The following is a 72,089-nucleotide window of genomic DNA, read 5'->3' as shown; positions in this document are numbered from 1 at the left end:
TATCCGTTAAGGCAATGCCTCGAAACTTGGCGTTAATGAGGTATGGCAGCACACGACCGACGCGGGTGTGTTTGCTAAAGCACATCTTCTGCAGCGCCTCTTCTGGGCTCGTGACCACATCCGTTGGACCCTAGACGACTGGAAAACCCTGGTCTCGTCAGAAGTGTCCAAATTTACGTTGGTATGAGCTAATGGCAGCGTTAGTGTGTGGCGCAGATCCCATGAGGTTATGAAGCCAAGCGGCCAACAAGACGCTATGCAAGCTGGTGGTGGCTAAATAATGGTGTGGGCTGTGCTTACATGGAGCGGACTGGGCCCTCTACATTTATACTCCGCAAGCCACCCAACGGTGTGTGGCGGAGGGCACTTTACGTGCCACTGTCATTACCTCCCTTTCCTGTTGCACTCGTGTATGGTTCGCGGGAAGAACGACTGTCTGAAAGCCTCCGTGCGCGCTCGAATCTCTCTAATTTCACATTCGTGATCTCCTCGGGAGGTATAAGTAGGGGGAAGAAATATATTCCATATCCCATTCAGAAACGCACCCTCTCGAAACCTGGACACCAAGCTACACCGCGATGCAGAGCGCCTCTCTTGCAGAGTCTGCCACATGAGTTTGCTAAACATCTCCGTAAAGCTATCACGCTTACCAAATAACCCTGTGACGAAACGCGCCGCTCTTCTTTGGATCTTCTCTATCTCGTCCGTCAACCCGACCTAGTACGGATCCCACACTGATGAGCAATACTCAAGTATAGACCGAACGAGTGTTTTGTAAGCCACCTCCTCTGTTGATGGACAACATTTTCTAAGGACTATCCCAATGAATCTCAACCTGGTACCCGCCTTACCAACAGTTAATTTTGTATGATCATTCCACTTCAAATCGTTCCGTACGCATACTCCCAGATATTTCACAGAAGTAACTGCTACCAGTGTTTGTTCCGCTATCATATAATCATACAATAAAGGATCCTTCTTTCTATGTAGTCGCAATACATTACATTTGTCTATGTTAAGGGTCGGTTGCCACGCCCTGCACCAAGTGCCTATCCGCTGCAGATCTTCCTGCATTTCGCTACAATTTTCTAATGTTGCAACTTCTCTGTACACTACAGCATCATCTGCGAAAAGCCGCATGGAACTTCCGACACAATCTACTAGGTCATTTATATATATTGTGAAAAGCAATGGTCCCATAACACTCCCCTGTGGCACGCTAGAGGTTACTTTAACGTCTGTAGGCGTCTCTCCATTGAGAACAACATGCCGTGTTCCGTTTGCTAAAAACTCTTCAATCCAGCCACACAGCTGGTCCGATATTCCGTAGGCTCTTACTTTGTTTATCAGGCGACAGTGCGGAACTGTATCGAACGCTTTCCGGAAGTCAAGGAAAATGACATCTACCTGGGAGCCTGTATCTAATATTTTCTGGGCCTCATGAATAAATATAGCGAGTTGGGTCTCACACGATCGCTGTTTTCGGAATCCATGTTGATTCCTACGGAGTAGATTCTGAGTTTCCAGAAATGACATGATACGCTAGCAAAAAAATGTTCTAAAATTCTACAACAGATCGATGTCAGAGATATAGGTCTATAGTTTTGCGTATCTCTTCGACGACCCTTCTGGGCCGACTGAACCGATCATTGTCTCGAAAATGGCATATTCGGTTATTTGGAGACCATCTGCATCTATTCATGGTCTTCATTCTCCAAAACAACGAAGAAAGTTTTATGGATGACAATGCGCCGTGTCACCGAGCGATTATTGTTGGTGACTATTTTGAAGAACATTCTTGACAATTCGAGCGAATGATTTGGCGAATCAGACCGCCCGACATCAATCCCATCGAATATTGATGGAACATAATCAAGAAGTCAGTTCGCGCACAAAGTGCTGTACCAATAATGCTTTCGCAGCTATGGACTGCTATAGAAGCAGCATGACTCGGAACTCCTGCAGAAGACTTCGAAAGACTTGTTAAGACCTTGCCACGTCCAGTTGCTTCACTGCTCCAGGGAAAAGTAGGTCCTACACGATTTAGAATGTATCCCATGACTTCTGCCCCTCACTGTAAACAGGTAGTTGTGTTTCTCAAGAGCAGTTGCAATTCGACGGCAGTGATACGGGTCTGTAATTCAGCGGATTCCCCGTATCTCCTTTGTTGAATTTCGGTATGACCTGTGCAATTTTCCGGTCGTTAGGTAAGGGTCTTCCGACGAGCGAACGGTTTTCTGTAATTGCTAAGTATGCAGATATTGTCTCAGCATACTGTGAAGCGAACCTGATTGGTCTACTATCTGGACCGGACGGCTTGCGTCTTTTAAAACATTTAAGCTGCTTCGATTCACCCGGGATACGTTCTTCTAAGTTACTCATGTTTGCAGTCGTCCTTGGTTCGAATTCTGGAAGATTTACTTGGTCTTATTTCTGAAATAATTTCGGGAAACTATTTTTATAAACTCCACGTTAGTGACAGTGTCGTCAGTAAGATTAACATTGCTTTCGCGCAGTTAAGGAATTCAGTGCGTCTTGTTCTTGGTGTAGCCGGCCGTGGTGGCCGAGCGGTTCTAGGCGCTTCAGTCCGGAACGCAGCTTCGAATCCTGCCTCGGCATGGATGTGTGTGATGTCCTTATGTTAGTTAGGTTTAAGTAGTTCTAAGTTCTAGGGGACTGTTAAGTCCCATAGTGCTCAGTACCATTCGAACCATTTGTCCTTGGTGTACTTCCCATGCGGCCATAATCACTTTGGATTTTGTGCCTGCACCCGAGATGCAGTTTCGTTGTAGAAGCAATTAAAAGGATAATGGATCGTACAAACATACCGCCGTTTGAGTGTCGTACAGATTACCGTATGGAGGGGTTGAAAATAAACAAATCGCCAGGTCCTGATGGAATTCCAATTCGGTTTTACAGAGAGTATTCTACTGCGTTGGCTCCTTACTTGGCTTGCCTTTATCGCGTATCTCTCGCCCAACCTAAAGTCCCGAGCGACTGAAAAAAAAGCGCAGGTGACGCCTGTATATAAGAAGGGTAGAAGGACGGATCCTCAAAATTACAGACAAATATCCTTAACATATTCTCAGTTAGAGTATAATGAGTTTCCTTGAGACAGAGAAGTTGCTGTCCATGCATCAGCACGGCTTTAGAAAGCATCGCTCCTACGAAACGCAACTCGCCCTTCTTTCACATGATATCTTGCGAACCATGGATGAAGGGTATCAGACGGATGCCATATTCCTTGACTTCCGGAAAGCGTTTGACTGGGTGCCGCACTGCAGACTCCTAAATAAGGTACGGGCATATGGGATTGGTTCCTAAATATGTGAGTGGCTCGAAGATTTCTTAAGTAATAGAACCCAGTACGTTGTCCTCGATGGTGAGTGTTCATCGGAGATAAGGGTATCATCTGGAGGGCCCCAGGGAAGTGTGGTAGGTCCGCTGTTGATTTCTATCTACGTAAATGATCTTTTGGATAGGGTGGATAGCAATGTGCGGCTGTTTGCTGATGATGCTTTGGTGTAAGGAAAGGTGTCGCCGTTGACTGACTGTAGGAGGGTACAAGATGACTTGGACAGGATTTGTGATTGGTGTAAAGAATGGCAGCTAACTCTAAATATAGATAAATGTAAATTAATGCAGATGAATAGCGCTTGACACAGTCACGTCGATTAAATATTTGGGCGTAACATTGCAGAGCGATATGAAGTGGGACAAGCATGTAATGGCAGTTGTGGGGAATGCGGATAGTCGTCTTCGATTCATTGGTAGAATTTTGGGAAGATGTGGTTCATCTGTAAAGGAGACCGCTTATAAAACACTAATACGACCTATTCTTGAGTACTGCTCGAGCGTTTGGGATCCCTATCAGGTCGGATTGAGGGAGGACATAGAAGCAATTCAGAGGCGGGCTGCTAGATTTGTTACTGGTAGGTTTGATCATCACTCGAGTGTTACAGAAATGCTTCAGGAACTCGGAGGAAAGGAGGCTTTAATTTCGTGAATCGCTACTGAGGAAATTTACAGAATCAGCATTTGAGGCTGACTGCAGTACAATTTTACTGCCGCCAACTTATATTTCACGGAAAGACCACGAAGATAAGAGAGATTAGGGCTCGTACAGAGGCATGTAGGCAGTCATTTTCCGCTCGTTTTGTTTGGGAGTGGGAGAGAAGATGCTAGTTGTGGTACGAGGTACCCTCCGCCACGCACCGTATGATGGATTGCGGAGTATGTATGTAGATGTAGATGTAAAAAAGCGTCTCGAATTGAGGTCCACGCTAAACTTCGAGCTTCTGGAAAACATCGCCAAATCTTATGGATTTTGCGTTCTTTTGAATGTGGCATATATTTGTCGTTGGTTCTGCAACGGTGTTTTGACATGTTTTGTGTACCATGGGGAATCAGTACCATCTCTGTGTAGGTATGTAGAAAATTGTAATTAACACTAAATACGTTCCCATATGCGTGAAGTACTTGAATATAATGACTGTGTAAGTTACCAATGTAAGGGGACAAAATTGTTGAATAATAAATTTAAAAAAATTCTCTCTTGCAGTGGCAAAACACCGGATAAACCGACACTTATTGTTATCTGTTAGAAGTAAACATGACACATCAAATCCTCGGATAACATCGCTATGAGTGGTTCGCGCGCGTACGTGCGTGGGTTCGTGCGTGCGAGGGTGGGTGGGTATCGCAAGACGACGCATCGGTCAGATACACAGTCTGCAGTTTACAAATGTGAACCTCATGCAGAGTTCATCCAAGACCTCTTGCCGCCTGAAACGTTCATTTGAGTACAGTATGTCATCATTACAGCACACTCAGCTATGTAATCCTATGCTGTCTGCCTGAATTTGAGTCTTTTGACATAAATTTCAGGGAGTAGAGAAGTTATTTCCACAAGCACTCAGAGCTGTAGAAGCTGGCTGGAATGGATTAATTACTTTCAACTATTTGTAGAAAGTAATGAGTAAATGAGTAAGCACGACAACGAACATGAAAGAGGCGTTTTGGTAAAGACACTTTCTAGCGGTGGAATGCTACTTACGTACTTAATACTCCGGTCCGCTTGCCTACACCTCTGTGGTAGTTTATCAGGGAGCTTTGGGGATTGCAATTAGCGCGGCTGCTCCACCAGTTTACGCACAAGATCCGCTCTCTGTTAAAGGCTTATGAAGAGCCGTTTAAAGGATTCTCCTCTCTGTCGGGAGATAAATTATATTCTCACGAGAGCTAAAAAAAAAATTGCTTGCGCGAATTAGGAATTCACAGATTTTTTTATAGTCTAAAGTTCGTCGTGACGTTGCAATAAGACAAGAAAGGGATGAGCCTCAGCTACATCTCAATTACACCAACATAATCTGCAATTCTGTGTACAGTTTACTATAATATAATCCGTGATTGCCCGATCGCCGTAGCCGGCCGAAGTGGCCGTGCGGTTCTAGGCGCTGCAGTCTGGAACCGCGAGACCGCTACGGTCGCAGGTTCCAATCCTGCCTCGGCAATGGATGTGTGTGATATCCTTAGATAAGTTAGGTTTAACTAGTTCTAAGTTCTAGGGGACTGATGACCTCAGAAGTTAAGTCCCATAGTGCTCAGAACCATTTGAACCATTTTTCATTTTAGAGCACATGGTTAATGAACATTTTTTTTATTGCTTTGGTCCATACTACACTTTCCAAAAAAAAAAAAAAAGAAAGCAAAGAACTTCCAGTAGAATATTTGTTTGACAGTATCGAAGTTCAAGAATTGCTCATAGCCCTTAACACATTGACTGCAACGAGAGCCAATGTTCGCTCACAGTTACAAGGGGTTGTGACTCCATTAAGCCGTATTTGGTTCACGTGAAACGTCCCCTTATGAAAAATTATACATAAGACTGTGCTTAAACTGACACACAATATTTTTAGCGCAACGCAATCTGACTTTCAAAAATCCCTACAAAAGAATGGCCCTGACTAACATTAACCTATACGTTTCACAAATCACTTACCTCACAAAAATCTTGGTTACTCGAACTACTGTCATACAGCGAGCACCACTACTGCCAGCTAAATAAAAGATTTAAACTACGGAAGGCACTAACTACTAATAGGCATAGTTAGCAAATGAAAGATTTTAGTAGAGAACAAACACTGTATTTACCTTAATAGTCATATTATATATAGCAGTTCATGACAGTCTTACAAATTTCAAAACTCCGCTATCTCTCTCCCCACATCCATCACTGCTGGCGGCTCACCTCCAACTGCCCAACGCTACGCGCTGTTCACAGCCAGCTGCCGCTGCCCAACACTACAATGGCAGACAACAATGCAAACTAGACACAGACTGCACTCAGCACAGCCAGTGATTTTTATACAGAGGTGGCGTTACCAATAAAAGAACCTAAACAGCCTACTTACACACGTATACATTGTGCTGTGGGCCGCGTGAGCCGTAACTGGGCCACATGGTGAACTGTGTTTAGAGGACCGGCCGGAGTGGCCTAGTGGTTCTAGACGCTACAGTCTGGTACCGCGCGACCGTTACGGTTGCAGGTTCGAATCCTGCCTCGGGCATGGATGTGTGTGATGTCCCTAGGTTAGTTAGGTTTAAGTAGTTCTAAGTTCTAGGGGACTGATGACCTCAGAAGTTACGTCCCATAGTGCTCAGAACCATTTGAACCATTTTTGAACTATCGCCGTAACAGAGCAGATGCAAAACTAGTTTTGAGCAAAATTACCTGATTCCTTCCGCGCGCATCTCCCGGTTCTGGTATGTCATCGATGGTTGCTCCCCACTGTTTCGCCTTCTCGAGCTGGTATACTTTTCACCTTCTTGCGTGAGTCACAACACAAGCTATTTACGAACAACATTCAAAGCCGGTATATGAATCGGAAACCTGCTGCGTAGTGTTTGTCTATACAGAGAATGTAAGTGGCCTTACTTTTACATAGTTAGCGCGAGTGGGCTGAAACGCTGATCATTTCCAGAGGAAATGTGGTACTAGTGAGTGTGTGTGTGTGTGTGTGTGAGTGAGTGAGTGAGTGAGTGAGAGAGAGAGAGAGAGAGAGAGAGAGAGAGAGAGAGAGAGAGAGATATTGCGCGCATTGCTGTATGTGTGTTTCAGCATATACCCAAAATTCAAGAGACAATTTCAGTCTAATTTCGTACCCTGTTGGAGTGAGATATCCCTGTTATTCTCAGGGTTTGGGTGGTGGTAGGGGGTTGGGGTGAAGGAGGGATGCGGGATGAGCGGGTGAAGACGACGATGTCAATTACAAGTAACCCAAAACTAATTGCACTGGTGTCAAATTCGAAGTTTTCGGCTGGGATGATTGGGGACGGTCATGAAGGCATTGAACCCCTTATGGCGAGAGTGTCAGTAGGAGGAAATGACATGCAAAACGTAAGTATTGCTTGCAGCAGTTTCGAGCTAGCTAGATATTCAAATCACTTGCTGCCTGGAGAGAGACATTTCAAGTACCGCTAGGAGACATGGGGTATGATAGTAGACGAACAAGTAGGAACAATAAAAAATGACCGACATTTGCTCCGCTACCACAACTTTCGCTGTTCTTTCAGGTATTTCACTCCTGCCAGTGAGAGTCTGGGGTGGAAAGGTGATAAAATAAAAACAAATTCATTTTTAAAATACAGATTTCGTTTATTTTTCTGTCATTTGTAATTTTGGTATAACATAAATAACTAGGTAAAGGCGAATGATCAAGAATTAAACAGTGAAGATGATTATTTATGTTATCTTGTAATATAACAGCTTGCAGAATTGGTAAATGTAATTCACAATTATATTTTCAGAAGAGAAATACTATTTCATACTGGCGGCAGCAAGACTAATGACATCGACGACTAATCACTATTATCACAGGTGATTAACACTCTCAGGATAAGATGGCCTGATAAATCTAACGCACAAACAGAATTACTTGACATTGCGTTAATGTTCTGAAAGAAAATAGTTCAGTTTCTGAGTATTTAGGGATTCTTGAATTAATTATTTTATTTCTATGTAATTCAATGAAACTGTACTTCTATAGGTTCAAATGCGAACTAGCAGTAATAATAATATTAAATAATTTTAAATATCTTTGGGACAATTTAAATATCTTTGGGACAAGAAGTCAACAATAGCCTGGATACAAGAAGTTAGGAAGATATGGAAAGAAACAACAAAAAGTGAAGAAGATGCAACACAAAGAGAGAGTTTCAAGAGGAAAGTTTTAAAAATGGAAGGATTCTAAGGCAAGAGGGAGAAGAAGACAGGGTCAAAATGATGCGAGGAGAGAAAAAGGAAACAAAATGGTTAAAATGGCTCTGAGCACTATGGGACTTAACATCTGAGGTCATCATTCCCCTAGAACTTAGAACTACTTAAACCTAACGAACCTAAGGACACCACACACATCCATGACCGAGGCAGGATTCGAACCCGCGGCTGTAGTGGTCGCGCGGTTCCAGACTGAAGCGCCTTGAACCGCTCGGCCACACCGGCCGGCAGAAAAAGGATACATAGCGAAAAGATGAAAGAATACTGGAGGAAAAAGAAAGAACAACAAGGAAGGAAGCGTTGAAATTGGTGCGTGGTCCTTAGATGACCCAAACGAAGAATGAATAATGATAATGATGATAATAATAATAAATCCCTGACAAACTATATAACAAAATTATCATAACAGCAGAGAATTCTCAAAAATTTATAGAAACAGATATTGGTCAAATACAAAAGTTTAAAAAAATTAGAAATACCTGCTAGAGAATAAAAACGTTGGAATGAGTTTATGCTATCACGACAGGCTATGAGCCTAAAAATAAAGCACTACAATACGGTAGTTATCTCAGAATGCCTGCGTGTCAGTGAATTCCTCATATTAGATTATAAGGCAGATGAAGTAGAAATACTGGAGAGAAGAATTATGATGAAAGTACTGGACCCACTAAAAGCAACAGACGCCTGAAAATTAAAAAGTAATACTGAATATTATTTTTCAAGTTGAAGCTCACTTCTGTATCCGTAATTACTTACAGGTAAACTTCTATAGGTCCTGCGTGTAGGAAAGGCAATTTTTTTTTAACCACACATATTTCGCTGAAGTTACAGCATCCTCAGTGTGTTTTTATTTGCTTCCTATTAACTAAGAGGAAAAATTGCTTTTCATAGGCTGTAGATATAGAATTTCAGTTTTTAACCAAAGAATTCACAAATTTGAAAACAGAAAATCTTTTTATACCTTGTTAACACGTATTGTGATTTCTGCGACTGTCTATGCTTTTCGCTATAGCTGCTTTTCTTTTAGTCTTTTAGCTATAATTGAAAGTACAGAAAGTCACAGAAACCACAGTTTATGGCAGCAAGTGGGCTGTAAATAAATTTCCTATTTTATAATTTCTGAATTCCTTACATAACAAACCTAAATGGTGTACGTGCAGACCGCATAAAGCAATTTTTCGTGACATTTAATTGGAGTTGGGTAGAAAAAAAAAAAAGAAAACTGACGCTGTAACTTTGGCGTAACATGTCTGTGTAAAGAAGAAGAAAATAATTGTGTGTGCTGAAAGCGCGAAATGCGCAAAGACAAATTTATTAGTAATGCTGAAAAATACAAGAATGTACGAAATTCAAGAGAAATTTTAATTGTTTCCGGCATTTATACAGTATGTATAACAAAAGATCAGCTAACCATATCCTCAATTTCCTTGGTCAAAATAAATGAACCACAGTCAAGGTGTAACGAAACATTTACATAGAAACCACGTAGGAGAAGAACAGAAAGAACTATTACAGACGAAAGGATAACAAGGTAGGGACAAAACATTGGATTAAAAAGGAGGAAAGACAGGAAAACAGTGTAAGGCTGTAGGGTTACTGTAGAGAAGGAACAAGAAGACAACAGGGTATGAAAAACTGAAACTGGCATGTGATCCTCTGAAGGCACGTACAAAGAAGAAAGAAAAAGGATGTGCTTTCTCGAAGTTCTCAGTTTTCGGCAAGGCCCGCCGTGTATGTTGCACCTGGTGACAAAAAATCGAGTTACACTGTTAAGTGCTGCCAACTGTGCTTAACCGATGAATAATAGCAACACTTTTCCATTAGTACTCTTCGTGGTTGAACAATGAATACAGGAAATCAGCGTTCCTTGAGAGGTATGTTGTCAGTTAAAGCCGTAATTGACGGAACGGCGAGTAACTGCTGAAGATGATATTTCCGGTTGCAGAAATAAGTGTAGGCATCATAAGTTTCCTTCCAATAAAATCTTACGCGATTTTACGAAGCGTATTCAATAGTGGCTGAACACTCCTGGTTTTGCAGCCCAACGTGCACAAACCTATTCCCATTTTGTCTAAAAGAAAACGTACTTTAAGCTCCAATTCGTAGGCCAGCGTCGTTCGATAAGCTTTGGCAGCCAGAAGAGCGTCCAGTGAGAATGTTTTGAAAAATTCGAGAAGGAAAACATTTGTGTTTGTTATGCGGCCTTCGTGGCAGCCTATGGTATTTTTTCCTTTTCCCACGTCGCACCGCCGGCTGGCTGCATCCTCGGTTGTTGAAAGCCACGAAGCTGTTAGCTGGCAAACGTCGTTCTTGTTGCATTTGAAAGTAGTCTGGTGGTATCTACGGCTTCCAACAGATTACTTCACCTTGACTGTATTACGTTGTCATGTTGCTTCCCTCTCCTCACCCCTCCCTGCCTACCTCCCCATCCACCTTCCAGCCAATAAGAATGCAGTATTAAAATGAGGCACAACTGTACGTGTCACATAGCAATGACATTTGTCTCTGAATTACAAAAGCACGGAAGCGGGCGTAATACGTTACACCCATAAAATATCTGAACTGCATAAAATGACGAAAATTATATCAACTGTGTCTTCATTAATGACTTCAAAAGTCGTTTATAGATTGGCTCACCAGTTGCATCGGTAAATTTAATTGAAAGCTATGTGTTATACGCTTTGGAACATTAGAATAAGTGTATAACATACTCTGCATTAATTGTTAAGTACCACTTTGAGCTATTGTCAAAATATGACAGCATATCTTTGTAGATTTTTTTTTTCAACTACTGAGTTATAGACAACTGTATCAACTTAAGAACGTCTAAGGTTGCTGTTAATATTGTCTTCAAGGCCATTAATATTCAACAGTAATCGTTCTTTCTCAAAAACCGCCACAGAACATTGTTATTTTACTAGGACTTCGAAAAATCTGTACGAAGTGTTTCGCAGCTGTACATAGGTTCAGGAAAAACTCATACGGGGTTTGCGTGGCCCGCCAGAGCATGTTAAATACTTCATAAAATAAAAAATATAACCAACACTTACCTCTTTTTAAACGTTTCTGTACTGAATGGAAAATTTTGTTATGTTCTCTAATTCATATAAAAACTCCATGGCGCAAGACGAGATTTGACACAATTATTAGCATTGAAGTGGACAATATAAAAATTAGTGACATATAGAAGTACAGATAAGTGATTTAAGTAACTTGTCAGTGTTAGGATGTCATTACTTGGTATTTGTAAGTAAAAGAAACATACGTCACTGAAACAGACCCCTTTCAATATGACTCTAAAGTAAGAGAAACACTTCCGTAACAGTGGTTTGGTATATACTTAGTTGGCCCTTTTATAACTGGTATCATACGTTTTAAGTGTTACATGTTACGTAAAAATTTATTTATAAAGTATATAAGGTACTTACTTTAGGAAAAGCTACCTGTCAGTAAACGGAAAGGGCACTACAGGAATTTGGAATAAATGGCCACATTAAACTGGGGACGAAATACCAAGTGGAGACTTTTGCAGCCATCCTATCTGTATCTCCTAAAAATACCTGGCAGATTTCGGTTCATTGGTTCTTGATCAGTCTGAAAACGAGACCGCTTTCAAGACATTCATGCGCTTGGTCCTAGAATTTGGTCAACTGGATGGGGTCTACAGCATTTAGGACTAATCTCGGATATTGAACAATACACGGAAGGGAGGAATGAATGGTCACCTCCTTTTTTCCGGCGTAGTGCAGCAACTCGACGTGGCATGGACTCAACAAGCCATTGGAAGTCACCTGCAGAAATACCGAACCATGCCGCCCCTACTGTGCCGCCGGTGGAGGATTTTGTGCTCGACCTGACCTCTCGTTTATTTCCCATAACTGATAGATGGGATTCATGAAGGGCGATCTGGGTCGTCAAAACATTCTCTCGATTTGTCAGGTATGTTCTTCAAACAGGACACTTGGAAAATGTAACAGACCTACTAAGGAAACTGCCTAAACTACGCTTGTCCGTTCTCTTTTAGACTAGTGCTGCACGGTGTGGGATCATTACCAGATAAGACTGACGGAGTACACCGAAAAAGTTCAAAGAAGGGCAGCGGGTTTTGTATTATCGTGAAATATGGGAGAGAGTGACACAGAAATGTTACAGGATTTGGGCTGGAAATCATTAAAAGAAAGGGGTTTTTCGCTGCTACGGAATCTTCTCACGAATTCCAATCACCAACTTTCTTCTTCCAATGCGAAAATATTTTGCTGACACGGATCTACATCGGGAGGAACGATCACCACGATAAAATATGGGAAATCAGAGTTCGTACGGAAAGATATAGGTGTTCGTTCTTTCCGAGCGCTATACGAGATTGGAAAAAATAGAGAATTGTGAAGGTGGTTCAATGAATCCTCTGCCACGAACTTAAATGTGATTTGCACAGTAGCCATGTAGATGCACTATATTTTTTCTCAGTGTCTTGCTGACAACTTGGGTCCATGGCTTCGTTGTGTCTGCGCCATACTCGAACCCTACCATTATCTATTACCACCTGAAATTAGGGCTTCCCTGATCAGGTCACAGTTCTTGAGTCGTCTAGGGTCGAACGGGCATGGTCACAGCCCAGGAGACACGCTGCAGGCGATGTTGATCTGTGGGCGGAGGCACTCGCGTCAGTCGTCTGCAGCCGTAGTCTATTGACGCCAAATTTTGCAGCACTGTCATAAAGGGTACGTTCGCCGGATATCCCACATTGGTTTCTGCGGTTATGTAATGTAGTGTTGCTTCTTTATTAGCACTGATACCTCTACGCAAACGCCATAGTTATCGGTCGTTAAGTCAAGGCTGTAGGCCGCTGCGTTGTCTGTGGTTAGAGGTAATGGCTGAAATGTCGTGTTCTTTGCACGCTCTTGACACTGTGGATCGCGGAATATTGAATCTCTTAAACATTTCCGAAATGGAATATCCCAAGCGCCTAGCTTCAACTACCAGCCCGAGTTCAGAGTCTGTTAATTCACCTCATGCGGCCTTAATAACCTCGGAAACTTTTTCATGTGAATCACCTGAGCACGAATGACGGCTCCGGCAACGCACTGCCTCTTACACTTTGTGTAGGCGATTCCACCGCCATCTGCATACGTATATAATGCTAACCCCTGACGTCTGTCAGCTCAGTGTATGTACCTCGCCTTAATGTACAAATTTAGTTATTACTTTCCAATACAGTGTGTTTCAAGAGGAATTGTAAAGATTAATAGAGATGGTTGTTGTTGTTGTGGTCTTCAGTCCTGAGACTGGTTTGATGCAGCTCTCCATGCTACTCTATCCTGTGCAAGCTTCTTCATCTCCCAGTACCTACTGCAACCTACATCTTTCTGAATCTGCTTAGTGTATTCATCTCTTGGTCGTCCTCTACGATTTTTACCCTCCACGCTGCCCTCCAATGCTAAATTTGTGATCCCTTGATGCCTCAAAACATGTCCTACCAACCGATCCCTTCTTCTAGTCAAGTTGTGCCACAAACTTCTCTTGTCCCCAATCCTATTCAATACCTCGTCATAAGTTACGTGATCTACCCACCTTATCTTCAGCATTCTTCTGTAGCACCACATTTCGAAATCTTCTATTCTCTTCTTGTCCAAACTACTTATCGTCCATGTTTCACTTCCATACATGGCTACACTCCATACAAAATACTTTCAGAAAAGACTTCCTGACACTTAAATCTATACTCGATGTTAACAACTTCCTCTTCTTCATAAACGATTTCCTTGCCATTTCCATTCTACATTTTATTTCCTCTCTACTTTGACCATCATCAGTTATTTTACTCCCTAAATAGAAAAACTCCTTTACTACATTAAGTGATTCATTTCCTAATCTAATTTCTTCAGCATCACCAGACTTAATTCGACTACATTCCATTATCCTCGTTTTGCTTTTGTTGATGTTCATTTTATATCCTCCTTTCAAGACACTGTCCATTCCGTTCAACTGCTCTTCCAAGTCCTTTGCTGTCTCTGACAGAATTACAATGTCATCGGCGAACCTCAAAGTCTTTATTTCTTCTCCCTGGATTTTAATACCTACTCCAAATTTTTCTTTTGTTGCCTTTACTGCTTGCTCAATATACAGATTGAATAACATCGGGGAGAGGCTACAACCCTGTCTCACTCCTTTCCCAACCACTGCTTCCCTTTCATGCCCCTCGACTCTTATAACTGCCATCTGGTTTCTGTACAAATTCTAAATAGCCTTTCGCTCCTTGTATTTTACCCCTGCCACCTTCATAATTTGAAAGAGAGAATTCTAGTTAACATTGTCAAAAGCTTTCTCTAAGTCTACAAATGCTAGAAACGTAGGTTTGCCTTTTCTTAATCTTTCTTCTAAGATAAGTCGTAAGGTTAGTATTGCCTCACGTGTTCCAACATTTCTACGGAATCCAAACTGATCTTCCCCGAGGTCGGCTTCTACCAGTTTTTCCATTCGTCTGTAAAGAATTCGCGTTAGTATTTTGCAGCTGTGACTTATTAAACTGATAGTTCGGTAATTTTCATGGTAGTAGAGACTAATTCGAATAAATCGTGCTCAACTATCACTGCTTAGAGAGATACATTTTGTTACAGCAATAAGTTTTCACATGTGGTATGTGTTTGCTTATGGACTGTTATTTTCTTTTGGAGTTAAAGTTTTGAAGCTGTGCTTGGGCTTAGCTAACTGAATTTTTAAATTGTGGCTGTGATTTGTCGACAAATTTCACCGTATCATCTAAGTGTGCCGCCGACCGGAGTGGCCGAGTGGTTCTAGGCGCTAGTCTGGAGCCGCGCGACCGCTACGGTCGCAAGTTCGCCTCGGGCATGGATATGTGTGATGTCTTTAGGTTAGTTAGGTTTAAGTAGTTCTAAGTTCTAGGGGACTGATGACCTCAGCAGTTAAGTCCCATAGTGCTCAGAGCCATCTAAGTGTGCCACACAGTTTGGCAAATGCTGAGTATACCACTGTGGTACCGATGAATGGGCTTTGTAGTGGATACGTCTGCGCTGCTTTTAGAGAATACGATTGACGAATTCTCTACTGCAGAGCGCAACATTCAAGAGTGTTTACTTGCGTTTTCACTAGATTGCGTGGGACTGGCGCAGCACCCAGCAGTTATATTTCATATGAACAGGTCGATGAACAGTTGATTCAACGCCTTCGAGAAGGAGATGGAGGTAGACGACTGGATTATTGGCCCTGCCTAGTCGCGAGTTGTCGAGTAATCCCGTTAGGCACTGAAGCTGATTTCATCTTACCTTTGTAGAGACCTATTTTCATGACTGCTTTTCTGTAAATATGTGGTGTGGTGTGACAGGCAATCAACTGTCCAGGCCTGTTGCGTTACTGTGACGTCTTAGAAGCTCCCGTTACGCAAACTCCTTTCAGGATGAAATTTCAACATTAATGGAAGAGTTTACCTTGGTTGAAAGGATGGGTATATTCTTCCAGAATGACGGAGCCTGTAGACATTCTAGCCATCAGATGATACTCCATCTAAACCCAAACATTTCGCAGAAGATTTATTGGTAGATATGATCGCGTTTCTTGGCCAGATAAATCGTGGACCTTATCTCTACAGAATTTTGCCTGTGGAAATGATTGAAAGAAAGTCTCAAGAAAAAATGAACAAAAGAGATGAATTGATACTTGTATGTGTGTATGTCCAGAATCGCCTCCCAAACTTCTGCATTGATGTCGCACAGAAATACCAGCTTCACAAATACCAACAATGTGGCGTTAGTAGCCTCGAGATATGGGCAATAAAGTGTTGTTTCCATCCCCTGGCATCTACGCCACTCTGTATAACATAAATATTGCATAGGAACAGTATCGGACTACGCAGTCAACCTGCTTTGCAAGCAGCGTGCATTTTAGGGGTGAGAAGTGATTTTCCAGGTCCTGACGTGTAGGCTGCCCTGTACGACAGGTCGCATTGGTACTGAGCTGCTTCATCGACCTGCATTACATGGTGGCCTGTACTTCACGGGCAAACAAATGATTTTTGAGACCCTTGTATGTTGCCAGCCCTTAATCACAGGCATTTTGTGGGAGCAGTATTGGTCCGCTTTGTTGAACTGTATCACAGAAGCTATGTTTGCCAATGATCATAGCTGGAGACAGGTTGAAATGGATGTAGGAGGAGATGGATAGTGCAAGCGGCAGGAAAGGGGGCAGAAAGGGGGTGGAAAAAATAAAGAAAGGGAACAGAAGGTCAAGATGAAGAGGCGGAGGCAGACATACAGAGATTGGGGGATGATGTGGACAGAAAGACGGAAGAAGAGGTGGACACATATGGAGGAGGAGGAGGAGCAGGCCTGTTCGATGTACATAGCGAATGCAAAGAGAGGTGAAGCCATGGGGAAAGACTAATAACCAACAAAAACTGGGTACAAGTTATAGAGAATGTTTTATTTCAAATTTTGTATGCACCACCATCTCTAAAATATTTAGTATCAAAAACGTTAAATACACCATATTGCAGTTGTGCAATAATATTTATTTAATTGTTCTTTATTAGCCAGCTTTTGGCCATGCTCAGATAACTTAATATTAAACAGATAGCGCACATTTCAGCGAGAGTTCTATGAAAAGATAGTTTTTTGAAGTTTATCTGACATTTTTGACTACATATCTACACAAAACCAGAAGCATAATTAAATTCGCAAAGGAACTATCATCAAATAAATCTTACATTGCTTTATACTAAAAGTATACTCAAAATATTCTAAAAGTGTAAGAATTTACAGGCCAAAAACCGTGTACAAGTGAGTACTGGCACATACTACTGCAATACGTGAATAAACTGGTGAATGTTATGAACAGCCTGAAGAAAATCGATTGGCAGAGGCGAGATAGGAGTCTATGGAATTAGTATGGAATAAAACATAATAGTGTGCGCCATCACTCAATTTTTGGCTTTGAGTGTTAAGTAATGTAAGATTTATTTGTTAAGAGTATCTTGTGAATTATATTATGCTTGCTGTTTTGCATCGATGTATATAGTGGTAAAATGCCACATAGCTTTGAAAAACAATATTCTCACCCCTATGAAATGTCGCTGCCGCTGTGTGTGCTACATCTTTAGCATTTAGTTACCTGAGGCTGTTGCAGGAAGCCGAAATGTGGTTCATAACGAACTATTCAAAATTCCGTCCAAACAGGCTTTGAAGGCCGAACGACCGCCATGTAATGCTCAGCCCACAGGCGTCACTGGATGCGGATTTGGAGGGCCATGTGGTCAGCACGCCGCTCGCCTGGCCGTTTTCAGTTTTCTTGACTGGAGTCGCTACTCCCCATCTAGTAGCTCCTCAATTGGCCTCACAAAGCCTGAGTGCTCCCTGCTTGCTAACAGCTCCCGGCGGACTGGACGAACCATTAAATAAATATTATTGCGCAACACCAACACTATGTATTTCCGTTTTAAATATATCTGTCCCTCCAGGCACCGACGGAATAGTCCATAAAAATACCGTTTAGTATTTCCCTGACACATCCAATGCACATACATATGGGGAGCAGTTTACGCAACCTTCCATTTAACTGGTCTCCGTGTAACATGACAACACTAATACAAAGTATATTAACAGAGTTTTCATTGAATATTTGCGTCCTTGGTGAATTTAGTTGTATGCGGAATAGGTATATTTTGCTAATGCTGGGGACATCATCAGAAGCTATGAGGAGTCTGGTGACCTGTTCAAGCCTGACACTGTTCTGTGAATCTTTATAGCCTCTGTTACTTAAAATCCGTTTTGATTGCAAAATTTTTGTATTCATATGACCGGTTTCGGTTCATTCAGAACCATCTTCAGATCTGATATTTCAGTTACAGGAGTAACCCGTCCAAATCCAGCAACTTTCACATGTGAAAGTGATTGGATTTGGACGGGTTACTCCTGTAACTGAAATATCAGATAAAGATGGTTCTGAATGAACCGAAACCGGTCATATAAATAAAAAAAATTTGCAGTCAAGACTGATTATAAGTAACATTATACAATCACTGTTTGCTGCTATCCCATCAGACGTTATGTCTGTTTTTTCAAAATTTATAGCCTCTGAATGTGGCATCAGCATTAGAACACGAAAACATACACAGAAACACGCCTTGATCCATGGTCTAATGACAATAAATCGAATTTCACCCAGCACCAGACCTAATACCAAAATGTTAGATCCCTAAGACGAATGAAACTACCACTGCCCTCCCCCATCCCGCCCCCGAGGAAAAAAAAAACTATTATCATAATGAATCGAAAGATGCTGAATATGAAGGTTTCTTAATTGTAAATATCATAGAAGCGCAATCATCCACAGTTCCAGCAGAACCAGTAAACAATGGCGCTACTTTAAGACTAGGAAACAGATACATCAGAACTGTTCTTACTCAATTTGTTTTCGCAAAATTTTTTGCACTTAAGTGAGCATGCAATCTAGTACCGCATCCTGTTGTCACCAGCTGTTAACAGAAAATGCCCAGAGAGCGTCGAGTGCAGCTTCCGACTGCTTCGCTGGGGCGTGTGGTGGTGCATACCGATGTGCAGACATTCCGCGCGAGCCGCACGATGCGCGCACAGAATCGACAGCTGTCCTCTGAAGTACACACAGCGGGGTAGTAGCAGTATTTTTTTTTTTTAATTGCCGGCCCTGGAGTGGCGCGCCGACCCGCTGCCTCGCTGCGGCAGTGGCCGGCCTGCAGGCAGCGGCGGGTTAGGGGGTTCCCCGGCGCTGACAAGCGAACAGCGGCGGCCGCCCGCCCGCAGAACAAAAGCGCAGCGCAGCGACGCGCCGCCGCACAGTGGCGGCTGAGTCGAGAGCGGCGGACGCCCCGCGGCGCAGACAAAGAAACGCCGAAATAAAAGGGACGCGAAAGGGGGCGCCGACGCCCGCGCGCGTCCCTACAGTGTGCGCGCGTGCGTGTATGTGTGTGCCAGAGAGAATGGCGCGGGCGGCGAGCCACGTGGACTGCCACACCAGCTGTGCCAAGACTATTCCCGAGGCTGTGTCTCGAGGTTGTATCCAGAAGCTCAAGAAATGTGAGGTGATCCAAGGTTTTATATAACACATCATTGCATGATGGACCACGTCACTGAGAACAACGTCTGTTAGAGACAAAACGATCGTTGACGCATCCCGACAACGCTAGCCGTCCTTTGGTATTTTCCAGACCCCTGGTGGCGAAATTTCACCTTCCTAAAAGTCTACTAGCAAGGGGACCTCCCCATCGCACCCCCCTCATATTTAGTTGTAAGTTGGCACAGTGGATAGGCCTTGAAAAACTGAACACACATCAATCGAGAAAACAGGAAGAAGTTGTGTGGAACTATGAAAAAAATAAGCAAAATATACAGACTGAGTAGTCTATGGGAAGATATGCAACATCAAGGAGAGTTTGAGCTCAGCAGCGCCGTGGTCCCGTGGTTAGCGTGAGCAGCTGCTGAACGAGAGGTCCTTGGTTCAAGTCTTCCCTCGAGTGAAAATAGTTTTTTTATTTTCGCAAAGTTGTGATCTGTCCGTTCGTTCATTGACGTCTCTGTTCACTGTAATTAGTTTAGTGTCTGTGTTTTGCGACCTCACCGCAAAACCGTGCGATTAGTAGACGAAAGGACGTGGGAACCGAAAACATTTGATCGCAAGGTCATAGGTCACCCGATTCCTCCACATGAAAACACGTCTGATATATTCTATACGACACTGGTGACGGCATGTGCGTCACATGACAGGAGTATGTTGTCGACCCACCTAACTTGTACACTTGGCGAATGGGTACAAAGATTCTTCTACTTTGCCCGATTTAGGTTTTCTTGTGGATGTGATAATCACTCCCAAAAAAGTGATGAAAACATAAGAGTTTGTCAGATAATAATTGTCTGAAAATAAAAATTTAAATGTTTCACTCGAGGGAAGACTTGAACCAAGGACCTCTCGTTCCGCAGCTGCTCACGCTAACCACGGGACCACGGCGCTCCTGGGCTCCCGCTGTCCTTGATGTTGCATATCTTGCCATGGACTGCTCAGTTTGTATATTTTGCTTATTTTTTTCATAGTTCCACACTACTTCTTCCTGTTTTCTCGATTGATCTGTGTTCAGTTTTTCAAGGCCTATCCACTGTCCCAACTTATAACTAAATCTGAGGGGGTGCGATGGGGGAGGTTCCCTTGTAAGTAGATGTGCTACATTCTACCTTCTTCTTATTTCGCTCACGCCATAGCCCCGCAGCGATCGCAGGGTCGGCGTGGTTACAACGGAGTTGGCAATGTTAGTGTTAGGGATGGCCGATTGCCCTTCCTGCCTCCACCACGTACCCACCCCAGGACGGAATCAGTGTACCCCAACTGTCAGCGTCGAGTGTAAATCGTGAAATAGTGCGGACGTGTTTCAAATGTTTGCGATGCGTGTAACTGAGGCGGAACGTGGGGACCACCCCGGTATTCCCCTAGCGGGATGTGGAAAATCGCCTAAAAACCACATCCAGGCTGGCCGGCACTCCGGCCCTCGTGTGTGATCCGCCGGGCGGATTCGATCCGGGGCCGGCGCGCCTACCCGAGGCCAGGAAGCAGCGCGTTACCGCTCTCTGCTACCCTGGCGGGTGTGCTGCATTCTACCTATCCCAGTAAACTGGTAAGGATGACAGTCACTTTTCCCTCGCGTGATCCGCGAGTGGAACAGAGGGAGGGAAATACGACTTTGGCGCGAATTGTGCCCTCCGCCACACACCGCTTGGTGGCTAGCGGAGTATATATGCAGTTGTAGACTGCCCTCATCAGCAATCGCGGCTTTGTAGCGGGGACCAGGTAAGATCTCCGTGTTGTCTGACAGTTGTCGGATGCGTGGCCGAAGCTGTGCTATCACGGTGTCAGAATGCGATGTTCGCGCTGGGTGGAAGAGCGCCCATGTCCTCTCACTTCTGACTCTCAATATCGCTTCTCCGTTTTCTCTCAGCTCAACTCCTCTTCCAATATTCTACCTTTCGGCGTTGTCTTTGGCTGACAATATTTTCAGTGCAGCCCAATGACAGATCGCCTTTTCATAGCCACACCTCTCTGTGTCGGGTAGAAGTTTTCTGTCTGGCGTGTGCTGGGGTGTTGCTCGTGAATCGGCATCTTTCTCACGATTTCACATTCTCAAGATGTTTTCCTGCATTTCGATGCGGTTGGGAGAGCAGCCACACAACACTTCTTCATAACCGCTCCCTGTGCATGAGGCCTGGACGTATGGCCTCTGTCTCAAAATCTGCCGGCGTCCGTCATTTACAAGAATTGCCCTCACTGTCGAGAAAAACATCGTCTTAAGAACGCCGACTTCTTTCACACGCGTCACTGCGCCAGTTCCCAGTGCCTTGTGTTCGCTCTTCTCTGTGCCCGTGGGGTGCTGGAAATGTCGGCACACCCCGGCTTTCTAAGGCAGGTAAAGGGACTGCCGCCAGGCCAGATGAAATCGGTTGCTTTCGCGCTTACATTCTTGGCATTCGGTCCTAATGGCTGGAGGTGTCCATCAGCTCTTGGCACGTCATGCTTCTTGCTGTCAGACGGGCCCTTCGCATCGTGTCCCTCCTTGAGCGAGGCGAGGACGTCGGCCCGGCTTCCCGTTGTTTGCTTGCAGACTGTGGTGTCCCTCTTCTTGGGGCTCGCCCCAGGGAGTCCGGCCCCTTCCTTCTCCACGGCCGCTCGCGGCGAATTGGCGAAAATGGCTGCGGTCGGACGTATTACAATACATACTACAGAACTATGTGCGTATGTACGAGGGTTGAATGAAAAGTAATGCCTCAACCTTCGTTAAATGGGTTTGGGTTGGGAATATTTTAATACCGAGCGAGGTGGCGCATTGGTTAGCACACTGGACTCGTGTTCGGGAGGACGACGGTTCAATCCCGCGTCCGGCCATCCTGATTTAGGTTTTCCGTGATTTCCCCAGATCGCTCCAGGCAAATGCCGGGATGGCACGGCCGACTTCCTTCCCCATCCTTCCCTAATCCGATGAGGCCGATGACCTCGCTGTCTGGTCTCCTCCCCCAAATCACCCAACCCCAATATTTTAATACACTAATTGCAGAAATAATCCTTAGATTGTGATCTTTAATTACCAATATTCACTTCTCCACACAATCACTAACCAAATGGATACATTTCTGCCAACGATGCAAAAAGCTTTCTGAAGCCGTCACAGAAGAAGTCGACACTCTGCTTCCAGAATCACAGTCTCACAGTTCTCTCACCGTCTTCATCAGAAGCATAATGATGTCCCCGCAGATCGTCAATCATTACCGGGAACAGATGGAAGTCAGACGGTCCTAAATCTGGATTGTATGGGGGATGCCGTACAGTGGTGAGATTCAGTCTCTGTGGTGGTACGTGAAGTGAAGTGCGTGGTTTGCCAAGCAAAGCAATAATGTGACCCACACATTATCGTGAAATGCTGATTGTGATTGCAAGCCGGCCGCGGTGACCAATCGGTACTACGCGCTTCAGTCCGGAAACGCGCGACTGCTACGATCGCAGGGTCTAATCCTGCCTCGGGCATGGATGCGTGTGATGTCCTTCGGTTAGTTAGGTTTAAGTAGTTCAGATGACCTCAGATGTTAAGTCCTTTACTGCTCAGAGCCATTTTTTGTGATTGCAATTTCTGTCTGAGTGATACGACGATCCTGAATCAATCTGTCAACATTTTGCTTGTGAAACTCGGTGTTTGCTCTCACAGGACGTCCAACTCTTTGTTTGTCACGCAGTCTAGATGTTTAAAACTTACTCGCACAACGACGCACATTACTCACATCAACACAATCACCATAAACTCCTTTCATTCTCTGACGAATCTCCTTTGGGGTCACACCTTCTGCTGTCAAGAATTAAATGACTGCATGTTGCTTAAATCGCATTGACCGACCGTATGGTTCCATACTTTACACTGTAACAAGACGACCGTTCAATGCTAAGGCTTCCCGCCAACTGGAGCTGTAGAGAAGAGGCTACGGAACAAGCCAGTACCTACCGCATACCAATGCTGCCAACTGTTGAAGAGTTAAGAAGGTGGAGGCATTACTTTTCAGTCAGCTCTCATATGTACGAGATATATTCGGAAGCAAGAAACGAATGGTCGCGAAATGGAGATCAAAGTGAAAATCCGTAAAACTTTGCACGGATGTGTTGTTCAGTGTCGCTAGTATGCCCGTAGCGTAGCTCTTTTCAGTCCTGAGCGCACATTGAGCACGTAAAGGTACCTAGAAAGTAGTGTTCCCCGCCAAGTGTGGCTTCGTAGCTGAGAGATTCCTCCTGATGTCATACAAACCCACACACTGCAGGGGCAATGACGGCGCTCATGCTGCGTTTTCGGTGGGAAATGTTGGATCACCCACCATACAGCCCCGGCTTTTCTTCCTCTGATTTTCATCTATGCCGAAACGAACCACTGGCTACGTGAACAACATTCTGGCACAGATAACGAGTTACAGCCCAGCGCCGACAATAGTCGGAAAACACACCAGGCTGTCTTCTATGACGAGGGTATTGTGAAGCTGGTATAACACGACAACGGATTTCGAAGTCGGAGAGGTGACTACGTAGTCAAACAGCGGAGAGACGTAGCTACCTGTTACAAATAAACCATTTTTGATTTTCACTGTAGTTTTCATTTCGTGATTCATAGCTTCTTACTTTCCGAATAGCACTCGTAAGTTCCACGTCTCCTATTGAGCCACTGGGCAGATTACAACCAAACTTAGTACGCGTATTACTTACTGACTAGAAAGAATTGCTGTGGGGGTAAGAACCACCTACTTGTCAAAGGGATGTGGGTGGTGATAAAAAAAGGAGTGTAATCAACAATGCGTGAATACTCACCCTTTCCTCTACATGTTCATGGATACTCTGTAAATCACACTTAAGTGTCTGGCAGATGGTTCATCAAACTACCTTCACAATAATCCTCTTTTATTCCAATGTCGTATAGCGCGCGGAAAGAACGAACTCCTATATATTTCCTTGCGAGCTCTGATTTCCCTTATTTTATTATGGTGATCGTTTCTCCCCATGTGGTTCGGCGTCAACAAAGTATTTTCGCCTTCGGAAGAGGATGCTGGTCATTGAAATTTCGTGAAAAGATTTCGCCGCAGCGAAACACGCCTTTGTTTTAATGAATCCTGTATAATGTCAGTGACACTTTCTCTCCTATTTCTCGATAAAACAAAACATGCTGCTCTTCGTTGAACTTTCTGTATGTACTCCATTAATCTTCTCTCGTACGGATCCCAAACCACGCAGCAGTACTCCAAACGAGTAGTGTAGGCAGTCTCTTTAGCAGATTTGTTACATTTTCTAAGTGTTCTGCAAATAACTCGTAGTCTTCGGTTTGCCTTCCGCACAAGATTTTCTGTGTTCTATCAATTTAAGTTGTTCGTAGTTGTAATACCTAGATCTGACTGATTTGTCATGTGCCGGCCGGTATTGCCGAGCGGCTCTAAGCGCTTCAGTCTGAAACGGCGCGACCGCTACGGTCGCAGGTTCGAGTCCTGCCTCGGGCACGGATGTGTGATGATGTCCTTAGGTTAGTTAGGTTCAAGTAGTTCTAAGTTCTAGGGGACTGATGACCTCCGATGTTAAGTCCCATAGTGCTCAGAGCCATTTTTTTTATTTTTATTTTTTTTTATTTTTTATTTTTTTTATTTGCCGTGCAACCGAAGTTTAAAGGATTCCTTTTAGCACTCTTGTGGATGAACTGATACTTTTCATTATTTAGGGTCCATTGAAAATTTTCGCATCGCACAGCTATATTTTCTAAATCGTTTTGCAATTTATTTTTTTGTTTTTGTTGTTTTTCTAGTACTTGAGAATAAAAACACTTACAGACTTGCAACAAACTTTACATATAGTTTCAAACATTTATGTAAAATTTCTCGCTGACAACCACCGCAAAATAAACGAAAGGAAAAAAATTATCACTTACTATATTTTCACTGTTCATGCAACAAAACTGGCGCTTCAGGCAGCAAACGATCCTTCATTTTCCCACAGCGAGCACGCGGGCTGGATTGTGTACTAACAACCAGCGTGTCAAAATGTCTCGACATAGTTCAAATTTCATACCATCCCGTAGGTGCTCATATACGGTTTGAGTCTTGACCACTGTTCCGTTATATGGGGACTCCGCTAGATCACTCGTGCTATCACAGGAGCATTTTATGTTATTTTCTGTTTGATGTCCACTACCTAGCGAGAAATTGCTGACAATGAAGCTGGTCCATCCCATTCTGTTCTCTCGATCGACACGTAACTTGATTTTGTCGCGCCCGATGATGCAGCTAAAATGCTGGGAAACCGGTCGTCCCTATAAATAATATATTTACAGCTAAAGCGGGCTTATCTTTTCAAAACAATAAATAAAGATGTTTACCAGTCTCTCGACGGCGAATGCAGTTCCATACGCCCAGGTTACGCCATTTCGTAAATCTGATTTCATCGAGCGAGTTGTCGCAGCGATAAATCACAGAACTCACAATACAGACTGGTTGGAGCGGAGGAAATTGTTTCAGAAGTCATACAAAAAACTTTAAACTATGTTTGGAGCTCTCGTCTAAATCATTCCCAGGAACTGCCACAGTAGCTCCTCACGAAAGAGTTGGACAGGTTCTGCCCTCGACGTTCTTCACCTGCTTAGCTGTTCTACGCTGCGTCATGAGAGAGAGGGTAAATTTCTGTGGGAAACGGCTCTGAGACAATTTAACGAATCACATCAGGTTCCCTCATAATGAGAAAATCGTCTGGAAAAATTGATATTTATTCAGATGCTCATAGATACTTCTTGTTACGTTACGGAATTAATCACGCGTGTAGTGTATGTGGTGCTCTTAGACCAATATTAAACATCGTAAAGCCAGTATCTAATAATACACTAATTTGTTTAATGAAAACACAGACATGGCAAACCATTACATTTGACTGCCAAAACAGGCCAGTTCAGAGCCTATAATATGCACTTTGTCGTCAGTCTGAAGTACTCCTTCTCCATCCAGATCACCAAATCATCTGTTAGTTCCTGCCGGTACAAACAATTCTTCTCCGTCTCCCAAAAAATGTTTAAACTGGCCTATCTGGAGGCTTCGTTTCCCCCACCAAGCTGGTTATCTACTGTTTATTTGTTAACCATTGCAGTTTCATTGTTTTACTAATTAAGAACAGAGGCAAGTAAGTCGCCAGATCGGGACGGAATCCGAGATCGGGCTTACAGAGGCACTGACCCCTTACTTAGCCTGCATTTATCCGAATCCCTCACCCAGTGGAAGACCCCGAAAGATTGGAAAAAAGCGCACATGACTCCTGTGAATAAGAACGACAAAACAATGGACCACCATAATTACACACCAATATCCTTAACGCTGGTTTGCTGCAGAATTGTGAAAACATTCTGAGTTCGAATATAATAATTTTCCTAGAGACAGAATAGCTTCTGTCCACAAATCAATATGGAGTTAAAAGACATCAATCTTGCGAAACTCAGCTTTCATGCACGTTATCCCGCGAACCATGGATGAAGGGTAACAGGCTGATTGCAAACTCCTCGATTTCCGGAGAGCATTTTTTCCTGCTGCAGACTGTTGGCGAAATTTCCAAGCATACGGATTAGGTTGCCAGGTAATTGAGTGGGTCGAAGACTTCTTAAATAATAGAACCCAGTAGGTTGTGCTCGACAGCGAATGTTCATCAGAGATAAGGGTAGCGTCAGGAGTGTTGCAAGGAAGTGCGTTAGGGCCGATCGTATTGTGTGTATAAATAATTGATATGATGAGCACTGTGAGCAATAACAAATGGTTCAAATGGCGCTAAGCACTATGGGACTTACCATCTGCGGTCATCAGTCCCCTAGACTTAGAACTACTTAAACCTAACTAACCTAAGGACATCACACACATCCATGACCGAGGCAGGATTCGAAACTGCGGACGTAGCGGTCGCGCGGTTCCAGACTGAAGCGCCTAGAACTGCTCCGCCACAACACCCGGCCTTTTACTCAAGTATTACTTCATTATAGATAACTTCGAAAGCGCTCCACGATCTTAAGGAAAGGAAAGCGAAAACCTGTGATAAAATACCGGCTGATGCATAGTATATTGACAAATCCGCCTCAGTTGCGAAAATTTTCTGGTCTTTACCGATGGTTCGGCTAGAATCATCTAGCCTTCTTCAGAAGCATCAAATTACTATAACGTGCCAGAGTAAGGCACAGTCAACATTAAAAATTAAAACCTATAGGACCGTGGTACCATGTCGAATTAAAACTACTTAACTGAAGTCCAGCCCACACGTCACTTCACCATGCAGTCGGTTGGCAGCGGCAGTTTCGTTGGCACTGGCCGTTGCACGCGGAATTGCACTGAGCACATAGCAACTCGTGTGCGTGCACATACGGAGAGTCAAAGCTGTATATCATTGGCTGTGTTGGGAGCTGATAACCATAATTGTAATCAAACTAAACAATGTAGATGAAGTCCCCATGTGTATTAGCTATACGCAAATTGTATTAAATGGTAGGAAATATTCTTGGTTGGGTATATAAAGTTTGAGTACCTTTACGACTTTAAGCAAATGTGGTCATCGTGTAAAGTATCCCCACCGAAGATGACTAATAGCGAGCACCTTACTTGTCACACCTATTTAAAACTTTAATCATTATCTATAATTTAATTAGGGTGTAACTGGACGTACAACGCCCATGTCTTCAAACTTAACTAGTTTTGACCGACATAGGTCAAGCACATTAATTAAAGTGTGACGGGGATTACAACATCTCCGTCATCACGCTTATATGCTTTTGACCGACATAGGTCAAGTGTACTGACATGTAATCTACAATGTTAACCACGGTACTATAGGTTTTAATTTTTAATGTTGACTGTGCCTTACTCTAGCACGCTATAGTAATTTGATGCTTCTGAAGGAGGGTAGATTATTCTAGACGAAACCTGGATAGAGACCAGAAAATTTTTCAAGTGAGGCGGATTTGTCAATGTATTAGTCTACCACAATTGCTGACGGGGCTGCAATATGCTGAAAATTCTTAGACCACCTGATGCACTGAAGACCTTAGGGAATGATGCTACAGCTACAATTACAAATCTGGTCAGTAGAATAAATGGCACTGGTATCTGGTCTGAAGATATACTTAATACTATAGTGGTTCCCTTACCAAAGGAAAGCAACGCCAAACAATGTAAACATTACGGGACAATTGATTTTCTGTGTCATGTTACCAAGGCTGTGACCAGAACAGTGCTGAGAAGAAAAGAAAGGAAAACCGAGGAGAATATAGAAGATGAGTTACGGTTTAGAAAAGTTCGACGGACCGCAGATGCAATTATTGGGTGTCTGAGCATGATGGCAGAAAGATTTTTGGAAGTAATAAAGAAATGTATGCTTGTTTCATCGACAAAAAAAAAAAAAAACATTTGACATAATTGATCGGTGTATTGGTGTTTGCTACTGACGATTCTGAAAGATACTGGTATAGAATGAAAGGATAGAAGGTTGATAAACTACTCTATATGGGATGTAATGCGGTAATTAGAGAACAAGAACATAAAACTGAAGAGGGTGCGTTGAAGGAGGTGTGAGGCAGGATTGCTGTATGTGACTAGCACTGTCAAGTATATATGCTGAAAAACTAATGAGAAAGGCCTTGAAAAGAAGGACCTGCAAGTGAATGTGTAAAAAGGATCAAGCACATTGATCATGTGACTAAGATACTAGACGCGGGAGGAAAAGCTCTAGATGGCGATGGAGAATATTGTAAGCGTGGGTAAAGACTTTGGAATGAAACTGGACAATGGTAAGACCAAAGTGATGAGATTCGAAAAATAAGAAACGGAAAATAAGAATGTTACTAAAACAATTTCTATCATTGCAGTAGTTGAGAACCATGATGCCTTCCAACGTAAGCTGTACCGAGGGAGTGGGAGTCAGAATTTCAGTGGTAAACAGAGCTTTTGGCAGACCGAAAGATTTTCTGACAGTCAGAAGCATCCCCATTACACTTACGAAGCGGTTCTCCAAATGTTTTATGGTGAGTGTGGTGCCTTATGGTTCTGAAACATGGACAGTCAGAAAGAATAAAATTTTTTAGATTGTTTTGAAATGTTGTTATTGAGAAGAATGAAGAAAGTGAAGTGGATCGTCAGAATGGAAAATGAGGAGATGCCGAGGAGAGGACAGGAACTTCGTGAAGAAGACAGAAAAGGGAACATATCTGATGGGACACATGTTAGGTTGGAATTGTCTATTAAAGTCGATCATGGAGGGAAATGTAGAAGGAAAAAGAGGGACAGGAAGAAGAAAGTTTGGAATGCTAACAGATGCGGAGAGATGTCATGTCCTTAGGTTAGTTAGGTTTAAGTAGTTCTTAGTTCTAGTGGACTGATGACCTCAGATGTTAAGTCCCATAGTGCTCAGAGCCATTTGAACCATTTTTTTAGATGCGGAGAGAGGAAGAAACTACAGACAAATAGAGGAAGACGCTCAGAACAGAGAGATACGGTTGACGTCCAGGTGATAAATGTTTGAGGTTAGATTCACTGAAAGAAGAGGAAGAAGAACAAGCACTGTATGGTCAGTAAAAATCTGAGGCTACATCTCAGACATCATTTCGTAAGTCTGTGATCAAATGAGAACTCTAGATGTTTACTTCATTGAGTGGCCTCACTTGGTATCCGCCATATTTCTGCTGAGGCCGGAAATCTCCCATCGCTGCACTGAGTAAGTCGCGTCCTTCGTCAGCGTTTGGATGAGCCAGAGGGCCATGCGACACCGCACACGCAATTAGCTGCCTGTTTGCCTCATAACGCAGGCAACACCCAATTAGCACGGCCAGAAGTGTACACACGCACGCGAGCACACAGGGCTTCTGGACCGAGCGGGGCCTGGGGTTCGTTGACCTCAAGACAGCAGCGAAACCTCCCCTTATAGTATGCAACGCTACTCGTGGGCGAGGTGTGAAACGGCGGGATCCCGACGGGGAAACCTCGTCTACAGGTAGACTGCCTGGCCGTCATAAATGATTAATTATGTACTAGTTTGAAGTTCTGTCGCGGAATGAAGTAGTAGTCAAACGCGACGTAATGTATCATCCCTCGAAACTAGTCCAGTCTAACTTCTGCGTAGTTATCTAGTTCAGAATCAGTGACTCAGGGTGACAGGCTCCGTCCCGATCAATACTACTTCCATCGAGTACAAGAAGGCCGAGGCACGCGCTGAACCACTAGCTGAGCCCTCTGGTGATGGTGGGACATCGCAAGTAACCACCATAATCTGATACTAAAATGTAGACTTTCACGGCCGGAAATATCATGTCCATTATAATTATCCGGGCTGTTATGCCGTGGTCGGATGATGAATTCTGTGTCGATTCCCAACGTTTCGTCTCCGACTGCGGGAGACATCTTCAAGGGGATCCGTAGCTCGATGGAAGGTCCAACACACCCACTGGCTCGTTACTGAGCCAGTGAGTGTGTTGGACCTTCCATCGAGCTACGGACCCCCTTGAAGATGTCTCCCGCAGTCGGAGACGAAACGTTTGGAATCGACACAGAATTCATCAACCGACCACAGCATAACAGCCCGGATAATTATAATGGACAACCACCATAATCGCCATTAAAATTGTAATACCATGAAGGTGACATGCAACAAATGTCAAACTGGTGTTAGCACGTAGGAGTAAACGGATAAAATCAGAATTGACACCATATACATTTATTTCTAGACACTTTAGAAATTAAAGTGCCCCACCACGGTTTCTGTCTATAGGTCCAGGCTAATGACAGGAGCTACTATACGGATTTTGATACGGTTATCACTAATAGGTAGAATGATTCACGATGAAAGTTGGTGTGTGTAAGTGTACTAGGAGCAATCGTGAATGTTCAGGGATATGAGAAGAACGATCATTTTACGTAAACAATTCCATATACTTACATTCATATGGTGTCTGTTCTTACGGACATGTCCGAAAGAACATACACCATATTCACATAAGTATATAGTTCTGGCAATACCGGTCATGACCTTCTTCTGTGCGGATGCACACATATTACCCGAACTCCACGGTACTTGGTAAGAATGTCTTCCTCGAGTAATGAGTGTGTTGGGTAGGGACACTACGAATGTAGTGTGTGGACATACGAGGTGAGAATGTGGGTCTTGCGGGAGGTGTGCGCGAGATAGTCCCTGCAGTCTGTGCCCTCGGTGGCTCAGACGGATACATCGCTACCCTGTAAGCAGGAGATCCCGGGTTCGAGTCCCGTTCGTGGCACACATTTTCACCTGTTCCCGTTGATATATGTCAACGCCCGGCACCAGCTGAAAGTATTAATATATAATTCTAAACAATTCCATGTCGACATATGACCTACTCCGAATAGTTTTCGACAAAGAACACATTCAGTGTAAACTGAGATTTTTTTCCGTATTAGTCAATCCAATATTACTGTTTACAACATACCATAATAGTGTCTGCGAATAGAGACGAAAAATCTGATAGGACACTTGCGGTCTATCAAGTCTTTAACATCAAATTGGGCTACACAACCCACCTAAGCTACATCGCATACGCGTGGGGTGAGGTTTTCAATGAAGAGGACATTAGTTGTAGGAAATTTAGTGTAGTGTAATTATGCGCTGCAACACATTTTCGTTAGAGGTCGCGATTTTTGAGTTATTCGAGAAAAACCTACAAAACTGACACTAAAATGCATTTTAGCTCGGAAGCCATACAAGAGGAGAAGATGGATATCGAAATGGAGGAGGAGGTATTGGACAATGAGAGGGGGAGGGAATGGGGCAGGAGGAGACGGAGAGGAATGGTGATGAGAAGACCGACGGAAAGAGATGTTGAGGAGATGATAGAAAGAGTGAGGGGAAAGAGGAGTACATGGCCAGAGACAGGGGAGAAAGATAAATTTGGACTTCTATTCAGTTCCCATACATATTAGAAACGTGCGGTTTCTCTTCTCTTTAGTTTGCATTGAAGCAGTCCATCTGCTTAGCTGGATGGTAACGTGCTTGTCTCCCATCCAGCGGACCCGGATTCGATTCCCTGCACGTTGGAGATTTTTCCCGCTCGTGGACTGTGTGTTGTGTTTTCCTCATCATCATTTCATCCTCATCATCATTTCATCCTCAACAGCGGCGCGCAAGTCGCCCAATGTGGCCTCGGCTGAAATAAGATTTGCACTTGGAAGGCGAACATGCCCGGTTGGGGCTTTCCGACCAACGATGCCATACACTCATTTCCATTTAAGCAGACTAAGCCGCAGCAATGCGCGGCTGGGTATAGTTAGATTTTTCTCATAGACTTCTAGAAAACTCTTCTGTATGCACTTTATGCAACGACGCTGATGACCTCGCTGCATAGGGCTCCTAAATCACTAATCATCATCATTAACATCAACAACAACCACCACCTCGGGACTTACACGTTTGCTGCAGTCGACGCACAGCACTCTACATCTACATCTACATCTACATCTATACTCCGCAAGTCACCCAACGGTGTGTGGCGGAGGGCACTTAACGTGCCACTGTCATTACCTCCCTTTCCTGTTCCAGACGCGTATGGTTCGCGGGAAGAACGACTGCCGGAAAGCCTCCGTGCGCGCTCGAATCTAATTTTACATTCGTGATCTCCTCGGGAGGTATAAGTAGGGGGAAGCAATATGTTCGATACCTCATCCCGAAACGCACCCTCTCGAAACCTGGACAGCAAGCTACACCACGATGCAGAGCGCGTCTCTTGCAGAGTCTGCCACTTGAGTTTGCTAAACATCTCCGTGACGCTGCCAAGCTTATCAAATAACCCTATGACGAAAAGCGCCGCTCTTCTTTGGATCTTCTCTATCTCCTCTGTCAACCCGACCGGGTACAGATCCCACACTGATGAGCAATACTCAAGTATAGGTCGAACGAGTGTTTTGTAAGGCACCTCCTTTGTTGATGGACTACATTTTCTAAGGACTCTCCCAATGAGTCTCAACCTGGCACCCGCCTTACCAATAATTAATTTTATATGATCATTCCACTTCAAATCGTTCCGTATGCATACTCCCAGATATTTTACAAAAGTAACTGCTACCAGTGTTTGTTTCGCTATCATATAATCATACAATAAAGGATCCTTCTTTCTATGTATTCGCAGTACATTAAATTTGTCTATGTTAAGGGTCAGTTGTCACGCCCTGCCCCAAGTGCCTATCCGCTGCAGATCTTCCTGCATTTCGCTACAATTTTCTAATGCTGCAACTTCTCTGTATACCACAGCATCAACCGCAAAAACCCGCATGGAACTTCCGACACTATCTACTAGGTCATTTATATATATTGTAAAAAGCAATGGTCCCATAACACTCCCCTGTGGCACGCCAGAGGTTACTTTATCGTCTGTAGACGTCTCTCCATTGAGAACAACATGCTGTGTTCTGTTTGCTAAAAACTCTTCAATCCAGCCACACAGCTGGTCTGATATTCCGTAGGCTCTTACTTTGTTTATCAGGCGACAGTGCGGAACTGTGTCGACCGCCTTCCGGAAGTCAGGGAAAATGGCATCTACCTGGGAGCATGTATCTAATATTTTCTGGGTCTCCTGAACAAATAAATCGAGTTGGGTCTCAGACGATCGCTGTTTCCGGAATCCATGTTGATTCCTACCGAGTAGATTCTGGGTTTCCAGAAAGGAATCTGCAGCAGGTACGAAGCAGATGGTCAAATACGAGCCTCCGCACTCTCTTCGTGTTTACACGGACTGCGAGCGATCCACGCGAGCGGCATTTCACAGTGCAGCTAGCGGGGCGGCGTCCTGCTAATCCCTCGACGAAATTGGCCAGAATGAATCATCGGATTATCCATTTTTATGGCCTCCCGTGTATTGTCACGAGGCGCATAGGAGCAGCAGCAGCAGCAGCGGTGAAGAGTAATGTGTGTACACGCGAAGCTGTCTGCCGCGACAGGTAGTGAATTACACAGAGAGGGGATGGAGAGAGTGGGTGGGGGTTCCGGGGGGGCGGGGTGGCGGCAGCAGGGAACAGCTCACTATAGGGTGCGGAGGTGGGCCCTGTAGGGCAATATGCAGCACCCAAATTGCTGAGATATTTCAGCGCCACGCGCGACGGAAGCCGCCTTGCAGAAATTTTCTCTCCTCCGCCTGCCGAACGGGGGGCGCGGCCCACACTCTTTCTGCAACAAATCGACGCAATTTCCTTCGCAAATTACTGTGTCACTCGCAGAACAACGACAAAGGCGGCGAGGCCGCAGTGTACTAGTACAGATGGGGCCGCGAGGCGGTCGGAAGCGGAATTCTTTCACTACTGCCACTGCCGTTCCCTATTTATTTTCCATTTCCTTCCGTAGCGAAGTCGATTTTTAAACAGCGACACAATCGATCGCGACTCAGCAAGGCTAGAATTGTCGAAATACGCTGCCGGAGATTAAAATTCGAAAAGCAGAAACGAAACAAAGTTACAAAATTTTACTTCGTATACGTACGAAGTATGCTAGTAGACGAAATCCTCAAGAGTTGCCAACTGTGTCACCGGAACACGACACCATGATTCGGCTCATGATCCTAGAAGGTGTCATCAAAGAAATTCGCGGGGGAAAGCCTGCACTCCTATTTAGTGCAGTCTAAGACAGAAAAGCAGGAACCACAGTGGGACGGGAGTAGTCAGTTGCGATATATATATATATATATATAGATAGGCCGGCCGGAGTGGCCGAGCGGTTCTAGGCGCTATAGTCTGGAACCGCGCGACCGCTACGGTCGCAGGTTCGAATCCTGCCTCGGGCATGGATGTGTGTGATGTCCTTAGGTTAGTTAGGTTTAAGTAGTTCTAAGTTCTAGGGGACTGATGACCTCAGATGTTAAGTCCCATAGTGCTCAGAGCCATATATATATATATATATATATGTATATATATACAGGGTGAGTCACCTAACGTTACCGCTGGATATATTTCGTAAACCACATCAAATACTGACGAACCCATTCCACAGACCGAACGTGAGGAGAGGGGCTAGTGTAAGTGTTTAATAAAAACCATACAAAAATGCACGGAAGCATGTTTTTTAACACAAACCTACGTTTTTTTTGAATGGAACCACTTTAGTTTTGTTAGCACATCTGAACATATAAACAAATACCTAATCAGTGCCGTTTGTTGCATTGTAAAATGTTAATTACATCCGCAGATATTATAACCTAAAGTTGACGCTTGAGTACCACTCCTCCGCTGTTCGATCGTGTGTATCGGAGAGCACCGAATTTCGTAGGGATCCAAAGGGAACGGTGATGGACCTTAGGTACAGAAGAGACTGGAACAGCACATTACGTCCACATGCTAACACCTTTTTATTGGTCTTTTTCACTGACGCACATGTACATTACCATGAGGGGTGAGGTACACGTACACACGTGGTTTCCGTTTTCAATTACGGAGTGGAATTGTGTGTGTCCCGACATGTCAGGCCAATAGATGTTCAATGTGGTGGCCATCATTTGCTGCACACAATTGCAATCTCTGGCGTAATGAATGTCGTACACGCCACAGTACATCTGGTGTAATGTTGCCGCAGGCTGCCACAATACGTTGTTTCATATCCTCTGGGGTTGTAGGCACATCACGGTACACATTCTCCTTTAATGTACCCCACAGAAAGAAGTCCAGAGGTGTAAGATCAGGAGAACGGGCTGGCCAATTTATGCGTCCTCCACGTCCTGTGAAACGCCCGTCGAACATCCTGTCAAGGGTCAGCCTAGTGTTAATTGCGGAATGTGCAGATGCACCATCATGCTGATACCACATACACATATACAAGCAAACCATTACAATTTCGGAAAAATTGGATGGCTTATTCAAGACAAGAGCTTCACAAATTGAGCAAGCCATAGAAAGAAGTGGATTTTTAAACAGCGACACAATCGGTCGCGAGTCAGCGAGGCTAGAATTGTCGAAATACGCTGCCGGAGATTAAAATTCGAAAACCAGAAAGGAAACAAAGTTACAAAATAGAAAGAAAGATCCCTTATCATTTAGCAACGATATAGCAAGTCAGCAACTGGAAGCAGTTAATTCCATAAATTATTTGAGAGTAGTCATTAAGAGTGATTTAAAGTGTAATGATCATATAAAGTTGATCGTCGGTAAAGCAGATGCCAGACTGAGGTTCATTGGAAGAATCCTAAGGAAATACAATCCGAAAACAAAGTACGTACGTTACAGTACACTTGTTCGCCCACTGCTTGAATACTGCTCAGCAGTGTGGGATCCGTACCAGATAGCACTGATAGAAGAGATACAGAAGATCCAACGGAGAGCAGCACGATTCGTTATAGGATCATTTAGTAATCGCGAAAGCGTTACGAAGATGATAGATAAACTCCAGTGGAAGACTCTGCAGGAGAGACGCTCAGTAGCTCGGTACGGGCTTTTGTTGAAGTTTCGAGAACATACCTTCACCGAGGAGTCAACCACTATATTGCTCCCTCCTGCGTATATCTCGCGAAGAGACCACGAGGATAAAATCAGAGAGATTAGAGCCCACACAGAGGCATTCCGACAGTCTTTCTTTCCACGAACAAAGCGAGACTAAAATAGAAGGGAGAAGCGATAGAGGTACTCAACGTACCCTCCGCCACACACCGCCAGGTGGCTTCTTGAGTATGGATGTAGATGTAGATGAAGCCAGTAACGCGTCGGTCCACCTCTGTCCCTTGTGCAAACAGTTACTCGGCTTGGCGCTGTTTGGAAGAATTGTGGATGTCCTCCTGAGGGGCATCGTGCCCCATTCTGTCCAATTAGGGCGTCTGATCGTCGAAACCCTGAGTTGATTGGAGCGACCTGCCCACAATGCTCCAAACTTTCTCATTCACGGTAAGATCGGCGACCATGCTGGCCAAGGTTGGGTTTCACAAGCAGGAAGACAAGCGGTAGAAACTGTCACCGTGTGCGGGCGTGCGTTATCTTGCTGCAATGTAAGCCCAGATTGCTGTGCCATGAAGCCCAACAAAACGGAGCGAAGAATATCATCCATGAACCTTAGTGCTGCATGTGTGTCGCGGATGATAACCGAAGGGCTCATGCTATCAAAAGAAATGACACGTCAGACCATTGGCTGTCAGGCCATATGGGAACGTCAGGTTGGCATTCCACCGCTGTCTGTGGCACGTCTTCGGACTGGAATGTCATCGACTGGAGTAGAACGATTACCAGCGAAGACGTCTCTTGAAGACGCCCCAGACAGCAGTGGGATACAAACCAAAGGAGTCACCTGACATACGGTCCAACAGACAGGAGAGGGAAACATGGAATGTCATCGACTGGAGTAGAACGATTACCAGCGAAGACGTCTCTTGAAGACGCCCCAGACAGCAGTGGGATACAAACCAAAGGAGTCACCTGACATACGGTCCAACAGACAGGAGAGGGAAACATGGAGCTCAGAGCAAGAGCAGATGTTGGACGCTGCCGTTCGTTTAAATTTGAGAAAGGTTTCTTGTGGTTGGCTGTCAGTGATCACTGTGGCAGAAGGCGGGATTTCTGTATGTATAAGGCTTTTGACTGGCTGGAACTTGAAATGTGTCTTGTAGGGGGGCACATTTCGTGCTCGTCTTCCCGTGCCATACCATTAGTGGTTAGCCATGATAAAATCCACGAGAATATAAAATTGTTAAACTTGTTTGAATATTTATTATTGTTCGAAGAAAATGGCTCTGAGCACTATGGGACTTAATATCTGAGGTCATAAGTCCCATAGAACTTAGAACTACTTAAACCTAACTATCCTAAGGATACCACACACATCCATGCCCGAGGCAGGATTCGAACCTGCGACCGTAGCAGTCGTGCGGTTCCAGACTGAAGCGCCTATAACCGCTCGGCCGCACGGGCCGGCTGTTATTGTTCGAAAGTCACAAAGACAACTGCAGTTGGCCGGCGAGATTCATGCACTGGCAGAACCAGCTACGTGCCTGGGAATAAAATTATGACGGACAAAGTGCAGGGAAATTGAAGAGTACATTTGCTTTGGGGACACCATGAAGAATGTTAATCACCTGAGGTAGCTGCAGGTTGTCATTTGCTACTGCAGCCATCGCGTGCAATCGCACCGTTTACGAGAGGTAAGCACGTGTCATCGGTGCAAACTCCAAAGCTTTTCTGCTGATCTTTCTACAAATGATCATCCATTTTCGCAGTGAGTTGTTAGCCGTATCCCTGATAGAGATTCATATTATCCTTTCATGTGTCTGACCACCGGCGCCAAGGGTATAATTCGTATTTGCAATTCCTTGTACAGTTGTAAAATATTTATATTCTTCATTCAGTGAGTAAATCAGTTTGATTGATGCCTTACGGTAATAAACCAAATTTTTATAGTGATCAGTAGCTTACTTTTCTCGTCAGATGAGCTCCCTTCGCCAGGCGCTGTAGCCGAGTGGTTCTAGGCGCTTCAGTCCGGAACCGCGCTGCTGCTGCGGTCGCAAGTTCGAATCATGCCTCGGGCATGGATGTATGTGGTGTCCTTAGGTTTGTCATCACTTCTAAGCTGGTCGTACGCTGTGTTCCAAAAAATGAACAGCATAGAGACAGAACTGATGACAATGTCTGCAGAATCTGACCATCGTTTTGTAGGACAACGTTCAAGCACGTACAGTGGAACCTGTTACTTATTTGTTTCACTGATGGGGTTGCTAAGTGCTATATCACCCTACTGCACTCCCTTGACTTAAGCCCTCATAAGTTCAACTCGATTTCTAAACTGAAGGAAACACTTCACGGCATTCGCTTGAGAACTGCTACAAATTCGTCGGGCAATAGACCTCGCCGCTCGAACTGTCAACACAACTGGCACTGCTAAGAGTATCCTACGACTTCCACATCGCAGGCAACGGGTTACACACAATGCTGGTGACTACTTTGAAGGTCAGTAAGACTTTGAAACATGGATCTATTTTGTACGAGCTGTAAATAAATAGTTGCCACTATTAAAGTTCCAACCCTCGTACAACAACACCACGTGCAAGTTTTCCTGACATCTGCATTTCTAGCGTTGTTGTTTTTTGTCCTACGTCTGTGGGGGCTCTGAAGAGAAGGATCATTACCAGCTTTCACGCTTCATTACTATACCCCACGAGCCACTGGTACGATGGAATGGTATGACACTGAATACACAACAAGATCAACTCTCTTTCAAGTAAGCAATAATTTAGACAGCAGGCGTTAAGCTTCTGATGTGCTAATACCAGTGGCTCTGCCTTTCCTTTGAGGTCTCCGTGACGTTATCTTTCAAGTAGCAAGACCGTACGTTACCCCCAGCTGACCTGACCTCGATGCTGAAAAGATCAATAGTTCAATATCTTCCTAGCAGGTGAAATAGGGCCCGGTAAGCAGTCAGAATGTTAAATGCTTTCCGTTTCGACGTCAGTATGCTGTTTGTAGCTTGTCGATGTTCGTTGATTTGTTTTGTGAAGTGCCTGTTGGTGTAAAGGGTTAAGAAGGGTGAAGATGTGCGTGTGAATTATTGTACAGAATGGAACGCCTTACCAGAAGAATTCCTTACCAGCCATGTGGTCAGAGTGGAAGTACATTCCGGAGCATATATATTGCTCTCCGTTGTGATCGCACAATCTATTAAGAAACTTCTCTCGCTTTTTGTAATGCCCTGATCACCACTGTGATTTGCGGTGACATCAATATGAATGAAACTTCCTGGCAGATTAAAACTGGCAGAGACTCGAACTCGGGACCTTTGCCTTTCGCGGGCAAGTGCTCTACCATCTGAGCTACCGAAGCACGACTCACGCCCGGTACTCACAGCTTTACTTCTGCCAGTATCTCGTCTCCTACCTTCCAAACCTTACAGAAGCTCTCCTGCGAACCTTGCAGGACTAGCACTCCTGAAAGAAAGGATACTGCGGAGACATGACTGAGCCACAGCCTGGGGGATGTTTCCAGAATGAGAGCTTATGTAAAGTTTGGAAGGTAGGAGACGAGATACTGGCAGAAGTAAAGCTGTGAGGACAGGGCGTGAGTCGTGCTTCGGTAGCTCAGTTCGTAGAGCACTTGCCCGCGAAAGGCAAAGGTCCCGAGTTCGAGTCTCGGTCGGGCACACAGTTTTAATCTGCTAGGAAGTTTCATATCAGCGCACACTCCGCTGCAGAGTGAAAATCTCATTCTGGATCAATATGAATATTCTCGTCGAATAAAAGGGTCGTTTCTGCTCGTCTCACTGAGTACTTCTTTCAGTTATGCTCTGTACTAGTTTCCCAGGCCAGTGTATGAACAGAGAGAACACACTATTAAATTTATTGCTGAATTACTGTATACACGTAATGAAATTTAATGAATTGAGTTACCACCTCTGTCAGCAACAGCGGATTTACCGCAGCTGTGCACCTTTTCGAACTAAGTTCGCAAGACAGGTGTGGAACGTTGCAGTTAAACACTGTCAGGCTGTGATAGCACTTGGATGGGTGACCATCTGATCTGCCGAGCAGCTTCAAAAGAGCTGCGTGCACCAAGCTTGTCAACAGCTCTTGATCCCTGTTGCAGAATTCAACTAGGCACGATTCAGTTGATGAGACATCTGATCAACGTTCTGTGGCACGTTCTCAGCGGTGTGCTGACCACATGCCCCTCCATATCCGCATCCAGTGACGTTTGTGGGTTGAGACTGACACGGCGGCCGGTCAGTACCTTTGGCCCATCACGTCCAGTTTGAGCGGAGTTTAGTTTTAAGTACTTAAACACAGGAGGGGCGAATGGGCAATGTTTCTAGCGAAGCTGCGGGCCCCAAATGGGAAATTCCACTGTCATGAGCGGCTTTGGCAAAGGTGTGAGACTAATGTGATAAAGTGCCCAGGAACTGGCATTTCACATACAGCGAAACTGGTCGGCTGTGGGCGTGCTACTAACGTGAGCATCCAGTAATGGCGGTAAAATCACGAGTTGTCGGCATGTTGTTTTTCAATTAAGGGCCGTTTTTATTTTTTAAGAAAAGATACAAATACTTTTGTAAAAAAACTTTTCCGATTCTACACACTTTTACCTATTTTTTTACATAGTTGCCTTGTTTATTTAAGCACTTGTCATACCGTACAACTAAGTTTTTAATTCCCTCTTCAAAGAATTCGGTCGCCTGCTCCGACAGCCAAGAGTTCACGGCCGCTTTCACTTCATCGTCGTCATTGAAGCGCTGCCCGCCAAGATGGTGTTTCAGGTACCGGAAAAGGTGAAAATCGCTAGGAACAAGGTCGGGGCTGTATGGTGCATGGTCCAAAACTTCCCAGCCAAAAGAATCAATCAAATCACGAGTCTTTTGAGAGGTGTGAGGCCTAGCGTTATCGTGCAGGAGCAAAACTCCTTTTGTCAGCATGCCGCGCCTTTTGTTTTGAATTGCTCTGCGGAGCTTCTTTAGAGTTGCACAGTAGGCATCTGAGTTGATTGTCGTTCCTCGTAGCATGAAGTCCACTAGCAAATCACCGCGCCGGTCCCAGAACACAGTTGCCATAATCTTGCGCTTTGACAGCGTCTGTTTGGCTTTGACCTTGACGGGTGAGGTTGTGTGTCGCCAATCCATCGATTGTCGTTTGATTTCGGGAGTGATATGAGATACCCATGTTTCATCTCCAGTGACAATTTGACTCAACATGTCATCCCCTTCTTCCTCGTAACGAATCAAAAAGTCCAATGAAGTGGCAAATCTCTTCCGTTTGTGGTCCTCCGTGAGGAGTCTGGGTACCCACCGAGAACACAGTTTCTTAAAGTTTAGGTTTTCAGACGCAATTTTGTACAAAACCGATCTTGAAACTTGTGGAAATTCCAAAGAAAGAGTGGAAATTGTGAATCTTCTGTCCTCACGAATCTTTGTTTCGACTGCAGCCACCAAATCATTAGTGATCACAGAGGGCCGGCCTGAGCGTTCTTCGTCATGGACCTTTTGATTGCCATTTTTAAACTCTCTAACCCATTGACGCACTTTACCTTCACTCATTGCATTCGAGCCATAAACTTCTGTTAACTGACGATGAATTTCTGCAGCTGATAGGCTTCTCGCGGTCAAAAAACGTATCTGACCGTATCTCACACGCGGCGGGCAATTCAATAATCGTAAACATTATAAAGTAGCACAGCGATGCGTCCACGTCTGCTACAGAGCTGCAACTTGCATCAGTGTGAACGGGAAGGATGCCGGCAAGTGGCGCGCTGGCTTGTTGCGGCGTCCGCGCGAACTACGGGACTATAGGCGCGAACGGCCCTTACTTAAACAACCCTCGTATTTCAGAACAAATACCTTTAGGGGACGTTGTTGAAAGTAAGACTCCGCAGCGATCTTTACATATTCCAATGTTGATCCAACGAAATTACGAATCGCGACTGCACTGGGCATAGGGTCACAGAGATTGGATTTTTGAAAAAATCGAAACGTGTTGTCTAGTCCGCCGAATCGCGTTTCTCAGTACACCTGGGCGGTGATAGTGTCCAAATCAGGCACTGTTTTGCTAGAAGGCCTCTTAAAACCAGCAGCGCACCACAGCCGCGGGCCAGTCCTATGGCAAATATTCACCTGGGCGTCCACGGGATCTGTGGTGGTAATCTAAGGCATCAGCACAATTGTGGACTACGTGAGCGTTACTGCGTGTCACCTGCAGTCCTTTCGTGCTTCTCCTGCCTCGATGGCGTCTTCCAGCAGAACAACTACCCGTGTCACAGGAGCAGAATCGTGCTGCTGTGGTCTGAGTAGCACGGCAGTGACATTTCGTTAGCTCTCGGCCACTAAATTCGCCTGGTCTGAACCCCGATGGAACGCCTCTGGGGCGCTATAAAGGGTCAGCTACTTGTCTACAAACCGGCGGCCTGTAATTCCCGGGAATTGCATGACCTGTTGCCACATACTCTTGGAAACGTAACAAAGAATTTTCGAATCAGTTTCAAGCAGAATGGCTACTTTACTGGGTCACAAATGACGAGCTTACTTCAATTGTGGTACAAGTCCATTTTTGTTCTTTTTGAGATACAGAGATAGTTAAATGAGCGCTGAAAAATTTGCAGTTGAGATACCAGAAATATTCAAGCATATGGCGTCTTGCTATAGATGAACCTTTCTTTCTGTTTGTTTGGATCATTAATTTCAGAAGCATTTGCGAGGTGCCGGGGCTACCAGTGTATTTAACACTAAATTCTAGAATCTACACATGTAAATGATCCTCTAAGCCCCCCCCCCCCCATTCTAACTCCGACTTTTGCTGTTGCACAAGGATTAAAAAATATACGCGAACTGACTGTAATCAACCCTGCAAGTGGAGTAGAAAAGAGTTTGGCACCTGAAATAATTTAATTTGATAAATAAGTTAAATAAAGGAAGGTTTCATTAACGTAGTGAGAAATGATGGGTTGCTCTACCGATTAACAGAATGAAAGTTCTGTCGAAAATAAAAATATGATTTATTAAGACTAAACACAAAATAATAAACAAAAACACATGAAACATTTATAATACATCAAATTGGCTCATATTGGATACACAAACAAACGCTGTGAAGGTGAAGTTGTCCCTAAACTAGATTGTAAGGTTTATGACGAAGTGGTATGTGGAGCCAATTCTTTGCCACTCAAATCTTAAGACAGACACACAGCTAACCCAACATTAATTGCTGCTACTCAAGACAGAACAAAGTTAGAAGAAGACGAACAGGCGCGCTCTGCTGAGCTCTGATCATCACCTAGGAAAATCCCTATCTGCCGGTGCTGCGGACATACATTACCAAACTGTCTTCTTAACTGCCAGAACACGATCTGGCGTACCGGAGGCGCTGGGTAGTTGCTTCGACGTCCTCGACCGAAAGGCGAGAGCCGACTACATAGAGCACCCGTACAGGCCAAACACACAACATTCCCGCCCCCACGACAGTGGCCGTGGTTAAACGTTCCAATCAGCAACTCGAAAACCGGCGGAAAATTCCACTCCATTGCCGGAGCACTACCATTCCACCAATGGAGATTCTTGGCGCCAATTTCTGCGCTGATTTTGCTACGTCACGGAGCTATGCCCTGAGCCAGCCAATCACAGTTACTATTTGGCAGAAAGCGTGGGAATTTTCCCGCCACAACTGCCTGGGTACACAAGTCATTCCCACGCCTCGCTGGTAGCCCGCCAGAAAGTGTTTTCGCTAAGATTCTGCGAAGTAACGGAACCTCTAGCCCAGCCGCTACTTCAGACCCCTCCGGGCGTGTCTTTTGACAATGTCGGCGTCTGCAAAGCATTCACTCGACTCCCTCACACCCGTCGGCTTAACCCTTTCCAGATCAGTGGATCCCGCCTGTCACCGGACCACCCGGTTGACGAGAGACGCTGCGTGGGAAGTCCGCGTGTGAAGGAACAGCGACCCTTCACTGCATGCAACTAGAGAGGAAAATCGTAAGATAGAAATATGAGAGGGGGCTCATGCCACCTCTCACAGTATAGGAAGAAAAGTGGAGGTAATGGACGTGACCCAATATTGAAATAATCCCTTCAAATACGGACGAACACACTATTAAGGAGAAGGTCATGTTTTCCCTCTTGAGCGCGTTTCTCAGGATTCATTCGCAAATGGCACACTTGACTTTCGCCTTAATTGAATATTAGGACAGAAGGAAGGGTGATGTAACTCAGATTGGGAATAAAAGTAACTGCCATAGCTTACGTGATCGATTACTAGGCATTTCCCTTCCAAGCAGTAGGTAGGCCAAAGTACGAAAATAAAAGTTCAAAAATATTTTTCCATTATGTTGCAGCGACATTAAATGAATGGATGAGCGGTCAGATAATTTATTAAAACTACTAGCTGACAAACGTGGCATTGCTGGGTAATCATTTTGCCAATATTCTATTAGAAACGAAACATTACACGTACTCCTGCAGCAGGTTTGGTGTGAGATTTTTCCAGTCAGTTTCTGTACGCTGGGCGCATCTGCTTCAGGTGTGAACAACCCAATTTTGTAAACGTCACTATGGCAACGCCCCTTCATAGTTCTATAGAGATCTACTGTTATCGCCTTCAGCCGTTTGTGTGACACAGTTGAAAGCTGTTCAAAGCGCTGTCAGGTGACAAGGAAATCCCAGTCACTCGTTTGTGGGAGTGTCTTGTCGTCGTCCTCATTGTTATTGTTGTCTTCAGCCCAAAGACTGGTTTAATGCAGCTCTCCATGCTACTCTATCCTGTGCAAGCCTCTTCATCTACGAGTACCTGCTGCAGCCCACATCATTCTGAATCTGCTTAGTGTAGTCATCTCTTTGTCTACCTCTACGGATTTTACCCTCCACGCTTCCCTCCAGTACTAAACTGGTGATACCTTGATGGCTCTGAACACGACCTACCAACCGATCCCTTCTTCTGGTCAAGTTGTCCCACAAATTCTTCTCTCTTATTAGTAAATAATAAACGTATTAAAACTCTATGCATGATGCGGAGTTCTTTCACGTGTCTAAATGTTTATGACATCATATTTCCTGACCTGTACGTCGTACAATGATAAACTTGTGTACGCACTTCCAGCGCTGTACGTGGATATTGTGTGCGAAATATTTTGTGAACAGAGTTAGTAGCAAAGAAGTAATAAATTTAAGGGACATGTATGATGTGCCAGTTTTATGCGCATTTTAGTGTTCATGAAATCTTACCTCCTGAACTACGTGTGGTACCGTCATGTAATTTAAGGGTGCATTTAGGGGCATATGCGGATACTGTCTGTGAAGTTCGTTGCAAATAGACTTAGCATCCAAAACTAACAAACTTAACCGTCGTGCATGCTGAAGCAGTTCTTCACGCATCTGATTTTTTATGACGTTATAAGCTCTGAACTACGATGTGGAAGTAGTTCTTGCCCAACAGCAGCGATTGTCGCTTAACACTAACGGGTATGTGCACCAAATTATGTTGAAATCGTTCCACACACACACACACACACACACACACACACACACACACATATTTTCTAATATGTATAAATATCGCTTTCAAACCACACCCTTAAAAAGCTTGTTTTTCACAATAATACAGAAAGAAAGAAAAACCATTTAATCAGTCATGTGCTATGTTTCACTAATAAATACTGATATGTTTATCATGTCTGAAAAAAAAAATTTTTATCAATCGAAATAAAATCTCATATGTCCCTAATAGTATACAGTAGAAGTGTATATTTTAAAACTTAATCCTCATCTACAAATTGCATTAATTACATTAGTTGAAATAAATAATTTCATATCATAACTGGAATTTTTGTATTTACATTGACTTGCGTCTTTTATATATAATTCAAGACATATTTCAATAAAGTTTCTCATTAGGTATTCAACATAGGAAATATATATTTAATTTTGCATTTGTGTTAAAAATCCTTGTTTGAAGTTCCAAACATTTTCGTATTTTGATAAGATGATGCGTGGATATTTAAATGTAACATACGGTAAATTCTGAAATTCAGATAGTTTAGTTTCACATGTACTATATCATTCGGTTTCATCTTTTTTACCTGGATAGTTGGGTGTGAAATATAAATGAATGACCAAATGAAGGATACAGCTTTACAAAATGGTCCCACGTCTACATATAATGCATTCAGTGCAGAAACGGGAAAACATACAAATGCAAGAAATTTGCACCCTCCGCGCAATGCACACAATAGCAACAGATTATGGTCCTATGCCTTCGCACAGAATGCACAAGAACTTTGATATCACATGGAGCGGTATAACAATAAGACCAGATTGCATATGTACATTATGGAAATCCTGGAAATAGGGGCACTGCTGTGTCCAGAATCCAGAGTTCACGCCGAAAAGCATCGGTATCGGGTGAGAGCGCCGACCGAACATTACAGAAATAGACACGATCGCTCTTCGCTTCGGTTATTGGAGCAGTACAATCAGCTTGTATCTGCGCCGCGGTCGAAACCCATTGTCTCCGCTGCCGTGCAATATCAGAAACTGAGGTTCCGGGGCAGCCCTGCTCCCCACCAACCCCCTCCCCTCGGCCCTTTCCAGGCCTTGTCGCGACGAGACAGTTGGCAGCACTGTGCCCTCCGTTATCAGCGCCCGCCATTGTGGGAAAGCGCGCACCCGGGCCCGTGACGTCACGCGCCAGAGATGTTATCTTTCGCCGGCAGTCAGCGCGCCGCCCGTGGCAGATACGGCGAACTGCGCATCGCCGATTGTTGTGTGCGCGCTGGCAGCGTTATTGTCATTGTTGACTGCGATATCTGCAGTGTTCCAGGAATAAAATTTGCGTGATGTAGTGTCCGCTCGTATTGCTGTCACGTCGGGCGTTCCACAGGGCCCAGAGAACATTAATTCCGCTCTACTGGTGCCATTATTTTTGACGGGCCTCTGCGGTAAATAATTTTCTTTATGCGGGGAAGCGTTCTGCGTTGGACTTTTCACCTTACAGGAAGTTGCAGTGTTGGCATTATCGCCACTAGTCTCAGTACCATCGCGATGCATAATGTATTAAGAGCAATTCTTTTCACTAATTAACATTAACAGAATTTATGTTCACTGAAAATTTTTTTTTTTGGCTGATCTATTGTAGATTACATATCTACCACGATTTCTATAAAAATGGTTCAAATGGCTCTGAGCACTATGGGAGCACAGAGGTCATCAGTTCCCTAGAACTTAGAACTACTTAAACATAACTAACCTAAGGACATCACACACATCCATGCCCGAGGCAGGATTCGAACCTGCGACAGTAGCAGTCGCGCGGTCCCAGACTGTAGCGCCTAGAACCGCTCGGCCACTCGGCCGGCCACGATTTCTATACAAACTTCGATTGTGAACAGACGAAATTACTTTCATCTGGCCATAAGTGTGGGTTCCTTGATTGTTTGGTGAGATGGCACATGAATTTTTAGTTCACTTTATTACATAAATGAATAAAAGATTTACTTGCTGAACTTTGTGACTGTTATTTGCCATGTGAGTGGTGTATAATTTAAACTGACATTGAATTTTAAAGTATTACTTGATCCACCAGTCAACAAATTGTTCTCTTGCAGTGCAACGTTAGACATTTACTGCAGTACAAGTTCATCTGAACTTTTACTGCTTATGGTTCAACATTTTGATGCCATTTACTGTTGCACCATGTGTTCGTATTTCCTCTCGTTCTGTTAGGATATGGTCTCTCTCTCTCTCTCTCTCTCTCTCTCTCTGTCTCTGTGTGTGTGTGTGTGTGTGTGTGTGTGTGTGTGTGTGCGCGCGCGCGCGCGAAGAATGACAGCTATATCCTTTTGTGCACGTTTAATTAGCCTGAACTTGTGTACGATGCCTGTACAGAAGCATTGTGTAGCGGGCTGTGGTATATTTTTAGGTTCTTCATTAAATACTCTTCCTGAAATAGTGTTAGAGGGCTCTACTGGCAAAGTTGGTGTCCAAGTTCAATTATCTGGCAATCGAAAGTATTCTGCACTTTTGTGGTGCTATCCACGTTACCATTCATACTACTCTTCTAACAGTATGTTAAATATATCCTATGTTAATACAATCTGGTATGTCTCTTACACACTTCTCATGTCGTTCTCATTCCTACGACGTGTTCGTATACCATCTTTTGGTTTACTCTGAAGTAAGTCAGTTTCAGTATATTTGTTTCACTAAATCTAACCTTGAGGCAGTAAGCTACTCCTGCCATGGCAGTGTGATTTGCTGTCGGTCTATGCTGTCTGTGCTTGTTCACTTATTTTCACTGTGCACATTTTGAGTCTGTCCCATATTAAATTGTAGGACACATCAATGAAATATGTGTTTAGGTATCCCTACAGCCACTTCCTCTAAAAAGCTTGCAATAATCCAAGTAGCCATGGCTGTGAGGATAGTTGGCATAACCATAGGGATGAGTTGCCATAATCTGATACAGAGAGAGGCATAGACGGAATCCCGAATTTCGTGACGAAATGCATTTTGTTTGAGCAGGAGTTGGGATAAGATCTTCAGAAAAGAATAAATTCTCCAAAAAATAAATTCCTCGTGAAAAGATAATACTTGAAGGAAAATAAATTCTGTTTAAATGTATAAACGACAGTATGAACATAAGTGTATGTAACCTCTGTTCATTATTAGTGGTACCTACGGCAATTGAAGTATAATTAACTCGATATTCTAAATCAGCCACGAATGTAGGAGTTCAGCACTCGTTTATCTGAATAAGCTGGTTCAAATTCAACACAATTTTACTTTGGTTGTACCGGGCTAAATCATTCTTGTCTGGTTATATTCAGGTTTCCCCATGTTTGGCTGTGGTTGACACCCAAATCTCGTTGCTGTCTGTTTTTAAAATCCTCTCATGGTACTGACCGTCTTCATTAAAACAAAGTCATTTACATGGAATTCACGTTGGTCAGGAGACCTTCGAGGTTTTCAGGGATTCGTTGTTTGTAATATTCGATGTGACCTGCTAGCATCCATTTTGAGGCTCACAAGGGTTCATGGCAACTGTCGAACTAGAACGCTCACCGTCGTCTTTGCTCAAGTCTGAACAGTGATTCTCGATGGGTTTTCATATGGCGTGAACCAAAAACCAGATACCAAGCCCTTAATGTCCTTGAAAGGGGCCTGTATAGAGGTCCTGGTTTGATGGTGTAGGGTGGGATTATGATTGGTGCACGTACACCCCTACTTGTCTTTGACAGAGGAACTGTAAGAGGTCAGGTGTATCGGGACGTCATTTTGCACCAGTATGTCCGCCTTTTCAGCGGTGCAGTGCGTTCCACCTTCCTCCTGCTGGATGATAATGCACGGCCCCACCGAGCTGCCATCGTGGAGGAGTCCCTTGAAACAGAAGATACCAGGCAAATGGACTGACCTGCCTGTTCTCCAGACCTGAACCGCATCGAGCACATCTGGGTTGCTCTCGGTCGACGTATCGCTGCACGTCTTCAAATCCCTACGACATTAAGCGAGCTCTGATAGGCACTGGTGCAAGAATGGGAGGCTATACACCAGCAGCTGCTCGACCACCTGATCCGGAGTATGCAAACACGTTGTGCGGCCTGTGTACGCGTGCATGCTGACCAAATCCCAAATTAATGTCGGGGTACATACGCGGGAAAGAGTGGCGTTTTGTAGCACATGTGTTTTGGGACGGTTTTCTCAACTTATCACTAATACCGTGGACTTACAGATCTGTGTCGTGTGTGTTCCCTACGTGCCTATGCTATTAGCGCCAGGTTTGTGTAGTGCCACGTTGCGTGGCACCACATTCTGCAATTATCCTTAATTTATGAGCGTGAGTGTATTATGCGACAAGAGGGCGCAACTTTGACATAACTATGTGATGAGGGCGACCAGGTGTGTTACGACGTATCCCAGTACAGTATTCGCCAATTGTACGATCGACTGTGTGCCAGAGTCAGCTCTTGCTTTGCCGCCCGTGGAGGCTTCACTACGTACTGATACGGATGTTTCAGCGTGAGTCGATACCTGATCATTCAGAATCGCTTGTGCTATTGATCTGTAAATGTAATCATTTCAGGTCCTCGATAAGCACTGTTGCAACAATAAATGTTGAGTGAAGTGGAAACGTCTAAAAGGGTGTACTAATTTTTTTCCTGTAGCGTATTATTTGGAGGAGGGATCTTATAGCCATGCATGGAAATAAATGGTCATTACAACAGTTAGGTTTATTGTCTTAAAAATGAAAGTTTCAGGATATGCATAAAGGGATTATAACTAACTTGGCGCGGGTGGATGGGATGGACGAAGCACAGCTACGTTAATAATTCGCAGACATTGACAGTGGCTTTATACACCCCTGGCCATTAAAATTGCTACACCAAGAACAAATGCAGATGATATACGGGTATTCATTAGACAAACATATTACACGAGAACTGACATGTGATTACATTTTGACGCAATTTGGGTGCATAGATCCTGAGAAATCAGTACCAAGAACAACCACCTCTGGCCGTAATAACGGCCTTGATACGCCTGGGCACTCAGTGAAACAGAGCTTGGATGCAGTGTACAGGTACAGGTGCCCATGCAGCTTCAACACGATACCACTGTTCATCAAGGGCAGTGACTGACGTATTGTGACGAGCCAGTTGCTCCGATACCATTGACCAGACGTTTTCAGTTGGTGAGAGATCTGGAGAATGTGCTGGCCAGGGCAGCAGTCGAAGATTTTCTGTATCCAGAAAGGCCCGTACAGGACCTGCAACATGCGGTCGTGCATTACCCTGCTGAAATGTAAGGTTTCGCAGGGATCGAATGACGGGTAGAGCCACGGGTCGTAACACATCTGAAATGTAACGTCCACTGTTCAAAGTGCCGTCAATGCGAACAAGAGGTCACCGAGACGTGTAACCAATGGCACCCCATACCATCACGCCGGGTGATACGCCAGTATGGCGATGACGAATACACGCTTCCAATGTGCGTTCACCGCGATGTCGCCAAACACGGATGCGACCATCACGATGCTGTAAACAGAACCTGGATTTATCCGAAAAAATGACGTTTTGCCATTCGTGCACCCAGGTGAGTACACCACCGCAGGCGCTCCTGTCTGTGATGCAGCGTCAAGGGTAACCGCAGCCATCCTGTCGGTTGAATTTCGCGTCTGTAGCACGTCATCTTCGTGGTGTAGCAATTTTAATGGCCAGTAGTGTAAATTGTTAGTTAAAAGTGGTAAGTACGTCACAAGACAGGTACGAACACCACAAGGTAGTGAGAATGCGCGTTGAGAGTCACAAACTGGTTACGTGACTTTAAATCCGCATACCTTGCTCCTGAAGGGAGCAAATTAACTTTGCTTCTCAACTTCATTGTTGGGCGCGACGATGGCCCGTTGTGCCACAACACGTGGATCGTGAATAATGTACCCAGCGGCAGTAACGACTGCAGAATATAATCTCAGTTCTCTCATAATACTTAGCTACTACTTAGAGACATACTTTTAGCGGCAGCAACGGCTCAACTCATCAGTCATCTCTCGTATCCTAATCAGACGTCTTAACTCTTCGAAAATAAGGGTGTTTATAAATGAATATCGGGGATTTAACGCTGTATAATATTTAGTATATTAAACTTTCACTTGTAAACGATATGTCAAATGAAAAAGAAGCTGAAACAGTTCTTCCAAGAACCTTATAAATGTTCAATGTGAGCAACATTTGTCACACGGCACAGATCAAGTCTACGGCCGAGTTCTTCTCAAACGTTGATAAGTGTGTCTTCAATGATTGTAGCAACAGGTGCTTCAATTCGCTTTCTTAATTCAGGGAAGACTGATGGAGCGGAGGCACGTACACACGATCCTTCATGAAGCCCCAAAGAAAAAACTCGCATGGCGTTAGGTCGGGTGAACGTGGAGGCCATGCAAAGCAAGCCCTGTCATTGGGCCCCTTGCGGCCTATCCAGCGCTTGCGTACAGTGAATTTCAACCAGTCGCGTAGTTGGTGCTCACATTGAACATTCATAAGGTTCTTGGTAAAACTGTTGGACTTGCTCTTTCATTTGAAACATCTTTTATAACTGTAAGTTTAATGTAATAAATATTATAATGCATTAAAACCCCGATATTCATTTATAAACACCCTGCATAAAGTGTAGTCCTTACTCTACAAAAGCCTAACAAGAAGTTACTTTGCAAAGGCCTAAAGCGAAGTTTTTCCCTACTAAAGCCTAAAGAGAAGTGTTCTTCTTGTGGTCGCCCTGGAACCTAGCTGTTTTTTCTCAGAGCAAGAAATCGCCAGCCAATGTTGACAAACACTGAGAACGTCGACCAGCGTAACTCAGGCGAAGATGTTAACCAATCACCTTGAAAGGTCTCTGTTGGATTCCCTTCACGTTAATTTCTTAAATCTGTTGTCATTTACGGCGTACATTCCACTTCTAAATTTACTGTGGTGTTTCTGACTATCTGGGAGGAGACTGAGCAGTGGAACGTGTTACTTTTACACATAATCAAGAACGATCTGTCACACTGTCACACTACTACACTTTAAAACACAGTTTATATGTAATTCATGTCACACAGTCTCATACGGAACCTACATCCGCTATCTTTTATATACTGTATATGATAAGATACTGTCATTATCCTTCCCTTCTGTGTGGGAGGATGAATGAGCAAATGTATTTCTAGTTGCATGCTTGATGGTAGCAGACAAGCCTGTCTGCTAGTGAGCAGTAGGACCAACGTCGGAACAGGTAGCTACGCTTTCTAAAAGCAGAGAGATTTCTACTCTTAGTATGGTCCTTTCTGTCCCTTGTCATGTTGGTATAGGAAGCTGCCTGTCTGGTCACTTCCGTTTGTTTCGGTTAAGCACGCTCGGTAGGGGCCCAGGTCAGTCTGTCCGCGGCGAGCGTCTGAAGTGGTAAGATCTCCGGCTAAGCGCGTGTCTGCCAAGTCCGTAGGACAATGGATTTCTTAAGTTCAGCCTAACTGAAAATTTAATCACCTTTATTTCAGCTTTAGCTCTATAATATTTAATGTAATCTTAAATTGCAATGCAGTGTAATTCGAGTGTGAAGTTCAGAATATCTTCCGGTAGTTGCTTTGTCACTACTTTGTGAGTAAAGTGGAACCACGTGTTGATCAGTACCTCTAAGATCATCAATCTTAAATGCGAACGTGCGTGAGATTATAACGTCTCGTCTTGACAATATTTTTCAATATAGCAACTTTTCTTTATGTTCAACCGACGTGGCGTGTACTTTGTGAGACCAGTACCACGTGCTTATACAATTGTTTGACCCATCAGGTTAATAGTAAGACGATAGTAACCAGTTCGAGGTTTTTCTTTTGTAAATTGCGTTTCGATGTAATTTATTTTAATTTTCAAAATTATTGTGGAGTTACACTCTTTGTGTAAACCAAGCTAACCACGTGAAGCATCTGGTGTAATCATCAAAGTAGCCCTCAGGTATTCTTTTCGGGAAGATTCCACAGAGAGTGAGTATGAATTTAGTACACCAGTGTGCCGTAATTTCATGACGGACAGGATTGCGCTACGAACGTAACTTCTTTGGGTGAAAATCGAATCAGTTGGTTGTGGTGAATTTCCTCTTGCATATGTTTCAACCTTCTTCGTGTGTTATTTTATGAATGCAGTGTTGTATGTAGTCTCCCAATCTTGGCTCCCTATTTGATGTGTTCCATAAGATTACAAACTCACATTTTCACAATCCTAAATAAGGCACCAGTTTAGTTATGAATCTAGTTTGATATGCTGTAATTTTAACGGAACAATGATCAATGTTAAAATGTCTAAATATAAACTGATTTATTTCTTTTATTTAAATTGTCTTTTTATATATATAATCACCGGTTATCGTAAGATGAGTACTAAAAGATTATAATTAATGTTAGTCTTATTGGGAATTTGGTAAGCTAGACTGGATACCTGGTGACACAGTTGCGCAGTAATGCAAGGTTAACTTCCTCAGATAGCTCACAGCTTTTAACCCACTTTTATGGTCTTGAACATCAGCACCGCTTTCAGAACAAATTAATGCAACAACATTACAACCTGTTATCGTAGACTTCTTCTGTGTTGAACCAATAGTGCTTTTTGGATATAGAGAAAGACAGAAATGTCTCCCACTACATGGCATAATTCCGATAAGGGCGTAATCATTGCTCTGCACGTATATACAGCGAGAAAACCCGGGGACTGCAGAAAATGACAGTATGCCCCAATCAGAAAGCTGGATTTTAAAAGTGTAAAGCGAGCGTTATTTCGAGGCTTCGTAACGAGTTCATGCGCGCTGAGAGAAGCAACACACGCCTAGAAATCTCGTATCTTGCTAAAAGCCTTCTGCGAAGAATTCCGTGTTTCTTTCGGCATGGAAAAGCGTGTCCCGTGTCCCGCCTGGGGAGAGGGGCTGGGGTGTGAGGAGCGCTGCACATGCCAGTTTGTTTGTTTACCTTCGGCTACGCTTCGCCCATGGCAGAACAATTTTTATGGCGGAAGCTTCCTCTTAGAAGAAATCTTATCTCGCGCAGCCAGCTTGTAAGCATTCAGCTCTTGGAAGCGTCCACCGTATTAAATAGGAGAGACAAAAAAAACAAAGAGTAGGCCGCTAGCTATGTTAATGCAGATCTGCAGTTACAGAGCAGTGTAACTGAACGACTACTTGACCACAGGAATTTCCATATTATCCTCTGAAATACGTCACTGGACGGTTTCATACAAAAATTGCAACGTTACATCACGAATCGTTATTTCTTAATTTATTTAAAATTTCACCAAACCCCCATTATTTGTTAATTTGTTTCATTATTTGCTCTGATCAGAATATCAGTTCGTTTATTAAATCAGACTACTTCTTTCTACATCCAAATTTGTATACACACTCCCGAAGTCACCGTATGGTGCATGGCGGAGGGTACTTAAACTTTCTACCAATAACAGTCACTTCCTATTCTGTTCTACTCGCACATAGAAGTAGGGAGAAGCGACCGTCTATATGCCTTCGTACGGGCCCTGGTCAGTCTAATCTTGTCTTCGCGTTTGTTGCGCGAAATGCATGTTGTCGACCGTAGAATTGTACCGCAGTCAGCCGCAAATGCCAGTTCACCAAATTTTCTCAATGGAGCTCTTCGCAAAGACCGTCGTTTTGGCTCCAGTGATCCCCATTTGAGTTCCCAAAGCATCTCCGTAGTACCTGTTGTTACAATCTAGCGGTAACAAATTTAGCAGACCGGCTCCGAAAAGCTTCGACGTCCCCCTCTAATCCGACCGTCTGCGGAAACCTTCAGTATTACACTTTTATAAATGAGGAACATAATGACATTGTAATTCTCTCAGAGATAGCAAAGGACCTGGAAGGGCAGCTGAACGGAATGGACAATGTCTTGAAAGGAGGATATAAGAGGAACATCAACAAAAGCAAAACGAGGATAATGGAATGCAGTCGAATTAAATAGGGTGGTGCTGAGGGTATTAGACCAGGAAATAAGACGCTTAAAGTAGTACAGGAGTTTTGCTATTTGGGGAGCAAAATAAGTGATGATGGTCGAAGTAGAGGGGATATAAGATGTAGACTGGCAACGGCAAGGAAAGCGTTTCTGAAGAAGAGAAATTTGTTAACATCGAGTATAGATTTAAGTGTTAGGAAGTCATTTCTGAAAGTATTTGTATGGAGTGTAGCCATGTATGGAAGTGAAACGTGGACGGTAAACAGTTTAGACAAGAAGAGAATAGAAGCTTTCGAAAATTTGTTGCACAACTTGACTAGAAGAAGGGATGGGTTGGCAGGAGATGAGGCATCAAGAGATCACCAGTTTAGTGCTGGAGGGCAGCGTGGAGGATAAAAATCGGACTTAGACAAGAATAAACTAAGGACATTCAGAAGGATGTAGGTTGCAGTAGGTACTGGGAGATGAAGCAGCTTGCACAAGATAGAGTAGCATCAAGAGCTGCATCAAACCAGTCTCTGGACTGAAGACCACAACAACAACAACAACAATGACAATCGTAATATGGCGTAATGAAAGGCTGTTTGTAGTATAATGTGTGGTCCAGTAGGGCTGAAGTGGTGGTGGTGGTGGTGGTGGTGGTGGTGACGACGATTCCGAAGGAAAAGAGGAAGACGGCGATACAATAATAGAGGTAGATGTATGATCAGAACTCAGTTCGTACATATTTGTAACAGTTTATGAATTTACATGGTAATGGTTTAGATATCTATATCTACGGTACTGACAGGTGTAATAACGAACCATCGGTTTAATACGTCACGATTGCTTAATAACAGAACTAAATATTCGCAGAAGTATGGATTGACTGGTATAACGGTACCATGGAGAACAACAGTTTCAGGTTCGGTAAAAATTTATGAATTTACGAAACTGTGCTATCCTTAGAGGGCAGCGAAAGACGAATCCATATTTTTAAAGTTGTTCACCACCGGATCTGAGTGGATAAACGAGCTGGCTTGTCATGCTGGGTGGGCCGCGGTTCGATTCCCAACGGGGTTGAAGATTTTCTTGGCTCAGGGACTGGGTATTTGTGTCGTGTTCGTCATCGTCATTTCATCATCATCATCATCATCATCATCATCGACGCACACCGGGAGGCCCTCGCCACACGACATTTCATTTGTCACTTTTAAAGTTCATAGTTTTAACAATAACTTTCGGAACACACTCTTTGCAGTCTTTGAAATTCTGAAATTTTCCGGGACAAAAAAACAGGGAGTTAAAAGTTGTTCACAATGTGTGCAGAAGGCTACTGTATCACTGATCGTACGGAACGTCCAGCAGCACCGTCGTGCTGAAAGTACATACGACGACGTGTCACCAAAGGAATATCCTCCGAGTACTCTGGCGACACATTCCCCATGGAAGTGCTGGTGCAGGAGGACATGCGGCTGATGTCTGAGTTTCTAACTGTCTGACACGGTTATGGAAAGGTTTACCCCAAACACCTAAGTAGTTTTTATTTTTGCACGGACTTTTCAAACGCCCCTCGTAATCACTTAAATATGAAAAACGTATTCCCGAAATTTCATTACTATACATTAATTATTTTATGGTGTTGCGATTTTTTTCTGTCAGTCTATGTTTCTCTTTGATATACGTCTGATACTCGCACAGGATGGCAATTCGAAGCCATAGGCATCTACATTCCAGTTATATGTACTCCAACGCTATAAACAACGCAGCTATAATTCTTTGAAGGACAGCCAGGCGCAGGTAAAGGAGCGCAGGAGAAATAGCGGAGGGTGAAGTGGAATAAAAGAAGTTCTCTCCGACCAGGTAAGCTGTAAACAATTAACGGTACAGGGTACCCGTATATCTGCGGTGACTGCTTGAAACTCGGCCAAATTGTCCGGTAGCCAAGTGGTACGTTTCTCTGGCTGTACATATTTTTCTGGGGGCGGTCTGTCGCAGGAGGGGGTACACTGAATGGGAGAGGGAGCCAATTTTACCGACCCGTGATTAACTGAAACTTTCTTGCTCTCTCAAAGGGCTGCGGATGTTGTCCACGATTAAATACACGTCGTTGGAGCAATCAGAACCAGACAAAACATAAGTAAATATATTTTGAGTCATAGGATAGGTCTGCCATCGTGCATCCATGAAGCTGGAATAACGATTTTTGTTTATAATGAAAGAATTTTCGTAAAGTTTAAAGCTGGAAAATGTGAATTAAGTGTTCCTGCAAACTGATAGTCCAGTGCTTCTGTGGAAATTGATTCTTATTGGTTTCTGGTGAAACACAGTGTACGTAATTCAGTACTTTCACGGCATGGCCACACCATTACAAATAGTTCATGAAGAAAACGTAAAAAGTGAAACAGAATATTCTGTATCTGTGCGTGCTTTTATTGATGACAACCTGAACTGGGAGCCCTATGTCGTACACGGAGACACAGAATAACGGGAATGTTTGAAACGAGTTGTGGCAGCCATGGGCAGATGACAGCACTGCGGGTTCGAGATAGTTCGCGAGTAAACAGTCCGCCATTTCAGTAATCATGGATCAGTGGAACGGACAACAGCGTTCGTTAGCCATAAAAATGTTATATAAGAACGATAATAGTTTGGTAGCGGCGCAGAGGGACTTCCGGCGTTTTTTATAATTTAGGACGAAATGATGCCGTTCCGTCGAAACACTCAATAAAATGTTGGATTAATAACTTTGAAGAGACTGAATCTGCCCTCAAGAAGAAACCAACAGGACGGCCAAGAAGTGCGCTTTCTCCAGGGAACATTGATGTTGTACGCGAGTCTGTCTTACGGAGCCCACGGCGTTCAATTCGCAAGCAAGCAGCAGTGGTTGGAATGTACCGGGAGAGTGTCTGCGCAGAATTCTTCATCTTGATTTAAAATTTCATCCGTACAAACTACAGACGTTACAACAATTGAAGGACAACGATTACTGGTTAGGATTAGGATTCTGTCAACAAATGATAACAAAAATAAACAATGATGATGAATTTCTAAACAACTTGTGGATGTCAGATGAGGCACATTTTCATCTCATAGGTTATATGAATAAACGAAACTACCATTAAAGGGCAAACATAATTCCTAATGACGTTCATGAGCGCCGTTTAGACGCTAGTAAAGTGACAGTATGGTGTGGTGTTTCATCACATGGGACTATCGGATCGTATTATTTCGCAAATGAACAGGGAAACACAATAAATGTCAATGCCGATCGTTACGTGGAGAGGTTACGAACTCCCGTTACACCTGCGTGCAACTACACTCCTGGAAATTGAAAGAAGAACACCGTGAATTCATTGTCCCAGGAAGGGGAAACTTTATTGACACATTCCTGGGGTCAGATACATCACATGATCACACTGACAGAACCACAGGCACATAGACACAGGCAACAGAGCATGCACAATGTCGGCACTAGTACAGTGTATATCCACCTTTCGCAGCAATGCAGGCTGCTATTCTCCCATGGAGACGATCGTAGAGATGCTGGATGTAGTCCTGTGGAACGGCTTGCCATGCCATTTCCACCTGGCGCCTCAGTTGGACCAGCGTTCGTGCTGGACGTGCAGACCGCGTGAGACTACGCTCAATGGGCGACAGATCCGGAGATCTTGCTGGCCAGGGTAGTTGACTTACACCTTCTAGAGCACCACTGGCGACAACATCGATGTACTGTGGAGACCTCACGCCCCACGTGTTGAACAATTCGGCGGTACGTCCACCCGGCCTCCCGCATGCCCACTATACGCCCTCGCTCAAAGTCCGTCAGCTGCACATACGGTTCACGTCCACGCTGTCGCGGCATGCTACCAGTGTTAAAGACTGCGATGGAGCTCCGTATGCCACGGCAAACTGGCTGACACTGACGGCGGCGGTGCACAAATGCTGCGCAGCTAGCGCCATTCGACGGCCAACACCGCGGTTCCTGGTGTGTCCGCTGTGCCGTGCGTGTGATCATTGCTTGTACAGCCCTCTCGCAGTGTCCGGAGCAAGTATGGTGGGTCTGACACACCGGTGTCAATGTGTTCTTTTTTCCATTTCCAGGAGTGTATTATCCAAACGTTCAAGAAGCATGGGTTCAACAGGACGGAACGACATAACACACTGCACGGCAATCAATAACGTATGTGCCAGAATTGTTTGGCAACCGTGTGACTTCACGATTCGGCAACATTACATGGCCCCCTAGATCGCCAGATTTATCCGTTTGTGATTTTTTTCTTGTTGGGCTGCCTCAAGAGCAAAGTCTACACGACTCGACCAAGAACCTTGCATGAGTTAAAACAGAGAATTCGGGATGCAATTCACAGTATCTCAACTGAGATGTCGCAGCGGTCAATGAGGAATCTCAACAGCAGATTTCCCAAATGTATTCGTACACGAGGACACAATCTAAAGGACGTAATTTTTAAAAAATGGTAAATGCCATCAATGTTTCGTAAATAGCAAAGTTGGAAGGTTTCAGCTACTATGAATGCAATTTCTTTCCTTCATCACTTCTAGTCCTATTGGATTGTGGAAACGTTCTCGTTTCTCTGTGTCTTCCTGTGTATCCTCCCAAACGTCTACGCTGTGCGAAGTTGGCTTTTAAGGGTAATAAAAAGCTTTGGAGATCGGAAATGTCAGAATGCTGAACTGAATTTCATGCGTTCAGTCACTTATACCTAATGCTGTTACAATTCAGTCTTATTACTGACCAATTATGTATTCAGGGAAATTACGTTTGTTGTACAGAAGTGCGTACTATGATGAAACGTCTTGTCTGTTATAGAACCTGTCTGCATTCAGCTCTTTAAACAGTTGGTCATAACACCAACAGCGGCATGCCTTTAGTCCCTTGTGAAGTTACTTAGCAACACTGAAATGCAGTCTGAAACCAACAGTAAGAACCACGAAGCTCTATTACGAAGAGACTGTCTCGAAATCAGAACCAGTTGCAGGCTTGCCTTCGGAAGTCTTCCAGGGCAACAAAAATTTCATTTTCAATATTTCGAGTAGCTACTGACCGAATATAAAATGCTACCATAATCTAATCATTAAAAAGTATGATTCTATGTTCAAAGGCGAGTGCTACATTTCGAAACCGTGTGTTTGATTGCACGAAAATACCAGCAGAGCAGTTCGCGACCACCGACAAACTTTACCCATAATTTCAGACACTTACGAAACTTTCCCTTGCAGTCAACCACACACAAAATAATGAAAGAAAAAAAAAAGTACGTCGCGTACTACATTTTCGCTGTTCATGCGACTGAACTTCAGTATCAGACATAAAGTTTTACTTCATTACTTCTTTATACCGACTCTGTTCGCAACACAGTTTGCAGACAGTATGCACACAGAAGTTGGACCATTACAGAATATGGGGAGTAGATCACACTTGCTTCAGCTCTTACTTTAGCAACAGACAGCAGAAGGTCGTTATTCACAGTGTTGAGAATGGCTGTGGTGTGGGGTCTGATAGCGGCACTGTAAAGTGGGGCGTGCCCCAGGGATTAGTGTTGGGGCCACTCCTGTTCCTTATTTATATAAATGGTATGCCCTCTACTATTATGGGTAACCCTAAATTATTTCTGTTTGCTAATGACACTAGCTTGATAGTAAAGGATTACGTGTGCAACATTTGCTTGGTTTCAAATAGTGTAGTTCATGACATAAGTTCATGGCTTGTAGAAAATAAACTAACCCTAAATCACAATAAGACTCAGTTTTCACAGTTTATAACATACTATTCAACAAAACCCGGTGTTTTAATTCCACGGGATGGGCATATGATTAGTGAAACTGAACAGTTCAAATTTCTAGGTGTTCAGATAGATAGAAAACTGTCATGGAAAGCCCTCGTTCAGGATCTTGTTCAAAGACTTAACGCTGCCATTTATGCTTTTCGAACGGTATCTGAAGTTAGTCTTTTTTACTTATTTTCATTCGCTTATGTCGTATGGTGTTATATTTTGGGGTAACTCTTCCCATTCTAAAAGGATATCTTTGGCTCAGAAACGGGCGGATCGGGCAACTAGTGGTGAAAGTTCATGAACCTCTTGTCGACCCCTGTTCACGAGTCTGGATATTTTGACATTGTCCTCTCTCTCTCTCTCTCTCTCTCTCTCTCTCTCTCTCCACACACACACACACACACACACACACACATATATATATATATATATATATATATATATATATATATATATATATATATATATATATATATATATATGTGTGTGTGTGTGTGTGTGTGTGTGTGTGTGTGTGTGTGTGTGCAGCTTTCACTCAGTGAATACTCCGCAAAAATCAAACCTGCATTTGGATCGCACTTCCTCAACTGTCGTTCGAAGAGGTGTGCTGTATACTGCTGCATCCATTTCCAATAAGCTACCACTAGAATTGAAAAATCTTACCAGTAATCCACGTGCTTTCAAATCGAAACTGAAAAGTTTCCTCATGGGTCACTCCTTGTATTCTGTCGAGGAATTCCTTGAAAAAATAAGCTGATTCTTGTTGTATTGTTGATTGTGTTTACTTAAACGTATAGCTTGAATTTTTTCGGATCCATTATAATTTTATTATATCTGTTATTACTTTTATGTTGTACTTTCATGTATTGACACGTTCCATGACCTTGGAGATTTGCTTCTCAATTTGCTCCTACGGAACGTGACGTGCAAATAAATAAATAAAATCACAAAATGTGCTTACGAATTTATATTATTGTAGAATGCATGCGATTTCACGTCATAGAAATCCAGCTGCGTGAAAAACTTTCTTTTGTTTAAACTGGGGAGCAAATAATACAAATTGCACTCATCTAAGATTTCATAATGAGGGCGCTTACCGACTTCCAACAAACTCTGAGCATAATTCCAAACCTTTTTCTCAACTACATCCTGAAGGTCAAATGTTTAACACATCAATCTATTTCTAAGGTAATCAGATGTTTGAAGCAGTTTCATAGATGTGAGTTCGATTGTTTAAAGTATCTTCGGTTTCCTGGTATTGCACCAAAACGGCTCTAGCCACTATGGGACTTAACATCTGAGGTCATCAGTCTCCTAGACATAGAACTACTTGAACCTAACTAACCTAAGGAAATCACACACAGCAATGCCCAAGGCAGGATTCGAACCTGCGAACGTAGCAGCAGCGCGGTTCCGGACTGAAGCGTCTAGAACCGCTCGGTCACAGGGGCCGGATAGTTCTCAGCCGAAGTATTTTGTACTGCTGACATTAAAAAAATAATGTACATATGTACATATATCATAAAGTCAATTGAAAACAAGGGTACCACGAAGTATGCACTTTCCCCTAAAAGATTCTGCAGTGCGGTCCTCCATCAGTCACCGAATTACACTTCCATTCCGAGATACATGGAGGACAGAAGTCACGTTCATGTGGCATGTGGAATGTTATTGGCGTTGACTGGTGTAACCGGTCTGGAAAAACACAATATTTTCCCGTCAGGGGGACATTCCCTTCTCCCTTGTGACAGAACTTAGCAGGCATGACAGGTTTTCTACGATAGACGAAGTAGCATAACTCACAACAAAATGCAACAAAGGTGAAAAACTTATTGTGACAGAAATTAAAGCTGCTGTTGAACGTATTTATTAACGGAAAAACAGTGGATACAGTAGGGCATCCAGAAACATGCTAAAAGGACCTCACTCATCCAAGTTTGCACATTTTTATGTGCACAGTTTTTTGTTACAATGTGAAAATGGTATCAACAACAATATTGTGTGTCCCTGATCTTTCTTTCTTTCTTTTTTTTTTTTTTTTTTTTTTTTTTTTTTTTTTTTTTTAGGACAAAAGAGTGAATGGTTTAGTTGTAATTGCGCTTTTATTAGTTTCCTCGAAATTAGGTTGGAATGACTAAGGCATTTTCAGCTTGCGTCGATTCAAATCACGAACCGTAGCCGATTTCAACCCAGGCACAATATGTTAACTTTTGGCACGACTATCAGCACGAATTCGTCGTAGACAATTACAGGTCTGGTTTCAAATCACTTTACCCAGCAGCGAACTTTTCATTCATCATGCCTCCTATCATCATACTACTATTGTACTTCGTGCATGTTGTCAAAAGCTTCATTTCCTTCGGAGTACAGGAAACGAATCCTGACTGGGTACATACAGACAACGGAGCACTCACAATAAAATGTTCTGAGGCCACTACGGCTAGAGCTACTCACTTGAACAACACAGTTCACACACAAGAACAACAGTGAATTTGAGAATTTGAGGCATGAGTCAATGAAGTCAACATGCCGAACGGAAAAAAAATGTCGTGTTTACTTAGTGTCTTGTGCCGTAGTACTGGAGAACTTGTTACGTAGTACTGGAGAACTTGTTACGTAGTACTGGAGAACTTGTTACGTAGTACTGTAGAACTTGTTACGTAGTACTGGAGAACTTGTTACGTAGTACTGGAGAACTTGTTACGTTCACGGCAAAATTCGCTCGGCTGTCGATGTCCCACACGTAGGTTCACTCTGGAAAGGGGGGGGGAGGGAGGGAGGGAGGGAGAGAGAGAGAGAGAGAGAGAGAGAGAGAGAGAGAGAGAGAGAGAGAGAGAGAGAGAGATGTGTTACCACAGATGTGTTCGTCGTTCGATGTGGAGCGGTTTTGAGCTGTGAGGTGTAAAACGAGAAGGGGATCCCTTCGGAAAAGGTGGCTGGGGTCGTGCTATTGGAACTGTGGAAATGGTGAGGCGACACAGGGGGTGTGGGAGACGTAAGAATTGAGGGAGCGAACAGTCTCGAAACATGTCGCGAGAGTGGGAAAGTAGTGCGGGCGTACACGTTGAGGGTGTGTTCTGTGAGTAAGCTATCCGTGCTTTTAAGCTGGCTTATGTAGCTATTGGTTGCACACAGACGCCATAACGGAAGAATCCATCTGCATTTTCGGTTCAGATTTAAAATGCCTCATTCGATTGAAAATCCCTCCGGAAGTGAAATGCGCGTTGTGCATCGTTTTCTGTCTGGGAAAGACGTGAAAGCGGCTGAATTTCATTGGTAGATTACTGACGTTTATATAAGTGTACGGGGGGTTACTGGTCAAGTACGGAACTAGGAATATAAACATCTATCTTCAGGACTACTCTGTAAATAACACTTAAGTGCCTGGCAGAGCGTACTTCGAACCACGACCAGACTAGTTCTCTGCTGTTCTACTCTAGAACAGCGCGTTGGAAAAATGAAGGCTTAAATGCGCCCGTACGAGCTCTGATTTCAGTTATTTTATTACGATCATCATTTTTCTCTCTATCTAGGTTTCCGACAATAAAATATTTTCGCATTCAGAGGAGTAATTTGGTGAGCATCAGTAATAATTATGCCTAGGAAGCAACATAGTATTAAAAGTAACTAACATTGCGATGCCTTCATGTGATGTAATTCATTCTTGTCTGTAGCAAACAATATTCCACAATATTCCGGACATGGGATCACATACAAGATGTAGTTCTGTGGTCTTCAATTATGGCTTATCATCGTATTAATTACATTTTCTTCTCTGATAATCGCTAAAAAGGCAATGATTCCACTGTATTGCAAACACCATGTACTGGTCTGCTTATACCTACATCACTGGTTTTAATCTAACAAGCCTTGACAATTCCCTTAAAAATTGTCACCACTCTCTACAAAACCATTCAAAATGACTACTTTGTACAATCTCTTGTACATTTAAAATGTACAAATAAAAATTAGTTACAGCCCCATTTTTATGACACATATAACTGGGGTACTGAAATTACGTGTCCTTCCCTAAATTCTAATATTAAACAAACTGTAGTATGAATTTCCTCTTTGGCAAAACAGATTGTACGAAAGATAATTCTAGCAACGTTGTATACGACGTCAACTATCACAAAGAATAAATTTAGTGGACACAAAGGAAAACAGCACATTTTTGCAATCGAATAACTTACTAATAATAACTTTGAAGGCATATTAAACAAAACAAGATTATTGCGAAGTGTTACCAGTAGTTACAGAACAGTGCCTGAAGTTACTGTAAAGCACGAGGTTAACCGCGGTTATACATAAAAATGAAGGGATGTTCACCATAAGGTGTGAAACCAGCTGTCACTCTTGAAGACCTGGTGCAGAAAGTTTATCCAAAATCCTTGGAGAGAGACATCTCACTTTTTAGTCCATGTCTGACGATATTTACTCCCAGCTACATAAATAAGTTTAGACTGGGGAAAATGGTGGCGTGTTTCCCTCTGAAGAAAATTACTGTCTGCAGGTATTGAATCTCGAGACGGTGTATTATTTTCTCGTATGTTACTTAATAACTTCTTGCAAAACAAGAAAACAACTGATTATAATGCATCGTCATGAGACATTCAACCTCCTTTGCTATAGACTTACCCCTTAAGTTATAGCCTTCATCTACAATCACCCATGTTGTCCCTTTAGGTCTTCTGACACCACCTACCCACCTTACGTCAGGTCGACATCTCGCCAAAATTTCGTGTTGTTACTTAGTTTCTTACCGATAATTGGCACTCCATTTTCTCAAAATAGACTTTAGCCCTTTCAGTGTGTGAAACACATAAAAAGATGCATTAAAATCGAACTGATTGACAATAGTCCTGAAATGAGTCAATATAATTTGCCAATAACAATTTGTGCGACGGAATTTCCCTGCACCTATCTTGTACAGTGACAAATTAATTAATACTCTGGAAGAAACTTATACACCGACGTGTACAGTGTATGTAGCTGAACCTGTTAAAAAACAATGAACTTCCGGCAACGGGAAAGATAGGCTGAGGATTACAGAAAACTGTGCACAGGGTGTGTGAAATCAGTAACAACAATTTCGAATGAAACTACACCACGTGGCAAAGAAAGAGAAGCACCCATTAGGGGAGCAGGAAACTAAATGAAAGTTAACAGCTTGAGATGGTACGTGATGTTATTTCAGCTATTACAAAATTGTGTCACATTCTCAACAGTATGTCGAACTGATCATGTAGTAGAACAGCTAGATACAGCCTAATACCTATTCTTTCCAACAGGCAGCGTTACCAAGCCAATGGTTTGCTAAACTAGTTAGTGATACAATTTAAAGACGGTACAGTTCATAACACTTTCTCCTAAACATTAGGTGTACGAATATTAGTACAATGACCAGGCAACGTAGCAAACATTGCCATAGGATGGAATCGTGTTGTTTGAAAACTGCCTTTAAATTTTTGAGACAGTAACAGCCAGATGCCATTCGTTTCAATCACCTTCGCCGCTAATCTGTTTTCCTTTCTCTGTTTCAGGTACGTCTGACCGCCTAGTATTTGATGTCTGCAAAGCAGCGGTAAGTTAGCAGCAATTACGTAACTTCATCCGTCGTATTCAACGATTTTAGAAAAACTGCGACTGCGCCATTCATAATATGAATAATAAAAGACTGCAACATTTAAATATTTTTTCATGCCTAGCACGACGATAATTTTTCCTTATTATCAGGTGCAAATATTTACATCAATATTTTGTGCTAGGTCTGCAAGTGTGTTTTTGCCCCTCTTGTCCTGCAGTCGGTTTTTTTAGGGGGGGGGGGGGTGGGGGGGTTTATTGCAGTCGGAATTATAAGTCTTGTTATTTTTTACGTTCAAACGCTGGAAATTAGTGTTTTTGTCTGTATAACTACGTGCAGACACACACACACACACACACACACACACACACACACACACACGAATCACACTGTACGTTTATGTGGGATCAAAATGTGGCTTTCTGAAGAATTTAGATGTAGTCGGAAGTGTTTCATTTTTAGTGGATTACATTGTTTACATCAGGTTCTCAACTGTAACTCCTCTCCTAACACAACTGAATATTTAAATTATTGGTTAAGATTTATATTTACTTTGTACCATTTTGTTACAAATTTTGAGTGCAATGTGTCAAGGAAAGGACACATTTGTGGACTTACTATATTAAACAAAGAAGAAACATTTTTAAAAAATTAGAAGATTCGCTCTATATTTCCTTATTTAGAATTTTTCCTCCTTGTTTTTCGTGGTGTACAAAATTTCAATCTCTTCTTCGAAATCCATTGGGTGTGATTTCTGGAAGTGATGGAGTATCTTAAGATCTTTTTCGGTGTTTGAAAATTGATTATAGTGCTTTTTATGTGTGTTTCTATGGCTGATTTTGTGAATTTTTTGTGTGTCTCACAGTTGATGTTTTCAGTGTATCTAACACGGAAGTTCCTGTCAGTCTGTCCTAAGAAGTAGCTTGAGCAACTTTTGAATGGGAATTTTTATATTCTCGAATATATCTTTTTTATTGTTTAAGATGACAAATCTTTGAACTAATTTCGGTTGTATGTTGTTGTTGGTAGAGAAAGCTAGTTTATAACATCTAAGTGAGGCCACTAGTTTTTGAGAAATCTTACACAAATAAAGTATGCTTGCACCACATTCGTTACATTATTCGTTACTTCCATAGAGCTGGGATATCATTTCTTTTTCTCTATTTATTTTTGCATTTTTGTCTATCATTCAACTAAAGAAGTCGTTACCCAATGAAATTAACTTAATGATGTGTAATTCCTTGTCGCTGACTTTTCTTTAGAGAAATTTTGTTTGTTTCGTTTGTATGCAGCCTCTTCGTGTATGTCTGGGGACATGAAGTGGTACTAGAAATTTTTTCCTGTGTATCTTGAAATTGTGCCTGTTGTGATTTTCTGTGCAGAATTCTATGAAATTAATTATAGTATTTTTCTCGTATTCAGCTGCGAAATATATTTCCTTGTGTTTATTACTGAATAAATTTATTGTGTTAGTGGTGCCTTTGGTATCACCTTTGTTTAAGGGTAAGGTAACACCTACATACAATTTGTGGCACACGCGTATTTTCCAGAGTTCCTGGACGCTGAATATTTTGCCTTCTGGGCGGTTACAGAATGTGAATATGTTTCACGTTGTGCGAGATATCGATGAGCCCCCGTGTAGCCCACCTGGTAATCGATTAACATTGCAACGAAATGCAAAATTACTGAATTTATAACAATTACTAAAACTAATCCTCAACTGCCAAGTACTTTGTTTTTAATCAGTTCATCATTCCCACAAAGTGTTAGCAATTCTTTTAATTTCAGCTCAACTGCAGAATCCCACTTCGTCAACCATGTGCCTTATGTCCTTAGATGTATGCCTGCACTGGAATTCTTGCCTTCTGTCACCCTTGCAGCTTGAGTTTTTATTTACAAATCGTGCAGTAACAAGTGCGCAACCATTCTCTCTCTTTGATCCGTCGAGTTCTTTGCTAAGAATTTTTATTGTTGACTCCTTCTGATGTGCCTCGCACTGGTGGTAACACACAGCGATTAAGGCCTATGTAAAAATGTGCATATCAAGTTTATTGGATTATTCATAAGCTCATAAAAAGTAGTCCTCTCACTTCAGAAGCAATAATGTTGAGCGATTATAAGCTGAAGTACCCTTCTGGCAGTTAGATGCACACAACATAAATGAGAGTTCGCTTGGTAGTTAAAGTCCCAACAAGACAGCAAATAAATGAATAACCAGCAGAAGACCGAAACTGAAGTAACAAAAATGTCAATATCTGGATTCACTATGAATGTTCTTAAGTTGGCAGTTCGCTTTTTAGTCTGTCATTGCAAAGAGGGGCATTTTTCATTTAATTCGTGTCACGCCAAGTCAAAATAACCAGCACTCAAGCCGCTGTCGTCGATACGGTATGAATTGAACGTTTAATAGCACGCCACTGAGACGGCCCAGTACCAATGTCCATCCAAGTCTGTGCTGCGGAAGAGGTCACGTCTTGGCTGGGTCCAACGATGGAACTGGTTCCTTCACGTAGCGCCAATTTTCGACTGGATAATGGGTGCCGAAGCTCCTCTAGGCACAATGGTCCCTGTGTGGGACTCTGATTGATGAACTGCTACTGCAGCCGGCGCTTGGTCCTGAGCGTCGGCCTGAATATGGTGGAGCCGTCAGGATAGTGTTGGAACTATTTTGACGCACGTGACCCCTCGGAAGGAAGTAGTTCCGCGAGGTGCTGATCGATAGGCACTCCAAGCGTCTGCCCTGGCACTTGCTGGTGTGACCCCTGCAGCTCGCTGTGTATGCTACCCACAGCGCGCTGGTGTCTCACTGGTTGTCAAGTAGCCGAGTCACGTCACCTCACAGGACGTCTTCTGACTGCAACAATGCTAGTAATAACTAGTAGCATTTAACCACATTTCTGTCGAGGCGTCTTTAGAGTCATCTGGTTGTAAACTTATCTCATGAGCTTAAAACACTAAAACTTCTTCCAGTGTAGCTAGGACGTTGCAATTAAATAGTTTAACAACACAATGGACCATGAGTCCTCGTCTTACATGAAAATCGTTGACTTCTATCAGTAACTGTACATTCCTCACACCGCCCACTAAACCAGGCCGCTTCCTGTTACTCTGTTGTGGGCTCCAAGAGCGTCACGTTAACACTTTTCCAATTATCTGGGGGTGGTTGTGAGCTGACGTCTGCGCGGTGTTACTGTGTAAACGCATATATTGCATCAACCATTTGTGCTAGTTTCCTGATGGTAAGGTGGGTAGGATCAGTAGGAATCCGGTTTGTAAAGATGAATGCAATAAGAACAAGAGGTTTCCATTTCAAAACTGGCCGATTCTACAGCTTTATTCCAAATAATTAAGGCGTAAGTCAGTGTTGGGATGCATTCGGGAGACAGCGTGTACATGGTGTCAAAAAGGATAGGAAAGGAACGTCTGTTCGGGTCGAGAGCTGGCTGAGAAGAGAGGCAGAGCTTCAGGCTACACTGCGCTTCCCAGTCCGCACCCTGCCGTCACGTGACCATTTCCATCCTCCTGATTGATGGACTGTTTCTACCGACACTTGTTATGAAGGCGTTATCTCGTCAGCGACGCTTAGGCTAAGCGTCACCACGTCAGCATTGCTCACGGTGCGCATGGAGTTTCCCCAGGCACGTGAAAACGACGTCGGTTGATGCTGCAGTTGGCTAGTATCCGGTGCCACCCTCGTGCCGGCCAATGTCTACACACAATTCTATTCTATTGGTTGCCTCATTTTCCTCATTTCCTGAGTCTACAACCATCAGGCTGTAGCTATTTCGTCAAACAGATATTGCAGATTTATGATTATACATCTGCCTTGTCATAATTCTAACGAGCCTTAAGAAATGTCATTCCGTTGTCTTTCATCTGTGCCTTCAGAATATTGCCGTACTTCTTTTTATGAAAGGTGTCTCCAGTTCTTTCAGCAGGTCGAGTTTTATCTCTTTCTCTACTATGTGTAAGATTTCTAAGTCCCAGATCAAAAACAGTCTCGGTTGCGAAATTATTTAATGTCAGTGACGCGTTTCGTGATTTTGCGGCATCATCAGCAGTTTCACTGTTTTACCTTTACGTGGTTTTATGACAGATGGATCACGTATCCACAATCTGATGATGACCCAAAATCGCCAACCGCGTCATAGACATTAAATTCTTTGGCAACCGAGACAGTTTTTGTTCTGAAACACTTGTAAACTGGTTGCTGTAACAGCCTGCCACGATGAAATGAGAAAAGTTTTATATTTCTGAGTTCCTTTCAAGACACGGTCGACCACGGCGTACCAAACTGCACGCGAGCACGATGTGCGGGCTGTGTGTGAACTGAAGTCCGTATTTCTCGGAAGTGCTCGTTACAGTCCGATATGTCATTGAGCATTGCGAATCAGCATGTTTCAGTTGGTACAACTTTCTTCAGTTGGGCTGAATCGTGGTGGCAGCGCGGTTCTCGTTTTACTGTTTGTTTATTATACAGAAGTAGTT

This window comes from Schistocerca americana, chromosome 10 (genome assembly GCF_021461395.2).
Source record: "Schistocerca americana isolate TAMUIC-IGC-003095 chromosome 10, iqSchAmer2.1, whole genome shotgun sequence".
Lineage (NCBI taxonomy): Eukaryota > Metazoa > Arthropoda > Insecta > Orthoptera > Acrididae > Schistocerca > Schistocerca americana.
This window is presented reverse-complemented; position numbering follows the sequence as displayed.